Below are 66712 nucleotides of genomic sequence, written 5' to 3'. Positions count from 1 at the left end.
GCACATAAGAACTCTATGAGCCCTGCTTGTTCCTGCAATCACCTGCTCTGGGACAAAAGTCCCTTTGCGGGGAGAGAAAAAAACACACATGTAAAGGAAACAGCCAGATCAGGCAGACCCACAGGGCTTCTACTCTAGCAACTTGGGATCAGTCCCCATCCCCAATAAGGCAGTAATGGCCATTGAGCAGAGAGGAAGTTCTTCCTCACACACATTGTCAGCTCTAGCCCATCCATCTCCAAGTCCACTCCATACAAAGGTGATAGCTGCCAACACACCCTGAGGAAAAACGTGACATACGTCCACTTCAAATATTTCCACCAAAGGCATTGGACACATGCAGTCTATATAGGAAGCTTCCACATAAGAACACCCCTTCCAGACCACAATAGGTAAGTGTCCCACCTAAATTCATAGGGGTGGAGAAAGTAAAACAAAATGAAAAGGCAGAGGAACTACTTTCAATAGAAAGAGCAAGAGTAATTCCCTGAAAAAATAAATAATAAAACAGAAATAAACAATTTACCAGATAAATAATTCAAAACATTGGTAATAAAAGGGATGACTAAATTAGAGAAAATAATTGATGTAAACAGTGAACATTTTAAAAGGAAGTAGAAAATATGAAAAAGAACAAATTAGAATTAATCAATAGCTTAAATAAAAAACACACTAGAAAGAATGAATAGCAGACTAAGTGATACACAAGAATGCATAGGTGATCTGGAAGAAAGAATAATGGAAATCACTCAATCAGAACAGCAGAAACAAAAACATATTTAAGAAGATGAAAGCAATTTAAAACTTTAAGCAAAGTGAAGGATCAACTAAAAAACAATAGAAAATATCAATGAAAGCAAGCGCTGTTTTTTTAAATATATCAACAAAATTTATAATCAGGCTCAGCAAGAAGAAGAGAGAGATGACTCAAATAAACAAAATAATAAAGGAAAGAGCTGAAATAACAACCAATACCACAGAGGTACACAAAATCATAAGAGAGTACTACATACAGTTACTTGCCAACAAATTGGACAACCTAGAAGAAATGGACAAATTTCTGGAAACATACAGCTTGAAAAGACTTAGTTATGAAGACACAGACCAAACAGACCATTTGAAAAGATGAATAGCTAGAAGTGAAATTGAATTTGTACAAAAAAAATAAACAAAACACCAAAAAACCTCCCAGCAAACAAAGGTCCAGACCCAAAGACTTCACAGAGGAATTTTACCAAACAAATACAGAAGAGCTAATATCTCCCCTTCGCAAACTATTCCAAAAAACTGAAAGAGAAGGGGGCATGCCGAAATTCATTGTAGGAGGCCAACATTACCCTGATACTAAAACTATAAAAAGATACTGCAAAAAAAATCACAGGTCAATATCTTTGATGAGTATAGATGCAAAAATTTGTAACAAAATATTAGCAAACCAAATCCAACAACACATAAAAAGTATCATACACAGTGATCAAGTTGGATTTATTCTAAGGTCACAAGGATGGCTCAACATTCACAAATCAATAAATGTGATACACTACATTAACAAAATTAAAAATAAAAATTCCACAATCATCTCAATAGATGCAGAAAATCATTTGACAAAATTCATCATCCATTCATGATAAAAATTTTCATCAAATTGAGTATAGAGGAAACATCTCAACATAATAAAGTCATTTACAACAAATCTTAAGCCAACATCATACTCAGTGGTGAAAAGCTGAAAACCTTCCCACTAAATTCAGGAAGAAGACAAGGATACCCACTCTCACCAATTCTATTTAAGGTAGTGTTAGAAGTCTTAGCCACAACAATCACACAAGAAAAAGAAATTTAAAAGTTATACAGATTGGGGCTTCCCTGGTGGCGCAGTGGTTGAGAATCTGCATGCCAATGCAGGGGACACGGGTTCGAGCCTTGGTCTGGGAAGATCCCACGTGCTCCAGAACAGCTGGGCCCGTGAGCCACAATTACTGAGCCTGCGCGTCTGGAGCCTGTGCTCCGCAACAAGAGAGGCCGCGATAGTGAGAGGCCTGCACACCGCAATGAAGCGTGGCCCCCACTTGCCACAATTAGAGAAAGCCCTCGCACAGAAACGAAGACCCAACACAGCTATAAATAAATAAATAAACAAATATTTTTAAAAAAAGTTATACAGGTTGGAAGGGAAGAGGTAAACCTGACACTATTAGCAGATGACATGACACTTTATACAGAGAACCCTAAAGTCTCTACCCCAAAACTATTAAACTAATAAATGAATTTAACAAGGTTGCAGGAAAATTAATATACAGATATCAGTTTTGTTTCTATACACTATTAATAAAATATCCGAAAGATAAATTTTAACTATTACATTTAAAATCACATTGAAAAGAAGAAGATACCTAGGAATAAACTTAACCAAGAAGGTAAAAGACCTAGACTCTAAAAACATTGGTGATGGATATTGTGGATAATAAAAGAAATGAAAAGATGTTCAGTGTTCTTGATTGGAATAATTAATATTATTAAAATGGCCATGCTAATGAAAGAAATATACAGATTTAATGTAATTTCTATCAAAATACTCATGACATTTTTCAAAGAACTAGAACAAATAATCCTAAAATTTAGTTGGAAACACAGAATAACCTGGATTGCCAAACAATCCTGAGAAAAAAGAAAAAAATTGGGGGCATAACCATCCCAGATTTCAGACTATACTACAAAGCTATAGTAATCAAAACATCATAGTATTGGCACAAAAAAGAACACATACATTGATGAAACAGAATAGAGAGCCAAAAAATAAACCCACACATGCATGGTCAATAAATCTATGACAAGGCAAGAATATACAATGGAGAAATTATGGTCACTTCAATAAATGGTGCTGGTAAAACTGGAAACGTACATGGAAAAAAAACTAAATTAGAACGTTCTCTAACACCATATACAAAAATAAACACAAAATATATTAAGGAACTTAATGTAAGACTGGATTCTGTAAAACTCCTAGAGGAAAACATAGGCAGAACACTCTGACATAAATCATAGCAATATATTCTTAGATCAGTCTCCTAAGAGGAAGAAATAAAAGCAAAAATAAACAAATGGGACCTACTTAGATTTAAATGCTTTTGCACAGCAAATGAAAGCAACAACAAAATGAAAAGACAATCTATGGTATGTGAGAAGATATTTGCAAATGATGAGACTGACAACATGTTAATATCCAAAATATAGAGGTAATAAAATTCAATATCAACAAAACAGACAACACAATCAAAAAATGGGCGGAACACCTAAATAGACATTTTTCAAAAGAAGATATACAGATGGCAAAGCAGGCACAAGAAATGATGATCAACATTTTATTAGAGACACACACAGGTCACTAATTAGGTCACTAATTATTAGAGAAATGCAAATAAAAATGAGATATTACCTCACACTTGTCAGAATGGCTATAATAAAAAAATCTACAGATAACAAATGCTGGAGAGGATGTGGAGAAATAAAACCTATTGTACAGAGTTGGTGGATATGTAAATTGGTGCAGCCACTATGGAAAACACAGAGGTTTCTCAAAAAACTAAAAGTAGAAAGACTAGGATGTAGCCTGGTAAAAGCAAACATACATGAAATGTAGGAAATCATCCACATGCAAATATAATATCAAAACCAGTAATTGTGAGAGGAGGAGAGTACAAATGCAGGATATTTAAAATGCATTTGAAATTAAGAGATCAGCAACTTAAAACAATCATATATATATATATATATATATATATATATATATATATATATATATATATATAGACTGCTATACCAAAACCTCATGAGAACCACAAATCAAACATGTAGAATGGGAGGGACATTCTAGATGGTGGAGGAGTAAGATGTGGAGATCACCTTCCTCCCCACAATACATCAAAAATACATCTACATGTGGAACAACTCCTATAGAACACCTACTGAATGCTGGCAGAACTCAGAATTCCCAAAAGGCAAGAAAATCCCTACAAACTTGGCTGTATGGTTGACAGGGTCTCAGTGCACTGGCCTGGTGTCAGATCTGAGCCTCTGAGGGGGGAGAGCCGAGTTCAGGATATTAGACCAACAGAAACCTACTGGCGCCACGTAATATCAATTGGCAAGAGCTCTCCCAGAGATCTTCGTCTCAACGCTTAGACCCAGCTCCACCCAACGGCAAGCAAGCTCCAGTGCTGGACGCACCGTGCCAAACAACTAGCAAGACAGAAACACAACCCCACCCATTAGCAGATAGGCTGCCTAAAATAATACTAAGTTCACCGACATGACAAAACATACCACCAGACGCAACCCTGCTCACCAGGAATCCAAGATCCAGACCCACCCACCAGAACACAGGCACCAGTCCCCTGCACCAGGAAGCCTACACAAGCTACTGAACCAACATTAACCACTGGGGGCAGACAAGAAAAACAACAACTACAAACCTGCAGCCTGTGAAGAGGAGACCTCAAACACAGTAAGTTAAACAAAATGAGAAGACAGAGAAACACACAGCAGATGAAGGAGTAAGGTAAAACCACAGCAGATGAAACAGATAAAGTGGAAGTAGGCAGCCTAAATGAAAAAGAATTCAGAGTAAAGATAATCAAAAATCTTGGAAATAGAATGGAGAAAATACAAGAACGTTTAACAAGGACATAGAAGAACTAAAGAGCAAACAAACAATGATGAACAACACAATAAATGAAATTGAAAATTCTCTAGAAGGAATCAATAGCAGAATAACTGAGGCAGAAGAACGGATAAGTGACCTGGAAGATAAAGTAGTGCAAATAACTACCACAGAGCAGAATAAAGAAAAAAGAATGAAAAGATTTGAGGACAGTCTCAGAGACCTCTGGGACAACATTAAACACACCAACATTCGAATTATAGGGGTCCCAGAAGAAGAAGAGGAAAAGAAAGGGACTGAGAAAATATTTCAAGAGATTATAGTTGAAAACGTCACTAACATGGGAAAGGAAATAGCCAACAAGTCCACGAAGCACAGTGAGTCGCATACAGGGTAAATCCAAGGAGAAACACACCAAGGAACTAGTATGATAGTATTAATCAAACTATCAAAAATTAAATACAAAGAAAAAAATATTAAAAACAGCAAGGGAAAATCACCAAATAACATACAAGGGAATCCCCATAAGGTTAACAGTGGATCTTTCAGCGGAAACTCTGCAAGACACAAGGGAGTGGCAGGACATATTTAAAGTAATGAAAGGGAACAACATACAACCAAGATTACTCTACCCAGCAAGGATCTCATTCAGATTTGATGGAGGAATTTAAATCTATACAGAAAGCAAAAGTTAAGAGAAATCAGCACCGCCAAACCAGCTTTAAAACAAATGCTAAAGGAACTTCTGTAGGCAGGAAACACAAGAGAAGAAAAAGACCTACAATAACAAACCCAAAACACTTAAAAAAATGGTAATAGGAACATACATATCGATAATTACCTTAAATGTAAATGGATTAAATGCTCCAACCAAAAGACACAGACTGGCTGAATGGATTCAAAAACAAGACACGCATATATGCTGTCAACAAGAGACCCACTTCAGACCTAGGGACACACACAGACTGAAAGTGAGAGGATGGAAAAAGATATTCCATGCAAATGGAAGTCAAAAGAAAGCTGGAGAAGCAATTCTCATATCAGAAAAAATAAACTTTAAAGTAAAGACTATTACAAGAGACAAAGAAGGACACTACATAATGATCAAGGGATCAATCCAAGAAGAAGATATAAAAATTGTAAATATTTATGCAGCCAACAGAGGAGCACCTCAATACATAAGGCAAATACTAACAGCCATCAAAAGAGGTAATCGACAGTCACACAATCATAGTAGGGGATCACCCCACTTTCACCAATGGACAGATCATCCAAAATGAAAATAAGACAGGAAACACAAGCTTTAAATGACACATTACACAAAATGGACTTAATTGATATGTATAGGACATTCAAAAAAAAAAAAAAACAACAGGCTTCCCTGGTGGCGCAGTGGTTGAGAGTCCACCTGCCAATGCAGGGAACATGGGTTCGAGCCCTGGTCTGGGAGAATCCCACATGCCACGGAGCAATTAAGCCCGTGTGCCACAACTACTGAGCCTGTGCATCTGGAGCCTGTGCTCCGCACCAAGAGAGGCTGTGATAGTGAGAGGCCTGCACACCGCGATGAAGAGTGGCCCCCACTTGCTGCAACTAGAGAAAGCCCTCGCACAGAAACGAAGACCCAACACAGCCATTAATAAATAAATAATTAATTAATTTAAAAAAAAATTAAAAAAAAAACAGAATACAGTTTCTTCTTAAGTGCCCATGGAACATTCCCTAAGATAGATCATATCTTGGGTCACAAATCAAGCCTCAGTAAAATTAAGAAAATGGAAATCTTATCAAGTATCTTTCCTGACCAAAACACTATGAGACTATGATATCAATTACAGGAAAAACATTTGTAAAGAATACAAACAAATGGAGACTAAAAAATATGCTACTAAATAACCAAGAGATCACTGAAGAAATCAAAGAGGAAATAAAAAAATACCTAGAAACAAATGACAATAAAAACACGACAACCAAAACCTATGAGATGTAGCAAAAACAGTTCCAAGAGGGAAGTTTATAGCAAGACAATCCTACCTGAAAAAACAAGAAACATCTCAAATAAACAACCTAACCTTACACCTAACGCAATTAGAGAAAGAACAAAAAGAACCACAGTTAGCAGAAGGAAACAAATCATAAAGATCAGATCAGAAATAAATGAAAAGAAATGTAGGAAACAATAGCAGAGATCAATAAATCTAAAAGCTGGTTCTTAGAGAAGATAAATAAAATGGATAAAGCGTTACCCAGACTAATCAAGGAAAAAAGAGAGAAGGCTCAAATTAACAGAATTAAAAATGAAGAAGGAGAAGTAACAACTGACACTGCAGAAATACAAAGGATAATGAGAGGTTACTACAAGCAAGTATATGCCAATAAAATGGACAAACTAGAAGAAATGGACAAATTCGTAGGAAAGCACAACCTTCCGAGACTGAACTAGGAAGAAATAGAAAATATAAACAGACCAATCACAAGCACTGAAATTGAGACTGTGATTAAAAGTCTTCCAGCAAAGAAAAGCCCAGTAACTGATGGATTCTCAGGCGAATTCTTTCAAACATTTAGAGAAGAGCTAACACCTATCCTTCTCAAACTCTTCCAAAATATAGTAGAGGGAGAAACACTCCCAAACTCATTCTATGAAGTCACCATCACTCTGATACCAAAACCAGACAAAGTTGTCAGAAAGAAAGAAAACTACGGACCAATAACACTGATGAACATAGATGCAAAAATCCTCACAAAACACTAGCAAACAGAATCCAGCGGCACATTAACAGGATCATACACCATGATCAAGTGGGGTTTATCTGAGGAATGCAAGGATTCTTCAATATATGCAAATCAATCAGTGTGATACACCATATTAACAAACCGAAGTATAAAAACCATATGATAATCTCAATAGATGCAGAAAAAGCTTTTGACAAATTTCAATACCCATTTATGATAAAAACTCTCCAGAAATTAGGCATAGAGGGAACTTACCTCAACATAATAAAAGCCATATATGAAAAATCCACAGCCAACATCGTTCTCAATGGAGAAAAAGTGAAACCATTTCCTCTAAGATCAGGAACAAGACAAGGTTACCCACTTTCACCACTATTATTCAACATAGTTTTGGAAGTTTTATCCTCAGCAATCAGAGAAGAAAATGAAATAAAAGGAATCCAAATCAGAAAAGAAGAAGAAAAACTGTCACTGTTTGCAGATGACATGATACTATACATAGAGTATTGTAAAGATGCTACCAGAACACTACTTGAGCTAATCAGTGAATCTGGTAAAGTAGCAGGATACAAAATTAATGCACAGAAATCTTCGGCATTCCTATACCCTAATGATGAAAAATCTGAAAGAGAAATTAAGGAAACACTCCCATTTACCATTTCAGCAAAAAGAATAAAATACTTAGGAATAAACTTACCTAAGGAGACAAGAGACCTGGATGCAGAAAACAATAAGACACTGATGAAAGAAATTAAAGATGATACAAACAGATGGAGAGATATACCATGTTCTCGGATTGGAAGAATCAACATTGTGAAAATGACTCTACTACCCAAAGCAATCTACAGATTCAATGAAATCCCTATCAAACTACCACTGGCATTTTCCACAGAACTAGAACAAAAAATTTCAGAATTTGTATGGAAACACAAAAGACCCTGGAGAGTCAAAGCAATCTTGAGAAAGTAAAATGGAGTTGGGGGAATCAGGCTCCTGGTCTTCAGTCTATACTACAAAGCTACAGTAATCAAGACAGTATGCTGCTGGTGCAAAAACAGAATTATAGGTCAATGGAACAGGATAGAAACCTCACAGATAATTCCATGTACGTATGGTCATCTTATCTTTTATAAAGGGGGCAAGAATATACAATGGAGGAAGGACAACCTCTTTAATAAGTGGTTCGGGGAAACTGGACAGTAACATGTAAAAGAATGAAATTAGAACACTTCCTAGCACCATACACAAAAATAAACTCAAAATGGATTAAAGAATAAGTATAAGGCCAGACACTATCAAACTCTTAGAGGAAAACATAGGCAGAACACTCTATGACATAAATCACAGCAAGATCCTTTTTGACCCACCTCCTAGAGAAATGGAAATAAAAACAAAAATAAACAAATGGGACCTAATGAAACTTAAAAGCTTTTGCACAGCAAAGGAAACCATAAACAAGACCAAAAGACAACCCTCAGCATGGGAGAAAATATTTGCAAATGAAGCAACTGACAAAGGATTAATCTCCAAAATTTACATGCAGCTCATGCAGCTCAATATCAAAAAAACAAACAACCCAATCCAAAAATGGGCAGAAGACCTAAATAGACATTTCTCCAAAGAAGTTATACAGATTGCCAATAAACACATGAAAGAATGCTCAACATCATTAATCATTAGAGAAATGCAAATCAAAACTACAATGAGATATCATCTCACACCAGTCAGAATGGCCATCATCAAAAAAATCTAGAAACAATTAATGCTGGAGAGGGTGTGGAGCAAAGGGAACCCTCTTGCACTGTTGGTGGGAATGTAAATTGATACAGCCACTATGGAGAACAGTATGGAGGTTCCTTAAAAAACTACAAATAGAACTACCATATGACCGAGCAATCCCATTACTGGGCATATACCCTGAGAAAACCATAATTCAAAAAGAGTCATGTACCAAAATGTTGATTGCAGCCCTATTTACAGTAGCCAGGACATGGAAGCAACCTAAGTGTCCATCAACAGATGTATGGATAAAGAAGATGTGGCACACATATACAATGGAATATTACTCAGCCATAAAAAGAAACAAAACTGAGTTATTTGTAGTGAGGTGGATGGGCCTAGAGTCTGTCATACAGAGTTAAGTAAGTCAGAAAGAGAAAAACAAATACCATATGCTAACACATATATATGGAATCTAAGAAAAGAAAAAAAAAAGGTCATGAAGAACCTAGGGGCAAGACGGGAATAAAGACAAAGACCTACTAGAGAATGGTCTTGAGGATATGGGGAGGGGGAAGGGTAAGCTGTGACAAAGTGAGAGAGTGGCATGGACATATATACACTACCAAACATAAAATAGCTAGCCAGTGGGAAGCAGCCGCCTAGCACAGGGAGATCAGCTTAGTGCTTTGTGTCCACCTAGAGGGGTGGGATAGGGAGGGTGGGAGGGAGGGAGACACAAGAGGGAAGAGATATGGGAACATATGTATATGTATAATTGATTCACTTTGTTATAAAGCAAAAACTAACACACCATTGTAAAGCAATTATACTCTAATAAAGATGTTAAAAAACAAACAAACAAAAAACAATAGTGTAGCCTTGGGACAGGATCCTGGTTCCACCTCAAAAGATACACATAACAATATCTTTGAGCTCTTTTGCAGAACTAAAAACCCCAACAAATGGAAGATTCTAACTACTTGATGAATCATTCTTCATTCCAGAGAGAGGGTCACAGTTTGATAACCTCAAGAATGGCAGAAGCTCACCAGTAGACCCCCTGAGGCCAGATTATAGGAATGCAGGCCCTGCACACACCCAGATCCTTATCAGCAACCCCACCCTTGAACCATTGCTATAAACTCCTCACCAAATTCTCCCAGGTTGGGACACACAGTTTTGAAGGGCATGAACCCGCTGTATCCCCCTTTGCCTGGCAAAGCAAAAAAGCTAATCTTTTCTACTTCACTACACCCCAGAAAAAAAAGAATGCTCAACATCATTAATCATTAGAGCCATGCAAATCAAAACTACAATGAGATATAGTCTCACACTGGTCAGAATGGCCATCATCAAAAATCTACAAACAATAAATGCTGGAGAGGGTGTGGAGAAAAGGGAACCTTCTTACACTGTTGGTGGGAATGTAAATTGATACAGCCACTATGGAGAACAGTATGCAGGTTCCTTAAAAAACTACAAATAGAACTACCATATGACCCAGGAATCTCCCTGCTGTGCATATACCCTGAGAAAACCATAATTCAAAAATCGTCATGTACCACAATGTTCATTGCAGTACTATTTACAATAGCCAGGACATGCAAGCAACCTAAGTGTCCTTCAACAGTTGAATGGATAAAGATGATGTGGCACATATAAACAATGGAATATTACTCAGCCAAAAAGGAAACAAAATTGAGTCATTTGTAGTTAGGTGGATGGAACTAGAATCTGTCATACAGTTTGAAGTAAGTCAGAAAGAGAAAAACAAATATCGTATGCTGACACATATATATATGGAATCTAAAAAAAAAAAACAAAAACAAAAAACAATGGTTCTGAAGTACCTAGGGGTAGGACAGGAATAAAGATGCAGACGTAGATAATGGACTTGAGGACATGGGGAGGGGGAAGAGTAACCTGGGACGTAGTGAGAGAGAGACATGGACATATATACACTACCAAATGTAAAGTAGGTAGCTAGTGGGAAGCAGCTGCATAGCACTGGGAGATCAGATAGCTGCTTTGAGACCATCTAGAGTGGTGGGATAAGGAATGTAGGATGGAGACACAAGAGAGAGGTTATAAGTGGATATATGTATCCATATAGCTGATTCATTTTGTTATACAGCAGAAACTAACACAATATTGTAGAGCAATTATACTCCATTAAAGATGTTTAAAAAATCAAAAAAATCTATAATAGATATGTACATAATAAAGAAAAGGAATACAAACATAACACTAAACATAGTCATCAAATCACAAGAGAACAAAAGAGGAAAGGGAAAAAAGACCTACAAAAACAAATCTAGAAAAATTAATAAAATGGCAATAAGAATATACATATTAATTACCTTATATATAAATGGATTAAATGCTGCAACTGAAAGACCTAGACTGGATGAATGGGTACAAATACACAATGCATATATACTGTGTCTCCAAAAGACCCACTTCTAATGTAGATACACATACAGACTGAAAGTTAAGGGATGGAAAAATGTATTCCATGCAAATGAAAATCAAAAGAAAGCTGGAGTAGCAATATTCATATCACACAAAATAGACTTTAAAATACAGACTGTTGCAAGAGACAAAGATGGATACTACATAATGATCAAGGGATCAACTCAAGAAGAAGATATAACAATTGTTAATATATATGCACCCAACATAGGAATACCTCAATACAAAGGCAAATATTAATAGACATAAAAGAAGAAATTGACAGTAACACAATAATAGTAGGAGACTTTGGCACCCTACTTACATCAATGGACAGATCATCTAGACAGAAATCAATAAGGAAACACAAGACAGAAATCAATAAGGAAACACAGGACTTAAATGACATATTAGACCCGAAGGATTTGATTGATGTTTATAGAGCATTCCATCCAAAAGCAGCATACACACATTCTTTTCAAGGGTACATGGATCATTCTTCAGGATAGATCACAGTCTGGGAGACAAAGCAAGCTTCAGTAAATTTAAGAAAATGTGAAATCATGTCAGGCATCTTTTCCATCCACAACACTACGAGATTAAAAATCAAATAGAAGAAAAAAACTGCAAAAAACACAAACACGTGGAGACCAAACAATATGCTACTAAATAACCAATGGATCACTGAAGTAATCACAGAGGAAATACAAAATATCTACAGACAAATGAAAACAAAAAACACAATGATCCTAAACCTATGGGACACACAAAAGTAGTTCTATGAGGGAAGTTTATCGTGATACAAGCTTACATCAGGAAACAAGAAAAATCTCAAGTAAACAACCTAAGTTTACATCTAAAGCAACTAGAGAAAGAACAAACAAAACCAAACATTACTAGAAGGAAAGAAAGCATAAAGATCAGAGCAGTAATAAATGAAATAGATACTAAGAAAACAATAGAAAAGATAAATGAAACTAAAATCTGGTTCTTTGAAAAGATAAACAAAATTGATAAACCTTTAGCCATACTCATCAAGAAAACAATGGAAGGGGCCCAAATCTATAAAATTAGAAATCAAAAATGAGTTACAATGAACACCACAGAGATAAAAAGGATCATAAGAGACTACTACAAGAAACTATATGCCACTAAAATGGACAACCTAGAAGAAATGGGCAAATTCTTAGAAAAGTGCAATCTTCCATGACAGAAGCAGGAAAAAAAGAAAATATAAACAGATCAATTAGAAGTACTGAAATTAAATCTGTAATTTAAAAAATGCCAACAAACAAAAGTCCAGGACTCGAAGGCTTCACAGACAAATTCTACCAAACATTTAGAAAAGAGTTAACACCTATACTTTTTTGTTTTTTACTCAATAAATGATTTTATTATTGTGCTGTATGTAAACCATAAGCTTGTGTCTTATTCACTCAGAACAGCGTTAGTACCTGGTTTGTGCAGAAAATGTAATATATGCTCAAAAAAAACCACTTGCTGAATGAACGGATGGTTAGAAGAAATGTGTTATTCCCACACCACATGAACGGATGGTTAGAAGAAATGTGTTATTCCCACACCACCTTTTCCCTCGTTTTTAAAGGGGTTTAATTCTATTTCAAAACAGAATTGAGTCTTTCTTTGAACTAAGTGGTCTATCAAAAGCTTCACATATATGAACTCATTTAATTTTCGTAACCACTGTAAGAGGTGGTTGTCATTCTTATTTTATAGGTAAGAAAATGATGTCATAGCCATAGCAATAATAAAGAGCAGAACTCTGACTCAAATTCAGGACTGGCTTACTCCAAAGGTGTTCAATATTTGTCACTAGAAAAATAAACCTTTCCTCAGGTTGTATCCTGAAGAGAAGGATGGACGCATATGTGGGTGGCAAATCATGCCTGTATGGGTGGCATTTCAAAGCTTCTCCTGGGTGTCTGTGTAGCTGAGGTAGTTATGAAGAGGTCTGTGGCTCATTATTGGACCCATTTCCTCATGGGTTTAGACTGTGAGTCTTTGAGATGATGTTTATTCACGGCATAGGTGTGGGTGTACATGTATGTGTATATACCTGCTGGATACCTGGATTGTAAGCAAGCACATCTGTAGCTCACGTTGATGGAGCAGCTGCACACAGAACCTTTAGAGAAGGACTGGAAAAGTCTAAATGCACTTCTCAGTAGGAGCTTGTTTGCAGGACCATCTATCTAATCATAGAGCCCAGGAGCTCCAGGTCATGATGAAAAGCAGTGACCCTGTGGCCATGGCAGGCTGGGTGCGGTGCCAGGGCTGAGATTCAGAGAATAACTGGGTGTTGGTCAACCTAGGAGCAAATAAGACACGCTTTGCTCTAAACATAATGGGGATGTATCTTAGGAGCATGCCAGAGGGTAAGGGGCTGATCAATATTTTATTGACACTAAAAGTAATTTCAAACCTGTCTTTAGCATTCATACAGCTAGGACTGGAAAGACAAATTGTTACTGTTTGGGAATGACTGGGAGGCTCATCCCCCAGATTCCTTCGATTAATGAACCAAGACAATCATATACCAGCTGCCCTGCCTTCTTCCATCTGCCTGTGAGATCAACCCAGTCTATCCAGTGTTGTTTGGCTGGTGGATGGCTTTGGCTGTGAGTAAGGACACTTTTATGAAAATCAGGTTAGAAAATGTTTTCAGTGATTGCAATGAGCTAACTGGAGATAGAGCAAAAAGGGGGTTCAGAGAGAGAGGTGTGAAAATACACCCAGACTGGGGGAAGACGGTAGGCAGGGTCCCTACTGTGAATACTGAGACCTACAGTGATTGGTGAGGAGAGCAGCTGAGTTAGGTCAGGGATAAATGAGTCTGGTAGTGGGATAATCCACAGCCTGGAACTTGAATGTAGGGATTGCTGAGGGTATGCTGGTATCAAATCCTCAACTCTAGCAACAATTACTGATTTCTTTATAAACTTCCTGCCCCCCCAAACACACCCTGGTGCTGGGTGACAGCCAGGAGGGGACAAAGCCTATGGATGGAAGATGGATGCTCTAAATGTAGCCAATATTGGCAACATGGTAAGGCAAAAAAAATAACAAAAATAAACAACACCTCTCTCAAAGAAGCCGGCCAGGGTTAAATAATAGCATACCTAATAGCTAACTGAATAAGGAAAGGTGTACTTCATCTTCCCAGTCCATATTTCAAAATGTTCTTTTGCAATTAGTATCTGTGAGAGATAAGTTATCTCAACCTTCTAAATAAACTATCAATTATTAACTGAAACATGGATCCCAGTACTTTATGAGTTACTGTAGTAGTGGTGTCTCTGCAGGTTGCCTTTTCCTTCTGCTGACACAAATAACTCCCACATCTTTCTATTGTCCAGGAAAAATCTTCTTCAAATTCTGCCCTAGATAACTGGTGTACACATCATGTACCATACTTACCTGTTTTTATCAGATTTCAGTATAAGACGTCAATGATTAGTGAGCCCTGTGGAAAAATGGGGTTGTTCCAAGCGTGGAGCCCACAGCGCGCAAACACTGTTCTTCACCTTGTAAAATGGTTGGCTATCCTGGTTTCAGGTTTTGCTTCAATGATAATTTACATTGCTAGACTTTTCCAACTTTGGAGGGGGGAAATAGGATGCATATGCAGAACCAGCATATCTACAGTCTTCACATAGACAAGGAACCAAAAGTGAGGGCCTTCGTGTGTAGGACAGGGTAACCTAAACAGAAAGTTGGAACCAGGATAGCCAAAAGTTTTGCAATGTGAAGAACAGTCCCATTTTTCCTCGGGATTCACCAATCACTGAAATGTGATAGAAACAGGTAAGTGTAGTTATAGGAAAACTTTAATTGGCAATTATACTGTTTCAAGACAGCAACATAAACTGAAACTGAAATTATTGGTAGTTTACTGGATTTGTAAAATCAGTCATTTCCTTAAAAGTTGAAATGAAAAAGAGACTTCCTTTGCCTTGTCAATAACTGTGCTACACTGAGAGTAGTAAAAAGCACAGAGAATGAAGCATAAACATGTTTATGCCAAAACTGAAGTCTGACATTCTCTTCATTAGAATTCATCTTTTCTTTGTTCTTCAGGATCAATTAGGTAGGTTCATGGTTTGATTGTTAAGGTGAAGGGGGATTGAAAGAAATGTACTTTCTCAATCTTCACTTGAAAGTCAACTTTAGTGTAATGATACTTGATAGATTTTGTTTTTGGTTGAGGGATTTTTGTTTCTCAAAACCAATCAATGGAAAAAAAAATGAAGAACAACTTTCTTTATGCAAGAACTTCTGATTGCACCATTCACTTTCAAAATTCCAGAGACTCAGGATCAAGAAGGAACAAGGTATCTGACAGGTCAATTTTGCACTCTGAGAATTTGCTGCCCTCTTCCTCAGTGGAAATGTGACTTGAAAAGACTGTACAGTGCCCCACTTTCAAATTCTTTATCTTTTTTTTTTTTTAAAGACACAAAGAGCTTTTTAATTATTATTTATTTATTTATTTACTTTTGGCTGTGTTGGGTCTTCGTTTCTGTGCGAGGGCTTTCTCCATTGCGGCAAGCGGGGGCCACTCCTCATCGCGGTGCACGGGCCTCTCACTATCGCGGCCTCTCTCGTTGTGGAGCGCAGGCTCAGTAGTTGTGGCTCACGGGCCTATTTGCTCCACGGCATGTGGGACCTTCCCAGACCAGGGCTCAAACCCGTGTCCCCTGCATCGGCAGGCAGACTCTCAACCACTGCGCCACCAGGGAAGCCCCTCCTTATCTTTTTTGAGCCACTTCTTTCTGTTTATATAACTTCAGGATTGGAATGCCTTTGGCTAATTAAGGAAAGAGGAAAAGTGACTGATGGAAATATAGAGACTACCAGTATGGCTGGATTTAAAATTTTACTCTGTACTAATCCTTGACTCACCATTGTACTGCATCAGAGAGTTGACTGGAGTAATCCTTGGGTAGTTATTAGATGGCTGGAAAAGACCGACACCCTCTGGGCATGTTTAGTACTACAACTGCTTCTCCTCCAAGGTGCCCCAGTTTGTACACTTCCTAGGGACTACCCTGGATACAGGGTAAGGTGTGTATGCTATGTGTGGATTTTATTTTATTTTTTGGAATATTTAAATTGCAGTATAGTTGATGTACAAATTTTCAGGTGTACATCAAGTGATTCAGCCATATATATATATATATATATATATGATCTTTCTCCAATTCTTTTCCATTAAATGTTACAACAAGATATTGAATATAGTTCCCTGTGCTATACAGTAGGTCCTTGTTATTTCTTTTATATATAGTAGTCTGTATCTGCTAATCCCAAATTCCTAGTTTATCCCTCCATTTCTCCTTTGGTAAACATTGACTGTTTTCTATATATGTGAGTTTGTGTTTTGTAAATAAGTTCATTTGTATCATCTTTTTAGATTCCACATATAAGTGATATCATATGATACTTGTCTTTCTCTGTTGACTTACTTAGTATGATGATCTATGGCCATCCATGTTGCTGCAGATGGCATTATTTAATTCTTTTTTTTTAAACATCTTTATTAGAGTATAATTGCTTTACAATGGTGTGTTAGTTTCTGCTTTATAACAAAGTGAATCAGCTATACATATACATATATCCCCATATATCCTCCCTCTTGTGTCTCCCTCCCACCTTCCCTATCCCACCCTTCTAGGTGGACACAAAGCACTAAGCTGATCTCCCTGTGCTATATGTCTGCTTCCCACTAGCTACCTCTTTTACATTTGGTAGTGTATATATGTCCATGCCACTCTCTCACTTCACCCCAGCTTACCCTTCCCCCTCCCCATATCCTCAAGTCTATTCTCTAAGTCTGAGTCTTTATTCCTGTCCTGCCCCTAAGTTCTTCAGAGCCATTTTTTTTAAGGTTCCATATATATGTGTTAGCATACGGTATTGTTTTTCTCTTTCTGACTTACTTCATTCTGTATGACAGACTCTAGGTACATCCACCTCACTACAAATAACTCAATTTCATTTCTTTTTATGGCTGAGTAATATTCCATTGTATATATACCATGTCTTCTTTATCCATTCATCTGCTGATGGACATTTAGGTCTGGATTTTTAAAATTAATTTTTATTGGAGTATACTTGCATTACAGTGCAAGTTGTGTTAGTTTCTGCTGTACAGCAAAGTGAATCAGCTATACGTATACATAATCCCCCCTTTTTGGATTCCCTTCCAATTTAGGTCACTACAGAGCATTGAGTAGAGTTCCCTGTGCTATACAATAGGTTCTCGTTAGACATCTATTTTATACATAGTAGTGTATATATGTAGATCCCAGTTTCCCAGTTCATCCCCCCCCCAACCCTAGTGTCCATAGTCTGTTCTTTATGTCTGTGTGTCCATTTCTGCTTTACAAATAAGTTCATCTGTATCATCTTTCTAGAATCCACAATAAGGGATATTACACAATATTTGTTTTTCTCTTTCTGACTTACATCACTCTGTATGACAGTCTCTAGGTCCAAACAGGTGTCTGCAAATTGCACAATTTCATTCTTTTTTATGGCTGAGTAATATTCCATTGCATGTATGAACCACATCATCATTTTTTTAAAAATATTTGACCAAAGAGTTTTTATTTCCAGGTATACAATCTGCAGTGCTTATGTTAGGAGGCCGAATGGAATTATCATTGAAAAATACCAGCCATGTCTCTAATCCTACTATGGACACTAACAATCCACTATGGTGTATAGGACGAGAACGTCATTTTTGAATAAAATGCTTTCTTTTCTCCTGTCTTTGGGACTATAGTCAATGTTTAAGCTGAATAACTATTTCATCAAAATCCCTTCTCACAAGTGGCAATGGTTCACAGGAGCCCGTAGAAAGCATTCTCACAGTGATTTCGGTCAGTAGCCAGCAGGCTGACATACTACTTTTCAGAAAGTCTAGGTTGCATTGCCCACCTCTTCTAAGATACTCCAGGGCATATTTTATTTTATTTTATTTATTTATTTATTTTTTAACATCTTTATTGGAATATAATTGCTTTACAATGGTGTGTTAGTTTCTGCTTTATAACAAAGTGAATCAGTTATACATATACATATGTTCCCATATCTCTTCCCTCTTGCATCTCCCTCCCTCCCATCCTCCCTATCCCACCCCTCTAGGTGGTCACAAAGCACAGAGCTGATCTCCCTGTGCTATGTGGTTGCTTCCCACTAGCTATCTATTTTACATTTGGTAGTGTATATATGTCCATGCCACTCTCTCACTTTGTCACAGCTTATCCTTACCCCTCCCCATATCCTCAAGTCCATTTTCTAGTAGGTCTGTGTCTTTATTCCCATCTTACAACTAGGTTCTTCATGACCCTTTTTTTCCCCTTAGATTCCATATATATGTGTTAGCATACTGTATTCATTTTTCTCTTTCTGACTTACTTCACTCTGTATGACAGACTCTAACTCCATCCACCTCACTACAAATAACTCCATTTCGTTTCTTTTTATGGCTGAGTAATATTCCATTGTATATATGTACCTCATCTTCTTTATCCATTCACTTGTCGATGGACACATGTTGCTTCCAAGTCCTGGCTATTGTAAATAGAGCTGCAATGAACACTGTGGTACATGACTATTTTTGAATTATGGTTTTCTCAGGGTATATGCCCAGTAGTGGGATTGCTGTATCGTATGGTAGTTCTATTTGTAGTTTTTTAAGGAACCTCCATACTGTTCTCCATAGTGGCTGTATCAATTTACATTCCCACCAACCGTGCAAGAGGGTTCCCTTTTCTCCACAGCCTCTCCAGCATTTATTGTTTCTAGATATTTTGATGATGGCCATTTTGACCGGTGTGAGATGATATCTCATTGTAGTTTTGATTTGCATTTCTCTAATGAGTAATGATGTTGAGCATTCTTACATGTGTTTGTTGGCAATCTGTATATCTTCTTTGGAGAAATGTCTATTTAGGTCTTCTGCCCATTTTTGGATTGGGTTTTTTGTTTTTTTGATATTGAGCTGCATGAGCTGATTGTATATTCTGGAGATTAATCCTTTGTCAGTTGCTTCATGTGCAAATATTTTCTCCCATTCTGAGGTTTGTCTTTTCGTCTTGTTTATGTTTTCCTTTGCTGTGCAAAAGCTTTTAAGTTTCATTAGGTCCCATTTATTTATTTTTGTTTTTATTTCCATTTCTCTAGGTGGTGGGTCAAAAAGGATCTTGCTGTGATTTATGTCATAGAGTATTCTGCCTATGTTTTCCTCTAAGAGTTTGATAGTGTCTGGCCTTACATTTTGGTCTTTAATCCATTTTGATTTTATTTTTGTGTATGATGTTATGGAGTGTTCTAATTTAATTCTTTTACATGTAGCTGTCCAGTTTGCCCAGCACCACTTATTGAAGAGGCTGTCTTTTCTCATTTGTATATCCTTGCCTCCTTTATCAAAAATAAGGTGACCATATGTGCGTGGGTTTACCTCTGGGCTTTCTATCCTGTTCCATTGATGTATATTTCTGTTTTTGTGCCAGTACCATACTGTCTTGATTATGTAGCTTTGTAGTATAGTGTGACGTCCAGGAGCCTGATTCCTCCAGCTCCATTTTTCTCTCTCAAGATTGCTTTGGCTATTTGGGGTCTTTTGTGTTTCCATACTCTCCCGACATTTTAGATTATCTCCTTCTAAGCTCTCCCATCTCTCATGGGGAAACTGAGCTCACCCTACTCCTGACAGTATCCCTACTTCTCTGTAACCACCTACTTCTCCAGAGTCACCTACTTTTCCTGGTCCCTCTGCCCAATCCCAAACTCCAACTCATGTCCCTCCATACCTTCCATTACCCCAAGAAAGAGAGACTAGTCTCTCTGGGGTAACTCCTAGTGGAGCTTCCTATCACCCATGATCAGGGAAATTATGCCCTCCTAGGGAAGTGGCAAATGGTGAAGGGACGATCAGTGTACATGTGCCTGTCTCTTTAACCAACTTAGCCCAATGTAAACAGAGACTGGGCCAATTTTCTGAGGACCCTAGTAAGTTTGTTGAAGGGTTTCAGGCACTAACTGTGGTGTATGATTTAACTTGGAAGGATGTCCAAGTAGTTGCATCCACTTGCTGTACTCCTGAGGAAAAATAGAGAATTTAAACAGCAGCCCACAGGCATGCTGACCAGTTTGCCAGGGACCAACCTGAACATTATGCTATGGGTAGAGACACAGTCCCAAATCAGGAACCCCCTTGGATTTTTAATTCCTGGGAGGGAAGAGAAGCCAGGAGACACATGATCCAACGTGTATTAGATGGGATCAGAAAGTGTATCCAAAAGTCAGTTAACTATGAAAAGGTTAAAGTAGTGACCCAAGGAGAAAAGGAAAATCCAGCTCTCTTTCATGGGCAGCTTGTGAAGGTTTTTATAAAGTACACTAATATTGATCATTCCACTTCTGAAGGTCAGTCCCTGCTGGGACAACACTTTATCAGCCAGTCTGCCTCTGCTATTAGGCAGAAACTCCAAAAGTTACAATTAGGCCCACAAACCTCCATGCCCATACTCTTAGGTGTGGCTTTTGGGGTATTTAATAATCAAGATCAAGCTGAGGAAGAAGAGAGAACCCAACATGAGAAAGACAGGCCAGGGCTCATACAAAACTGATAGCCGTTGCTGTCAGCCAACCCAAGGGGGCCGAGAAAGTTCAACTATCCTTCTGGAGGTAAGACCAACAAGGGGGAATGCTTCAAATGCAAGTCAACTGGCTACTGAGCCCAAGATTGCCAGAAAGAGCACACTGAGACATGCCCAGCCTGCAAACAAACAGGTCATCGGAAGAGGGACTGCCCTCAGTCCTGAAGGGGAAGGGGGTCTCCTGCTCCCGAGATGGCCATGCTGGAAGACTGAGGTGGCCCAGGGAGTCCTGCGGCTTGCCGCAACATGATGTCTATCTCCATCGAGGAGCCTTGGGTGGTCCTTGATATGACAGGTAAGAAGATTGATTTTTTAATTGATATGGGAGCCAATTACTCTGTCCTAATTTCTCACACTGGACCTCTTTCCTCCCAAAGCTGTACTGTGACTGGTGTCGACAGAAAGCCTCACACCCATTACTTTACTGGGCTCTCACTTGCCAATTTTGAGCAGTGGTTGATTTTGCATGCCTTTTTAGTTATTCCTGAGTGTCCTAGCCCACTACTGGGGAGATATCTTCTGAGCTCCCTCAGGGCCATACTACAATTAGGAGGTCCCAAGCAGCCCTTTATGTTGACTCTGACTAAGACAGACCAGACAGAAGAACACGGTTCTATTCCCAGCCATATTCTACAAGCAGTGAACCCATCACTATGCAACAAAGGAATCCCCGGAAGGGCCACAAACGCCCAACATGTAAGAATTAGCCTTAGGCCAGAAGCCACCTACCCTAACAAGAGACAATACCCTATAAAGTTGGAAGCAAAGAATGGTTTACAACCCCTCATAGATAAATACTTAAAACATGGCCTCTTGGTATCCTGCCGGTCTCCATGCAATACTCCTATTTTGCCAGTTGTTTAGCCAAATGGGGAATACACGATGGTACAAGACCTGAGAGCAGTAAAAAATTCAGTGATCTCTACACATACTCTCATGGCCAATCCTTATAACATATTAGCCCAAATCCCTGAGGATGCTAAATGGTTTACTGTGTTCGACCTCAAGCATGCCTTTTTTTTTTTTTTAATCCCAGTTCATCTCTCATCAAAATATCTGTTTCCCTTCGAGTGGACTAACCATAACTCAGGGCAAATTCAACAATATACCTGGACAGTATTGTCTCAGGGGTTTTGGGACAGCCCACACTTGTTTGCCCAGGCCCTAGGAAAAGAACTAAGGGAAATACACCTAAAAGAAGGGGCTATTCTATAGTATGTAGATGATATATTAATATGTAGTCCCTCCATGGAAGCCTCAGATGAAAATACCATTGAAATCCTTAATTTCCTTGGGGCCCAGGGTTACAGAATCTCTCAGACAAAGGGAGAAATCTCAAAGCAACGAGTTAAATACCTGGGATATATTATAAACCCTGGAAGTAGATAGTTATCCCCAGATAGAAAAAAAGTTATATTAGGCCTAAGTACTCCAAAGAGAAAGAAATATCTCTGTACCTTTTTTGGGCATAGCAGGACTCTGTAGAATTTGGATTCCAGGATTCAGGCTAATGGCTAAGCCCCTATATGGAGCTACTAAAGGCCCAGATACAGAACCATTACTTTGGAATGGGGAATAGGAAAGGGCTTTTAAGGATATCAAGCAGGCCCTCACCAGAATCCCTGCTCTGGGTCTCCCCAATTTGAAAAAGCCATTCATCTTGTACATGGCTGAAAAGCAGGGGACAGCTCTGGGGGTCCTTATACAGAAGCTAGGGGAAGTTCATTAGCCTGTAAGTTATTTTTCCAAGCAACTAGATTCCGTGGCCCGAGGTTGACCTGGCTGCCTCTGGGCAGTAGCTGCCACCACTTTATTAGTGGAAGAAGCTAACAAGCTCACCTTTGGAGAGCCACTGGAAGTCCAGACCCCTCATCAAGTGCAAGGGATTCTAGAGATAAAAGGCCACCATTGGCTAACTGGAGGCTGGCTTATTAAGTACCAGGCTTTGCTCCTCGACTCCCTCTCCAGAGCTAACCCTCAAAACGTGCCACACTCTTAACTGCACTACATTTATGCCTGCTGAAAGCCCAGAGCTAACACATTCTTGCCTCAAAACCCTTGACCAGGTCCATGCCTGTAGGTCTGATCTAACAGACCAGGCCATAGAAAACCCTGAGGAATAATGGTTTACTGATGGCAGTAGTTCCATGAAAGATGGAGTCAAGAGGGCAGGGTATGCCATTGTGAGTGCTCACAGCATCATAGAAGCAAAACTTTTGCCACCTAACATCTCAGCCCAAAAGGTTGAACTGATAGCTCTAACTCAAGCCTGAACCCTAGGGGAAGGAAAGATTGTAAATGTATACATAGACTCAAAATATGCCCTCCTTGTTTTACATGTCCATACCACTATCTGGAAAGAGAGAGGACTTCTAAATGCAAGAAGTTCCCCTATAAAGTATGGGGCTGAGATTTTACATCTCATAGAAGCGGTTCAAAAACCAAAACAGGTAGTAGTCATTCACTGCAGTAGGCATCAAAAGGGAACTTCTCAAATTTCCCAAGGAAACAACAGGGCAGACAGGGAAGTGAAGAAAGCAGCCCTGATGCCCATAACAGAAATGGCATTAATCCCATCCCTTACCCCTTCTAGCATTATACCTAGATACTCAACTTCCAAAGAGAACTGGGCATGAGACAGAGGAGGAACGAAGGGAACAGATGGCTGGTGGCACACAGATCAGAAATTGCTCATACCTCTCTCTGACCAATGGAAAATTATTAAAGGGGTACATGATTCTCTCCATCTGGGGAGAGATGCAATGTCTACAATTGTTTTCTGTCTTTTTACAGGGAAAGTGATCCCAGAGACATTCAGAAGAGTTACTCGAGCCTACACCCTTTGCACCACCCATAATCAAGGAGGCAACCTCAAGCCTCCCCCTCTTGTTAGCCCAGTCCAGCTATGTGGGACTTACCCAGGAGAGGACTGGGAAATAGATTTCACCCAGATGCCCTCTTTTCAGGGCTTCAAATACTTACTAGTGTTTATAGATACTTTTACTGGAAGGGTAGATGTCTTCCCCACTAGAACAGAGAAGGCCAATGAAGTGGTTACTGTGCTCCTAAAGGAAACTATTTCTAGGTTCGTGTTGCCCCTTCACCGTCAGAGTGACAATGGACCTTCGTTTGTAGCAAAGGTCACTCAACAGCTTTCACAGGCTTTAGGAATTAAATACCACCTCAATTCGTCCTGGAGACCTCAGTCCTCAGGAAAAGTAGAACAGGATAATCATATTCTAAAGAAAACCTTGGGCAAATTCTTTCAAGAAATGTTATAGTTGTGGTATCGCCTATTGCCAATAGCCCTCATAAGGGTCAGGGCAGCCCCTAAAACAACCACTAAGTTGAGCCCTTTCAAAATGTCATATGGAAGGCCATTCCTTACTCTGGACATGCTAACTGACCCAGAAACCCAGGCTCATCTTAAATACATTATAAACATAGGCCAGGTCCAGAAGGCTATACAAGAATATGGCAGCCCTCGACTGCCAGGGTCCCTTGATTCAGGGACAACGTCCCATGGAGAAGACATAGCGTGCCTCAAGCTATTACAATGTCATGCCGGCCTCTGCCACTGCAGGCTTGCCCCGTATTCCATTCCCCTTCCCCACCCCCCCGGCCTGACTGAGCAGCCCCTTAATCAGCTGCTACTTTAACCCCATCCTGTCTGGGTGGGGAACAGATGCCCTCAGGCGACCTACATGCAGAGGGGGGCAAAATCCAAAGCTGAATACCAGGAGCTGTGCAAACAAAGAAGAGAAAAGGAAATTTCTCCCAGTAGCCTCAGGAGCAGAAGATTAAATCTCCACAATCAAATTGATGTACCTTGCATCTGCGGAATACTTGAATAGACAACGAATCATACCAAAACTGAGGCTGTGGACTTTGGGAGCAACTGTAGACTTGGGGTTTATTTTCTGGATCTAATTTTTTCTGGTTTTATGTTTATCTTAGTTTAGTATTTAGAGCTTATTATCATTGGTAGATTTGTTTATTGATTTGGTTGCTCTCTTCCTTTTTTTTTCTTTTTACAAATATATATACATATTTTTTCCCTTTTTCCCTTTTTGTGAGTGTGGATGCGAATATTTCTTTGTGTGATTTTGTCTGTAGCTTTGCTTTAACAATTTGTCCTAGGGTTCTGTGGTTCTGTCTATCTTTTTTTTTTTTTATTATAGTTTTTAGTGCTTCTTAACATTGGTGGATTCGTTTTTGGGCTTGGTGGCTCTCTTCTTTCTTTCTTTCTTTTTTTTAATTACTGGTTTTTTTATTCTTAATATTTATTTTAATAAATTTTTAATTTTCTTTTCTTTCTTTCTTTCTTCCTTCCTCCATCCCTCCCTCCCTCCCTCCCTCTCTCCCTCCCTCCCTCCCTCTCTCTCTCTCTTTCTTTCTTTCTTCCTTTCTTTCTTCCCTTTCCTCTGAGCTGTGTGGCCGATGGGGTATTAGTGTTCCAGCCAGTTGTCAGGATTGAGCCTGTGAGGTGGGAGAGTTGAGTTGAGGATATTGGTCCACAAGAGACCTTCTGGCTCCACGTAATATCAAACAACAAGAGCTCTCCCAGAGATCTCCATCTCAATGCTAAGACCCAGCTCCACTCAATGAGCAGCAAGCTACAGTGCTGGACACTCTATGCCAAACAACTAGCAAGACACAAACACAGACACACCCATTAGCAGAGAGGCTGCCTAAAATCATAATAAGTTCAGAGACACTCCAAAACACAACACTGGACATGGTCCTGCCCACCAGAAAGAGAAGATCCAGCCTCATCCACCAGAACACTGGCACCAGTACACTCCACCAGGAAGCCTACACAACCCAATGAACCAACCTTACCCACTGGGGGCAGACACGAAAAACAACAAGAATTATGAACCTGCAGCCTGCAAAAGGGAGATCCCAAACACAGTAAGTTAAGCAAAATGAGAAGACAGAGAAATACACAACAGATGAAGGAGCAATGTAAAAACCCATCAGAGAAACAAATGAAGAGCAAATAGGCAGTCTACCTGAAAAAGAATTTAGAGTAATGATAGTAAAGATGATCCAAATTCTTGGAAATGGAATGGAGAAAATACAAGAAATGTTTAACAAGGACGTAGAAGAACTAAAGAGCAAAACAAACAATGATTAAAAACATAATAAATGAAATTAAAAATTCTCTAGAAGGAATCAATTGCAGAAAAAATGAGGAAGAGGACTGAAAAGTGACCTGGAAGATAAAACAGTAGAAATAACTACCACAGAGCAGAATTTTAAAAAAAGGAATGAAAAGAATTGAGGACAGGCCCAGAGACCTCTGGGACAACATTAAAGGCAACAACATTTGAATTATATGGGTCCCAGAAGAAGAAGAAGAAGAAAAAAGAGAGACTGAGAAAGTATTTGGAAAGATTATAGTTGAAAACTTCCCAATCATGGGAAAGAAAATAGTCAATCAACTCCAGGAAGTCAGTCAACTAAAGGAAGCTCAGAGAGTGCCATACAGGATAAATCCAAGGAGAAACACGTTAAGACATATATTAATCAAACTATCAAAAAATAAATACAAAGAAAAAATATTAAAAGCAGCAAGGGAAAGCAACAGAAAACATACAAGGGAATCCCCAAAAGGTTAAAAGCTAATCTTCTTTTTCTTTTTTTATAAAATCTTTATTGTAGTATAATTGCTTTACAATGGTGTGTTAGTTTCTGCTTTATAACAAAGTGAATCAGTTATACATACACATATATCCCAATATCTCTTCCCTCTTGCATCTCGCTCCCTCCCACCCTCTCTATCCCACCTCTCAAGGTGGTCACAAAGCACCGAGCTGATCTCCCTGTGCTATGCGGCTGCTTCCAACTAGCTATCTATTTTACATTTGGTAGTGTATATATGTCCATGGCACTCTCTCACTTTGTCCCAGCTTACCCTTCCCCCTCCACGTATCCTCAAGTCCATTCTCTAGTAGGTCTGTGTCTTTATTCCCGTCTTGCCCCTAGGTTCTTCATGACCATTTTTTTTTTGGTTTTTTAGATTCCATATATATATGTGTTAGCATACAGTATTTGTCTTTCTCTTTCAGACTTACTTCACTCTAACAGCTGATCTTTCAGCAGAAACTCTGAAAGCCAGAAGAGAGTGGCAGGACATATTTAAAGTGATGAAAGGGAAAAACTTACAACCAAGATTACTCTACCCAACAAGGATCTCATTCAGATTTGAGAGGGAAATTAAAAGCTTTACAGACAAGCAAAACTTAAGAGAATTCAGCACCTCCAACCCAGCTTTACAACAAATGCTAAAGGAACATCTCTAGGCAGGAAACACAAGAGAAGGAAAAAACCTACAATAAAAAACACAGAACAATTAAGAAAAGAGTAATAGGAACATACATATCAATAATTACCTTAAATGTAAATGGATTAAATGTTCCAACCAAAAGACACAGAATGGCTAAATGGATACAAAAACAAGACACATATATATGCTGTCTACAAGAGACCCACTTCAGATGTAGGGATACACACAGACTGAAAGTGAGGGGAGGTAAAAAGATATTCCATGCAAATGGAAATCAAAAGAAAGCTGGAGTAGCATTTCTCATATCAGTCAAAATAGATTTTAAAATAAAGACTATTGTAAGAAACAAAGAAGAACACTAAATAATGATCAAGGGAACAATCCAAGTAGAAGATATAAAAATTGTAAATATTTATGCACCCAACAACGGAGCTCCTCAATACCTAAGGCAAATACTAACAGCCTTAAAGGGGAAATTGACAGTAACATAATAATAGTATGGGAATATTAACACCCTACTTTCACAAATGCACAGATCATCCAAAATGAAAATAAACAAGGAAACACAAGCTTTAAATGACACATTACACAAGATGGAATTAATTGATATTTATAGGACATTCCATCCAAAAAAACCAGAATACACTTTATTCTCAAGGGCTCATGGAACATTCTCCAGGATAGAGCATATCATGGGTCACAAATCAAGCCTTGGTAAATTTAAGAAATTTGAAATCACATCAAGTATCTTTTCTGAACACAGTGCTATGAGACTAGATATCAATTAGAGGAAAAAATATGTAAAACATACAAACACAGGGAGGCTAAACAATATGATACTAAATAACCAAGAGATCACTGACGAAATCAAAGAGGAAATTTAAAAATACCTAGAAACAAATGACAATGAAAACACGACAACCCAAACCTATGGAAAGCAGAAAAAACTGTTCTAAGACGGAAGTTTATAGCAACACAAAACTACCTCAAGTAACAAGAAGCACCTCAAATAAACAACTAAACCTTACACTTAAAGCAATTAGAAAAAGAAGGAAAAAAAAAAAAACAAACCCAAGGTCAACCATAAAGATCAGATCAGAAATAAATGAAAAACAAATGAAGTAAACAATAACAAAGATCAATAAAACTAAAAGCCAGTTCTTTGTGAAGATAAATAAAATTGAAAAATATTTAGCCAGACTAATCAAGGAAAAAAGAGAGAAGGCTCAAATCAACATAATTAAAAATGAAGAAACTAGTAAAAACGGACACTACAGAAATACAAGGATCAGGAGAGATTACTACAAGCAACCATATGCCAATGAAATGGACAACCTGGAAGAAATGGAAAAATTCTTACAAAAGCACAACCTTCAGAGACTGAACCAGGAAGAAATAGAAGATATAAACAGACCAATCACAAGCATTGAAATTGAGACTGTGATTAAAAATATTCCAAAAAACAAGAGCCCAGGACCAGATGGCTTCACAGGTGAATTCTATCAAACATTTAGAGAAGAGCTAACACTTATACTTCTCAAATTCTTCCAAAATATAGCAGAGAGAGGAACACTCCCAAACTCATTCTAGGAAGCCACCATCACCCTGCTACCAAAACCAGACAAAGATGTCACAAAGAAAGAAAACTACAGGCCAATATCAATGATGAACATAGATGCAAAAATCCACAAGATACTAGCAAACAGAATCCAACAGCACATTAAAATGATCATAAACTTTGATCAAGTGGGGTTTATCCCAGGAATGGAAGGCGTCTTCATTATACACAAATCAAACAACGTGATACACCATGTTAACAAACTGAAGGAGAAAAACCATATGATCATCTCAATAGATGCAGAGAAAGCTTTCGACAAAATTCAACAACCATTTATGATACAAGCCCTGCAGAAAGTAGGCACAGAGGGAACTTTCCTCAACATAATAAAGGCCATATATGACAAACCCACAGCCAACATCGTCCTCAATGGTGAACAAATGAAACCATTCACTAAGATCAGGAACAAGACAAGGTTGCCCACTCTCACCGCTATTATTCAACATAGTGTTGGAAGTGTTAGCTACAGCAATCAGAGAAGAAAAAGAAATAAAAGGAATCCAAATTGGAAAAGAAGAAGTAAATCTGTCACTGTTTGCAGATGACATGATACTATACATAGAGAATCCTAAAGATGCTACCAGAAAACTCCTAGAGCTAATCAATGAATTTGGTAAAGTAGCAGGATACAAAGTTAATGCAGAGAAATCTCTTGCATACCTATTCACTAATGATGAAAAATCTGAGAGTGAAATTAAGAAAACACTCCCATTTACCATTGTAAATAAAAGAATAAAATATCTAGGAATAAACCTACCTAAGGAGACAAAAGATCTGTATCCAGAAAATTATAAGACACTGATGAAAGAAATTAAAGAGGATACAAATAGATGTAGAGATATACCATGATATTGGATTGGAAGAATCAACATTGTGAAAAATGACTCTACTACACAAAGCAATCTACAGATTCAATGCAATCCCTATCACACTATGACTGGCATTTTTCACAGAACTAGAACAAAAATTTTCACAATTTGTATGTAAACACAAAAGTCCCTGAATAGCCAAAGCAATCTTGAGAAAGAAAAATGGAGCTGGAGGAATCAGGCTCTCTGTCTTCAGACTATACTACAAAGCTACAGAAATCAAGACAGTAGGGTACTAGCACAGAAACAGAAATATAGATCAATGGGACAGGATAGAAAGCCCAGAGATAAACCCATGCACATATGGTCAGCTTATCTTTGATAAAGGAGGGAAGAATATACAATGAAGAAAAGACAGCCTCTTCAAAAAGTGGTGCTGTAAAAACCGGACAGCTACATGTAAAAGAATGCAATTAGAACACTCCCTAACACCATACACAAAAATAAACTCAAAATGGATTAAAGACCTAAATGTAAGGCCAGATGCCATCAAAGTCTTAGAGGAAAACATAGGCAGAATACTCTATGACATAAATCACAGCAAGATCCTTTTTGACTCACCTCCTAGAGAAATGGAAATAAAAACAAAAATAAACAAATGGGACCTAATGAAACTTAAAAGATTTTGCACAGCAAAGGGAACTATAAACAAGATGAAAAGACAATGCTCAGAATGGGAGAGAATATTTGCAAATGAAGCAACTGACAAAGGATTAATCTCCAAAATTTACAAGCAGCTCATTCAGCTCAATATTAAAGAAACAAACAACCCAATCCAAAAATGGGTGGAAGACCTAAATAGACATTTCCCAAAGAAAATATTCAGATTGCCAACAGACACATGAAAGAATGCTCAACATCATAAATCATTAGAGAAATGCAAATCAAAACTACAATGAGATATCATCTCACACCAGTCAGAATGGCCATCATCAATAAATGTACAAACAATAAATGCTGGAGAGGCTGTGGAGAAAATGGAACCCTCGAAGGAGCTTCAAGATGGTGGAAGAGTAAGATGCGGAGATCAACTTCTTCTCCACAAATACATCAGAAATACATCTACATGTATAACCGCTCCTACAGGACACATACTGAACGCTGGCAGAAGACCTCAGACCTCCCAAAAGGCAAGAAACTCCCCACGTACCTGGGTGGGGCAAAAGAAAAAAGAAAAAACAGAGACAAAAAATAGGGACGGGACCTTCATCAGTGAGAGGGAGCTGTGAAGGAGGAAAGGTTTCCACACACTAGGAAGCCCCTTCGTGGGAGGAGACTACAGGTGTGGAGGCGGGAAGTTTCGGAGCCACGGAGGAGAGTGCAACAACAGGGGTGTGGAGGGCAAAGTGGAGAGATTCCTGCACAGAGGATCGGTGCCAACCAGCATTCACCAGCCCGACAGGCTTGTCTGCTCACCCACTGGGATTGGTGGGGGCTGGCAGCTGAGGCTCGGGCTTCGTTTGAATCCCAGGGAGAGGACTGGGGTTGGCTGCGTGAACACAACCTGAAGGGGCTAGTGCACCAAGGCTACCCGGGAAGGAGTCCAGAAAAGAGTGTGGAGCTGGCAAAGAGGCAAGAGACTTTTTCTTTCCTCTTTGTTTCCTGGTGAGTGAGGAGAGGGGATTAAGAGCCCCGCTTAAAGGAGCTCCAGAGATGGGCGTGAGCCGCAGCTAACATCGTGGACCCCAGAGACGGGCATGGGATGCTAAGGCTGCTGCTGCAGCCATCAAGCAGCCTGTGTGCAAGCACAGGTCACTGTCCACACCTCCCCACCTAGGAGCTTTTGCAGCCCACTACTGCCAGGGTCCCGGGATGCAGGGACAACTTCCCTGGGAGAACACACGACGAACCTCAGGCTGGCAACGTCACGCTGGCCTCTGCCACCGCAGGCTCGCCCTGCATCCGTACCGCTCCCTTCCCCCTGCCTCAGTGAGCCAGAGCCACCAGATCAGCTGCTCCTTTAACCCTGTCCTGTCTGAACAAAGAACAGATTCCCTCAGGCGACCTACACAGAGAGGAGTGTCCAAATCCAAAGCTGAATCCCGGGAGTTGTGCAAACAAAGAAGAGAAAGGGAAATTTCTCCCAGCAGCCTCAGGAGCAGATGATTAAATCTGCACAGTCACATCATGTAACCTGAATCTGTGGAATACCTGAATAGACAACGAATCATCCCAAATTGAGGAGTCCAATTGGACTTTGGTAGCAAAGATATATATATATATATATATATATATATATATATATTTCTCTTTTTCTCTTTTTGTGAGTGTGTAATCAACACAAAACATTTAAGAAAATGGTAATAGGAATATACATATTGATAATTTCCTTAAATATAAATGGATTAAATGCTCCAACCAAAAGACATAGACTGGCTGAATGGATACAAAAACAAGAACCATATATATGCTGTCTACAAGAGACCCCCTTCAGACCTAAGGACACATATAGACTGAAAGTGAGGGGATGGAAAAAGATATTCCATGCAAATGGAAACCAAAAGAAAGCTGGAGTAGCAATTCACATATCAGACAAAATAGAGTTTAAAACAATGACTATTAAAAGAGACAAAGGACAGTACATGATGATCAAGGTATTGATCCAAGAAGAAGATATAACAATTGTAAATAATTATGCACCCAACATAGGAGCACCTCATTACATAAGGCAAATACTAACAGCCATAAAAGGGGAAATCGACTGTAACACAATCATAGTAGGGGTCTTTAACACCCCACTTTCACCAAAGGGCAGATCATACAAAATGAAAATAAATAAAGAAACACAAGCTTTAAAGGATACATTAAACAAGATGGACTTAATGGATATTTATAGGACATTCCATCCAAAAACAGCAGAATACACATTCTTCTCAAGTGCTCATGAAATATTCTCCAGTATAGATCATATCTTGGGTCACAAATCAAGCCTTGGTAAATTTAAGAAAATTGAAATCGTATCAAGTATCTTTTCCAACCAAACACTATGAGACTAGATACCAATTACAGGAAAAAAAACTGGAAAAAATACAAACACATGGAGGATAAACAATACGCTACCAAATAAGAAAGAGATCACTGAAGAAATCAAAGAGGAAATGAAAAGATACCTAGAAACAAATGACAATGAAAATACGAAGACCCAAAACCGTTGGGATGCAGCAAAAGCAGTTCTATGAGGGAAGTATATAGCAAAAAAATCCTACCTTAAGAAACAAGAAACATCTCAAATAAACAACCTAACCTTACACCTAAAGCAATTGGAGAAAGAAGAACAAAAAAACCCCAAAGATAGCAGAAGGAAAGAAATCATAAAGATCAGATGAGAAATAAATGAAAAAGAAATGAAGGAAACGGTAGCAAAAATCAATAAAACTAAAAGCTGGTTCTTTGAGAAGATAAACAAAATTGATAAACCATTAGCCAGACTCATCAAGAAAAAAAGGGAGAAAACTCAAATCAATAGAATTAGAAATGAAAAAGGCAAAGTGACAACTGACACTGCAGAAATAAAAAGGATCATGAGAGATTACTAAAAGCAACTCTATGCCAATAAAATGGATAACCTGGAAAAAATGGATAAAGTCATAGAAGTGCACAACTTTCCGAGACTAAACCAGGAAGAAATACAAAATATGAACAGTCCAATCACAAGCACTGAAATTGAAACTGTGATTAAAACCTTCCAAGAAAAAAAAAAAGCCCAGGAACAGATGGATTCACAGGAGAATTCTATCAAACATTTAGAGAAGAGCTAACACCTATCCTTCTCAAAGTCTTCCAAAATATAGCACAGGAAAGAACACTCCCAAACTCATTCCACGAGCCCACCATCACCCTGATACCAAAACCAGACAATGATGTCACAAAGAAAGAAAACTACAGGCCAACATTGCTGATGAATACACATGCAAAAATCCTCAACAAAATACTAGCAAACAGAAACCAAAAACACATTAAAAGGATCATACACCATGATCAAGCGGGGTTTATGCCAGGAATGCAAGGAATCTTCAGTATACGCAAATCAATCAATGTGATACAGCATATTAACAAACTGAAGGAGAAAAACCATATGATCATCTCAATAGATGCAGAAAAAGCTTTTGACAAAATTAAACACCCATTTATGATAAAAACCCTCCAAAAGCAGGCATAAAGGGAACTTTCCTCAACATAATAAAGGCCATATATGACAAACCCACAGCCAACATCATCCTCAATGGGGAACAAATGAAACCATCCACTAAGATCAGGAAGAAGACATGGTTGCCCACTCTCACCAGTATTATTCAACATAGTTTTGGAAGTTTTAGCCACAGCAAGCAGAGAAGAAAAAGAAATAAAAGGAATCCAAATCGGAAAAGAAGAAGTAAATCTGTCACTGTTTGCAGATGACATGATTCTATACATAGAGAATCCTAAAGATGCTACCAGAAAACTACTAGAGCTAATCAGTGAATCTGGTAAAGTAGCAGGATACAAAATTAATGCAGAGAAATCTCTTGCATTCCTAGACACTAATGATAAAAAATCTTAATGTGAAATTGAGAAGACATTCCCATTTACTATGGCAATAAAAAGAATAAAATATCTAGGAAAAAACATAACTAAGGAGACAAAAGACCTGTATGGAGAAAATTATAAGACACTGATGAAAGAAATTAAAGATGATATAAATAGATGTAGAGATATACCATGTGCCTGGATTGGAAGAATCAACATTGTGAGAATGACTATCATACCCAAAGCAATCGACAGATTCAATGCAATCCCTATGAAACTACCTCTGGCATTTTTTACAGAACTAGAATAAAAAATTTCACAATTTGCATGGAAACACAAAAGACCCCGAATAGCCAAAGCAATCTTGAAAACTTAAAATGGAGCTTGAGGAATCAGGTTCCCTGACTTCAGACTATACTACAAAGCTACAGTAATCAAGACAGTATGGTACTAGCACAAAAACAGAAATATAGATCAATGGAACAGGATAGATAGCCCAGAGATAAACCCACGCACATATGGTCACCTTATCTTTGATAAAGGAGGCAGGAATATACAGTGGAGAAAAGGCAGCCTCTTCAATAAGTGGTGCTGGGAAAACTAGACAGGTACATGTAATAGAATGATATTTGAACACTCCTTAACACCATACACAAAAATAATTTCAAAATGGATTAAAGACCTAAATGTAAAGCCAGACACTATTAAACTCTTAGAGGAAAACATAGGCAGAACACTCTATGACATAAGTCACAGCAAGATCCTTTTTGACCCAGCTCCTAGAGAAATGGAAATAAAAACAAAAATACACAAATGGGACCTATTGAAACTTAAAAGATTTTGCACAGCAAAGGAAACCATAAACAAGACCAAAAGACAACCCTCAGCATGGGAAAAATATTTGCAAATGAAGCAACTGACAAAGGATTAATCTCCAAGATTTACAAGCAGCTCATGCAGCTCAATAACAAGAAAACAAACAACCCAATCCAAAAATGGGCAGAAGACCTAAATAGACATTTCTCCAAAGATGATATAGAGATTGCCAACAAACACATGAAAGAATGCCCAACATCATTACTCATTAGAGAAATGCAAATCAAAACTACAATGAGATATCATCTCACACCGGTCAGATTGGCCATCATCAAAAAATCTAGAAACAATAAATGCTGGAGAGGCTGTGGAGAAAAGGGAACCCTCTTGCACTGTTGGTGGGAATGTAAATTGATACAGCCACTATGGAGAACAGTATGGAGGTTCCTTAAAAAACTACAGATAGAACTACCATACGACCCAGCAATCCCACTACTTAGCATATACCTTGAGAAAACCATAATTCAAAAAGATTCATGTACCAATATGTTCATTGCAGCTCTATTTACAATAGCCAGGACTTGGAAGCAACCTAAGTGTCCATCATCGGATAAATGGATAAAGAAGATGTGGCACATATATACAATGGAATATTACTCAGCCATAAAAATAATCGAAATGGAGTTATTTGTAGTGAGGTGGATGGAGTTAGAGTCTGTCATACAGAGTGAAGTAAGTCAGAAAGAGAAAAACAAATACAGTATGCTAACACATATATATGGAATCTAAGGGAAAAAAAAAAGGTCATGAAGAACTTAGTGGCAAGACGGGAATAAAGACACAGACCTACTAGAGAATGAACTTGAGGATATGGGGAGGGGGAAGGGTACGCAGATACAAAATGAGACAGTGGCATGGATGTATATACACTACCAAATGTAAAATAGATAGCTAGTGGGAAGCAGCCGCATAGCACAGGGAGATAAGCTCTGTGCTTTGTGACCACCTAGAGGGGTGGGATAGGGAGGGTGGGAAGGAGGGAGATGCAAGAGGGAAGAGATATGGGAACATATGTATATGTATAACTGATTCACTTTGTTATAAAGCAGAAACTAACACACCATTGTAAAGCAACTATACTGTAGTAAAGATGTTAGAAAAAATAATACAAACGAATGTATATATCAAAACAGAAACAGACTCACAGGTATAAAAAACAAACGGATGGTTACCAAAGGGAGAGGGAAGCGGGGAGGGACAAATTAGGGGCATGGGATTAAGAGATACAACGTACAATGTAAAAAATAGATTAGCAATTAGGATATATTGTATAGCACAGGGAATTATAGCTATTATCTTGTAATAAGCTATAATGGAGTATAATCTGTAAAAATACTGAATTACTGTGGTGTACACCTGAAACTAATAGAATATTTTAAATCAACTATACTTCAATAAAAAGTACCTAAATTATCCATAAAAAAAGAAGAAGAAAGAAATACCTCAATTAAACAACTTAAGTTTACCACTCAAGGTACTACACAAAAGAAGAAATAACACCAAACTTAGCAGAAAGAAGGAAATAACAAATATCTGAACAGAAATAAATTAACACCCAAAAAGCCATATAAAAATCAACAAAGTTAAGAACTGTATTTAAAAAAATAAACAAAATTATAACACTTTAGCTAAACTACAAAGGAAAGAAATGATGCATATAAATAAATTCCAAAATGGAAGAGGTGATATTACTTGTGTTACTACAGAAATATAAAGTTTATAGAAGACAGTTAACAAAACTTATACAACAAAACAGTGGAAAAACTAAAGGAAATTGTTAAGTTCCAACAATCATACAACTTACCAAGATTGTAGAAATAGAAAATTTGAACAGACAAATTAGTAAGTAGATTAAATCAGTAATCAAAATGTTACCAACAATGAAAAGCCCCCAAAAATGGTTTTCCTGCTGAATTCTACCAAACAATGAAAAAAGAATGAATACTAATCTTTCTCAAACTCTTCCAAAAAGTTGGAGAAGAGAAAACCCTCTGAAACTCATTTTATGAGGCCAGCATAATCCTGATACCAAAGCAAAATAAAAAGACTACAAGAAAAGTAAACCACAGAACAATATCTTTGATGAATACAGATGAAAAAATTCTCAACAAAATATTGGAAAATTGAATTCAAAAGCACATACAAAGGATCATACATCATGATCATGTGGGATTCATCCCTCGAATCCAAGGATGGTTTAGCATAGGCAAAACAATTAGTATGATACATCACATTAAAAAAATGAAAAATTATGTCAATAGATGCAAAAGTAGCACCTGAAAAAAATGTATCCTATCATGATAAAAATGCTCAATAAAATGTGTATAGAAGTAATTTATCTGAACATAATAAAGACCATATATGACAAACCCATTCCTAACATACTTAATGCTGAAAGGGTAAAATTTAGTCCTCTAAGTTGAGAAACAAGACAAGAGTGTGCACTGTCACCAGTCATATTCAACATAGTACTGGAAGTCTTAGCCAGAGCAATTAGGTAAGAAAAAGAAATAAAAGGCATCCAAATCAAAAAGGAGAAAATAAAATTGTATTTGCAAATTGTATGCTCTTATATGAAAAAAGAAGCATAAAGATTCCACTAAAAAAATAAAACCTGTTAGAACTAATAAATGAATTCAGTAAAGTTGTAGAATATAAAATAAACATAGAGAAATCAGTTGTGTTTCTATATAACAGCAAAGCAGCTGAAAAATAAGTTATTAAAACAATCCCAGAGATCAGCCAAGATGGTAGAGGAGAAAGACGCTGAGATCACCTCCTCTCATGAGCACACCAAAAGCACAATTATCTGCAGAATGCCCATCAATGAAAAAGACCAGAAGCTACCAGAAAATGATCTTCTAAAATTAAAGACATAAAAAATGAAATGATGGTATTTTTCACAGAACTAGAACAAGTAATTTTAAAAATTTTAAGGAAACACAAAAGACCCTGAATAGACAAAACAAAATTGAGAAAGAAGAAGAGAGCTGGAGGAATAATTCTCCATGATTTTAGACTACACTACAAAGCTACAGCAATCAAAACAGTATGGTACTGGCACAAATAAAGAAACATGGATGAATGGAACAGAATAGAGAGTCCAAAATAAACCCATGCACTTTTGGTCAATTCATCTATGACAAATGAGGCAAGAATATACAATGGCAAAAAAGACAGTCTCTTCAATAAGTGTTGCTGGAAAAACTGGACAGCTAAATGTAAAAGAATAAAATTACAACACTCCCTAACACCGTACACAAAAATAAACTCAAAATGTATGAAAGACTTAAATATAAGACTGGATACTATAAAACTCTTAGAGGAAAACATAGGAAAAACACTCTTTGACATAAACCACAGCAAGATCTGTTTTGACCCACCTCCTAGGGTAATGAAAATAAAAACAAAAATAAACAAATGGGACCTAATGAAACTTAAAAGCTTTTGCACAGCAAAGGAAACCATAAACAAGATGAAAAGACAACCTCCAGAATGGGAGAATATATTTGCAAATGAAGCAATGGACAAAGAATTAACCTCCAAAATATACAAACAGCTAATGAAGCTCAATATCAAAAAAATAAAAAATAAAAAAAATGGGTGGAAGACCTGAATAGACATCTCTCCAAGGAGGACATACAGATGGCCAATGGGCACATGAAAGGATGCTCAACATCACTAATTATTAGAGAAATGCAAATCAAAAGTACAATGAGGTATCACCTCACACCAGTCAGAATGGCTATCATCAAAATATCTACAAACGATAAATGCTGGAGAGGGTGTGGAGAAAAGGGAACCCTATTGCACTGTTGGTAGGACTGTAAATTGATACAACCACTATGGAGAACAGTATGGAGGTTCCCTAAAAAACTAAAAATAGAGCTACCATATCACCCAGCAATCCCCCTACTGGGCATATACCCAGAGAAAACCATAATTCAAAAGGACACATGTACCCCAATGTTCATTGCAGCACTATTTACAATAGCCAGGAAATGAAAACAACCTAAACGTCCAACGACAGATGAATGGATAAAGATGTGGTACATATATACAATGGAATATTACTCAGCCATAAAAAGGAACAAAATTGGGTTATTTGTAGAGATGTGGATGGACCTAGAGTTTGTCATGCAGAGTGAAGTAAGCCAGAAAGAGTAAAACAAATATCGTATATTAATGCATATATGTGGAATCTAGAAAAATGTTACAGATTAACCTATTTCCAGGGCGGGAATAGAGATGCAGATGTAGAGAACAGACATGTGGACACGGGGGGGGGAGGGGAAGATGGAACGAATTGGGAGATTGGGATTGACATATATACACTACCATGCAAAAAATGGATAGCTAGTGGGAACCTGCTATAAAGCACAGGAAGCTCAGCTCAGTGCTCTGTGATAACCTAGATGGGTGGGATGCGGGGGTGGGAGGGAGGTCCAAGAGGGAGGGGATATATGTATACATAGAGCTGATTCACTTCATTATACAGCAGAAATTATCACAACATTGTAAAGCAATTATACTCCAATAAAAAAATTCATTTACTCAATTAAATTTATTCTAAACTTAGCCAGTCATGACCATGCACAAAACTCTTTTCTCAGGGTCGACTTTAGCCACTTTCTGTATCCATCACTTATAATTTTCCATCCAGAAACAACCAGCTCTAAGGCAGACTTTCTTTCTTTTCCTTAATAAAATGCAATGCTATTCTTTATACCTTTTTTACTGAAAACATACATCCTATTTTCCTACTGTATACTGAAATGTTTCCTTAATTATTTCTATTAGCTTTAAGTATAAAGCTAATTTATATTTAGTTTAAATTAGAATCCTCAGCTCTTAAAACCTTAATTTCTTATGAATGCTAAGCAGTAAGCAATTATGAGCTGTCCTTTACATTAGCATTCTGTAGATTAGTGAACATTAATACCAGTGATAATTTCTAAAAACATTTGATTTCTTATAGAGAACATGTCAGGGTGGCACCAAACATATTCATTAATAGTCCTAAATACCTTTAGTTTCTCCATAAAAGGAAGCCAAGATTCAGTAATTAATGTTTCAGTATCTTATTTTATTTGGAAATAACCTAGCTATTCAATAAACTTCCATCACTTAATTTAGCACAACTGTAGAATTTCAAGTTATCAAAATCTGGAGAGACTATTTTAGATAGACATTCCTAAAACATAATTATTCTTAATAGAGTTTACCTAAAAGCCCTTATCTCATTGACATTTTCTTTCCTTAAAAGTTTCTTCACATCAAATTACTTTCCTTGCTGACAAATTTTTAACATATGTAACAAGATTTTATTTAACTTATATTAAACCTAGGTGCAATGAAAGTATTATATTTAATGTTGATGACTCTAAAGACATGCCTATATTAATTAGATCAACAAACTTAAACATTAATACCAGCTATTAATTTAATATTGAATATTTCCCAGTTCATGTAAACCTGAAATTAATTCTGGCCAGTTACCTTCTGTATTTTTTTTAAATTTAATTTTATTTTTGTCTGTGTTGTGTCTTCATTGCTGCGTGTGGGGTTTCTCTAGTTGTGGCAAGTGGGGGCTACTGTTTGTTGTGGTGTGCAGGCTTCTCATTGCAGTGGCTTCTCTTGTTGCGGAGAACGTGCTCTAGGCATGTGGGCTTCAGTAGTTGCAGCATGCAAGCTCTAGGGTGTGTGGGCTTCAGTAGTTGTGGTGTGCAGGCTCAGTAGTTGTGGCGCATGGGCTTAGTTGCTCTGTGGCATGTGAGATCTTCCCAGACCAGGGATCGAACCCATGTCCCCTGCATTGGCAGGTGGATTCTTTTTTTTTTTTTTAATTAGTTAATTAATTTATTTATTTTTGGCTGTGTTGGGTCTTCGTTTCTGTGAGAGGGCTTTCTCTAGTTGTGGCAAGTGGGGGCCACTCTTCATCATGGTGCATGGGCCTCTCACTATCGTGGCCTCTTTTGTTGCAGAGCACAGGCTCCAGATGCGCAGGCTCAGTAGTTGTGGCTCACGGGCCTAGTTGCTCCATGGCATGTGGGCTCTTCCCAGACCAGGGCTCGAACCCGTGTCCCCTGCATTGGCAGGCAGATTCTCAACCACTGCGCCACCAGGGAAGCCCCCACAGGTGGATTCTTAACCACTGTACCACCAGGAAAGTCCCAACCTTCTGTATTTTTGAGAATTTATATAAGGGCTTAATTTCCTTTAATCCAATTAAGTAGAGCTCACTTACAAATTAATTTTGATAATATCATCCAAACGTAAAGACAAAGACAGTGTACACATAAACATGGACAGACACAATGAGAGATCTCATAGTTTCATTTTCTAAACTTAGTTATGAATCAGATATCACAATATAAAACTCACTAGTTATAAATAACAGTTGAATAAGTTAAATTTAAAAAGACTTTTTTCACGTCCTTCTCTCTCTTTGTTCCCTGTCCCCCCTCAGGAATTAGAGATGATCTAGACAGGATAAGGGATCCTGAGAGGTCTGATCTCAAGGCCCAGGGAGAGAAAATCAAGTTCTCCTAGTAGGACTTGTTCCCTCAGGGCAAGAATTCTGAAGAGTTTTTTTTTTTTTCCCCCTTCAAACTAGCTTTCTCTACTGGTTGGGAATTAAAAGGGGGTTTGTTAACCTTTGACTGGCATTGAGTACATAATTGGTGCAATTGAAGGTTCATAATTTTATAGATATCCCCCTTTCTTTCTTTTTTATGGTCTTGAAAAATTGGTCAGCCAGTGTAACAAGGGTGTTTGCATGTAATGCGGACCAACCTAGATTGTGTCTTTTGACTAGAGTACCCAGATCCTCATTTAAGCCTTCTAAAAAGGCAGAGTTAAGCAAAGCATCATTTTGGTGGTTAGAGAATGATTCAGACGTCAAGCCAGAATTTTTTGTAAAAGATTTTTTCAAACCTTTCATAATAGTCCAGAATTGATTCATCTGATCTTTACTTACACTGTTGAATCTCTGTCCATTCTGCCATTCTTGGAAAAAGCTCTGGGATAAGTTCGAGTAATTTCTGAGCTAATTCCTTGCATTCAGTGTGAGCCTGTGATTCAAAATCCATTAAGGGGTTTTTCCATTCTGCTTTCTTTATCCATTCCCTTGCTTTGCTTTCAGAAACTAACAGCTGTATTAATTGATATAGATCTGAAAAAACCCAGCTCATAGGTCCAGATGGTTGACTCAAATTCCTTAGCAAATCCCAATGGATCCTGACTTGGGTTGGGAAATTCCTTAGCCAAGGCTCTAAGTTCTGCTTGGGTGTAGGGTGTATACGTAAGCACCGGGGACAGTCCACATCTCCCTGTAATAGGTTTCTCCTTAAAGGGAACTATAATCACTTCTGATTATTTCCCTTTTTAAGGGAAGAGAGAGTAGCAGGAGGCAGAAGAGTTGGAAGAGAAGAGATAGCATCTGGGTCAGGCAATTCAGATAGAAAAGGATACATGGGAGAAGCAGAGGGAGAGACAGAGTCTGTGCTAGTGGCCTTTTTTTTAGTTCTGATATAGTTTCAAGCAATTTCTTGTTGGTTTCCTGCAAAGAAGTTACTCTATCATTTCCTATTTTAGAAGCTTCTAGACACAAATCAAAGTAAGCATTCCATTCAGTCTGTTTGATCTTACAGTTGGCTTTTTCTAACTGTGCATGCAAAAATAGCAACTTTCAAATATCAAAAGAACCAATATTTGGCCATTTTAGGTTGAGATTTCCTTTAGTATAATTTCCCAAATTAAGTAGGTATTTGTAAGTATGAGTTTTGTATGTACATAAACCTGGCCGGGGTGTTAGTCAGAGGCTGGTTTTCTGACGCCCCTTTTTTTCTGTGTTTGAGAGGCTCTATTTCCTATTTTAAAGTTGAACTTGGTGATAAAATTTACTAATGGAGTTGTGTAGTGGGCCAGTGTGCTGCTTGTGAGCTTAACTCCTAGGTGTCACCCTAGAGTGGTTTCAGCCTTCTTACGTGTCTCAGTTTTTCCCTTCGGTGGTCTAAGACCACCACAGGTGCTTGGATCACTGAATGGCTAATTCTTATAGTGATCCCTGTATTAGCAAATCTTTTAATTAATGAGTGGGTTTCCCTATGGGACCACTGTACGGTATGAGGACTCTGCTTCCACCACTCCCGTAAATGTCTCAGTCGCCTGAGAAAGTCATAACCAAACGGGAGGAGTCTTGTCCCTTTTCTTCAGAGCAAGGCTCTCATGTAATATCTTCATTTTATCCCAACAAATTCTATTAAGGCAACCAAACTGAGGAAAAGTGTCAGATCAGCCTCTTACCTAACCACTCAGCCCAGACCACTCAGTCTCCTACATCTGAGCAAACCCCGGTATCTTTCAACCACCCCCGCATCAGTATCTTTCAACTGGGTCAGTATTCCTTGGTATCTTTCAACCAAGCACCACCCCCCCCCCCCCCAGTATGTTTCAACTGGGTGGGTATTCCCTGGCATCTTTCAACTGCCCCCCCAGTACCTTTCCACTGGGGGAGCGGGACAGGTACCTGTTATACACGAACAAATAAAACTCAGGATAATCAACTAATATGGGAGATCCAAGAACCAGGAGAGACTCACCCAAATTCGTCTGGACTCTCTGAGGAGGCAGACGGGCACAAGCTCTGGTTCCTCGTACAGTTCAGGTAAAGGAGAGAAGTCCACTCTGGGTCCCATATCTGTGGTCGCCATAACTGTTGACTGAAAAAAATGTACAACATCAGAGTTGTGAGTTAAGTTTTATTTGGGGCAAAAAGAGGACTATAACCTGGGAGACAGCGTTTCAGATAGCTCTGAGAAACTACTCCAAATAGGTAGGGGTGAAGGTCAGTATATATGTGATTTTGGTGAAGGGGAAGAACATGTAATCAAGCACATATTTTTTACAGAAGGTTACTGCTAGTCACGAGGAACAGACGTCACCATGAAGGATTTTAGTGCTTTTCTAGATATGAGGAGATGCAAGAATTGGGCTCATAAAATCATCTCCTGAAAATATCTAACTGAAGACCTGTTCTGCTAGTTTTTCCCAGAGCACAGAGTGCCTCATTCCTGATCTCCACCCTGAACTCCTTTCAGGGGGTGTTGAAGGTCAGCATTTGCAGCGGTTAATTTGATCCTTGTAGAGGTAGACGGCAAGTGCAACTTTGTAGCTGATAGACGATTATGATGTATCAATGTAGGTTCATCAATTGTAACAAATGCACCACTCCGGTGAGAGATGTTAATAATGGGGGAAGGTATGCATGTGGGACAGGGGATATATGGGAAATATCTGTACCTTCTTAATTTTACTGTGAGGTTAAAACTGCTCTAGAAAAATAAAATCTTTAATTAAAACAATAATGGATAATGGGCTTGGTAGACTATTTGTTTATTATATTTGTAACATGACTTGGGAAGATGGAAGTATTCCTATTGCCTGTGGTTTAATGTGTAGGAATAATATATCTTACCTTCTAAACTCCACATGTTGATTATACATTAGATATCAATTGGAAAAAAAAACTGAAGAATAACTCTGAAATTTAAAGCACTTAGAAAAACAAGCTGCTAAACCAAATCAACTTATTATATAAAGTTGTTATATGATGATGGATAACTTCTGTGTTGCTAATCAAGAACCCACTCTAACTATACATTACTGGTATGATACCTTCAAAGGCTACTCACCTAAAGCTAATTTTCTTTTAAGTTCATCCTGTAATAATATTAAATTTTATTTATTTATTTATTTTTGGTTGTGTTGGGTCTTCGTTTCTGTGCGAGGGCTTTCTCTAGTTGCTGCGAGCGGGGGCCACTCTTCATCGCCGTGCGCGGGTCTCTTACTATCGCGGCCTCTCTTGTTGCGGAGCACAGGCTCCAGACGCGCAGGCTCAGTAGCTGTGGCTCACGGGCCTAGTTGCTCCGCGGCACGTGGGATCTTCCCAGACCAGGGTTCGAACCCGTGTCTCCTGCATTGGCAGGCAGATTCTCAACCACTGCGCCACCAGGGAAGCCCTTAAGTTCATCCTGTAATAATATTAATCATTACTTTGTTAGATATGTTGCTTTGGCCTTGCTGGATACACAGAAAATTAAGAACATCCCAAAGAGAAATCAGCCCTGTAATGCAAATTATATCAAACTCTGATATCAGATTTTATCAAAAGGGGGAATAATTGTGAGAAAAGTAAACTTACCTAACCTTACTGAGGAATGCTAACGGATGGGACTAATAATATGTGCTAGATACACTGTTAGGGGCAACTGTAGGAGGTACTGATAAAGGAATTATGAAGAACAAATATTGGAGTAAGCCCGATAAAGAATTATAGAAAACAGGATGTCAAAGTTAGCTCAATAAAACTTCTGACATAAATTGAGTACCTGTTGACTGTTCACTAAAAGAAGGAATGTTATATAACAATTGTAAAATAAAATAAAATGTTTTAAAAAATGAACTGAAAATCTACTAAAAATTTGTAGTCACTTGCTGGCTATCTGCATGCATCTAGGTATTTGTTTTCCTCAATAATAAAATTAGTTAATTGTATATTTATGAATTGACATGTTCCTTTAAGTCTCAGTTGCTTTCCTTCTTATTCCCAACAAAGATGAGGTCTGTAGAACAGTTGGGATCCATTTCCTGAGGGATTTATTTGCAAAGTTGAGAATAAGGAGATTAGAGGAACAAAGTAATTAAACAGTTACACAGCATTAATAACAGTATTACATTCTTTCCCTTCAGCAAAATTAATAAGTTGGAAATTTAACAGTGAAAATGGTTTGTGTAATAACATTATCTTTCTCCTGACACATTAAGTAATTTGATTTAAAATTACTTATCAGCTTTGCTGAGTGATAAGTAGGCTACTGAGATCACTGGTTATTTCTATGTTGTTTGCACTTTTAACCTCTTAAAGTTTCCATAGCTTTGTCTGTAATTATTCCTACCAACCACCCGAGACTTCTAAGGAGACCCTACAAGGTACCTCCTGCCAGGTGCAGCTGCCAGGGTTAATAGCACATGAAGCTGAGGAAGAGTTCAGAAGAAACATTTGCAGGTCTCTGCAGGAAGTCAATGCAGTGTAAAATCAAAACACTTGCCTGTCACAATGGAATGAAATGTTCTTCAGAATGGCCTCCCTGCTGCTGTTCCTGGCAGACAAGCAGGAAGATTATCAAGCAGGGGCCACCACTGAAGGGCAAACTAGAATTGATTACCATTTGGGTTCACTTAATTAGGCCTTATTTCATCTGGGTCAGGAGTCCTAATCTCTCCGCCATCACAGACTTGTTTTCTACCTTGGATATGCAGAGAGACATTCTTTTGTGGCATGGGAAAGATATGGAATAATAGAAACCTTTATGAAGCACTTCTTATATGCTCATTACACATTTCATTTTATTTTAAATTTAATCCTTTAATGTATTTCACTCTGTAAGATAGGTCTTTTTTTTTTCTTAATTGGAGTATAGTTGATTTACAAGTCTTATTAACCACATTTTACAGATACAGAAACTGAAGGTCAGGCACATATATACAATGGAATATTACTCAGCCATAAAAAGAAACGAAATTGAGTTATTTGTAGTGAGGTGGATGGACCTAGAGTCTGTCATACAGAGTGAAGTAAGCCAGAAAGAGGAAAACAAATACCTATGCTAACACATATATATGGAATCTAAAAAAAAAAAAGAAAAAAAAAAGTTCTGAAGAACTTAGGGGCAGGACAGGAATAAAGGTGCAGATGTAGAGAATGGACTTGGGGACACGGGGAGGGGGAAGGGTAAGCTGCGATGAAGCGAGAGAGTGACATTGACATATATACATTACCAAATGTAAAATAGCTAGTGGGAAGCAGCCGCATAGCACAGGGAGATCAGCTCGGTGCTTTGTGATCACCTAGAAGAGAGGGATAGGGAGGGTGGGAGGGAGACACAAGAGGAAGGGGACATGGGGATATATGTATACGTACAGCTTTGTTATACACTTTGTTATACAGCGGAAAGTAACACACCATTGTAAATCAATTATACTCCAATAAAGATGTTAAAAAGAAAAAAGAAACTGAAGGACAGAGAGGCATAAGAATTTGGCTAATGTCACACAACTAGTGAGTAAAGGATCTAGAATACAAACTCAGATACCTCTGTCTCTACGTAAATGGTTCTCAACATGATTACATATTAGAATCAGCTAAGGGAGGGCTTTTCTTTTTTTTTTTTGGACATACACAGTGCCATGCAGAATCTTAGTTCCCTGACCAGGGATCCAACCCTTGCCCCCTGCAGTGGAAGCGTGAAACCCTAACCACTGAACTACCAGGGAATTCCCAAGGGAGCTTTTAAAAATATTCAGATGCACAGACCAGTGCTCACACCAATCAAATCAGAATAGGTGTAGAAGGCTTGGGTTGTGGATTACAGGCACCAATATTTCTTTTAAAGGTTCCTATATAGGCGTTAGCTTCAAGATGGTGAAAGAGTAAGACGTGGAGATCACCTTCCTCCTCATAAATACATCAGAAATACATCTACATGTGGAACAGCTCCTACAGAACACCTACTGAATGCTGGCAGAAGACCTCAGACCTGCCAAAAGGCAAGTGACTCCCCACGTACCTGGGTAGGGCAAAAGAAAAAAGAAAAAAACAGAGACAAAAGAATAGGGACGGGACCTGCACCAGTGGGAGGGAGCTGTGAAGGAGGAAAGGTTTCCACACACTAGGAAGCCCCTTCCCAGGAGAAGAATGTGGGTGGCGGAGGTGGGGAGCTTCGGAGCCATGGAGCAACAGGGGTGCAGAGGGCAAAGCGGAGAGATTCCCGCACAGAGGATCGGTGCGGACCAGCACTCACCAGCCCGAAAGGTTTGTCTGCTCACTGCTGGGATGGGTGGGGCCCGGGACCTGAGGCTCGGGCCTCAGTCGGATGCCAGGGAGAGGTCTGGGGTTGCCTGTGGAACACAGCTTGAAGGGGGTAGTGCGCCACAGCTAGCCGGAAGGGAATCTGGGACAAAGTCTGGAGCTGCCGAAGAGTCAAGAGACTTTTTCTTGCCTCTTTGTTTCCTGGTGCGCGAGGAGAGGGGATTAAGAGCACCACTTAAAGGAGCTCCAGAGACAGGCGTGAGCCACGGCTATAAGCGAGGACTGCAGAAACGGGCATGAGACGCTAAGGCTGCTGCTGCAGCCACCAAGAAGCTTGTGAGCAAGCACAGGTCACTATCCACACCTCCCCTCCCAGGGGCCTATGCAGCCTGCCACTGCCAGGGTCCCGGGATCCAGGGACAAATTCCGCAGTAGAACACACAGTGTGCCTCAGGTTGGTGCAATGTCATGCCTGCCTTTGCTGCCACAGGCTCGCCCTGCATTCCAAACTCCTCCCTCCCCTCGGCCTCAGTGAACCAGAGCCCCGAATCAGCTGCTCCTTTAACACTGTCCTGTCTGAGCAAAGAACAGATGCCCTCAGGCGACCTACATGCAGAGGCGGGTCCAAACCCAAAGCTGAACCCAGGACCTGTGCGAACAAAGAAGAGAAAGGGAAATTTCTCCCAGCAGCCTCAGGAGCAGTGGATTAAATCTCCACAGTCAACTTGATGTACCCTGCATCTGTGGAATACCTGAACAGACAACGAATCATCCCAAATTGAGGAAGTGGACTTTGGGAGAAACTATATATATATATTTCTTTTTCTCTTTTTGTTAGTCTGTTTGTGTATGCTTCTGTGTGATTTTGTCTGTATAGCTTTGCTTTTAACATTTGTCCTAGGGATCTGTCTGTCCATTTTTTGTTTTTTGTTTTTGTTTTAGTATAGTATTTAACACTTGTTATCACTGGTGGATTTGTTTTTTGGTTTGGTTGCTCTCTTCTTTCTTTCTTTTTTTTTTATTACTTAAAAGAATTTTTTTTAAAATTATTTTTTATTTTAATTATTTTATTTTACTTTATTTTATTTTATTTTATTTCATCTCCTTCTCTCTTTCTTTCTTTTTTTCCTCCGTTTTATTCTGAGCAGTGTGGATGACAGGCACTTGGTGTTCCAGCCACACGTCAGGACTGTGCCTCTGAGGTGGGAGAGCCAAGTTCAGGACACTGGTCCACAAGAGACCTTCCAGCTCCACATAATATCAAATGGCGAAAATCTCCCAGAGATCTCCAGCTTAAAGCCAAGACCCAGCTCTACTCAACGACCAGCAAGCTACAGTGCTGGACACCTTATGTCAAACAACTAGCAAGACAGGAACACAACCCCATCTATTAGCAGAGAGGCTGCCTAAAATCATAATAAGGTCACAGACACCACAAAACACACCACCAGACGTGGACCTGCCCAACAGAAATACAAGATTCAGCTGCATCCACCAGAACACAGGAACTAGTCCCTTCCAAAAGGAAGCCTCCACAACCCACTGAACCAACCTCAGCCACTGGGGGCAGACATAAAAAAAAAATGGGAACTACGAACCTGCAGCCAGAGAAAAGGAGATCCCAAACACAGTAAGTTAAGCAAAATGGGAAGACAGAGAAAAACACAACAGATGAAGGAGCAAGGCAAAAACACACCAGACTTAACAAATGAAGAGGAAATAGGCAGTATAACTGAAAAAGAACTAAGAATAATGATAGTAAACATGATCCAAAATCTTGAAAGTAGAATGGAGTAAATACAAGAAACGTTTAACAAGGATCTAGAAGAACGAAAGAGCAAAGAAACAGTGATGAACAACACAATAAATGAAATTTAAAATTCTCTAGAAGAGATAAATAGCAGAATAATTAAGGCAGAAGAACGGCTAAGTGAACTGGAAGATAAACTAGTGGAAATAACGACTGCAGAGCAGAATAAAGAAAAAACAATGAAAAGAATTGAGGACAGTCTCAGAGACCTCTGGGACAACATTAAATGCACCAACATTCGAATTATAGGCTTCCCAGAAGAAGAAGAGAAAAAGAGAGGGACTGAGATAATATTTGAAGAGATTATAGTTGAAAACTTCCCTAATATGGGAAAGGAAATAGTTAATCAAGTCCAGGAATAATAGAGAGTCCATTAAAGGATAAATCCAAGGAGAAACACACCAAGACACATATTAATCAAACTATCAAAAATTAAATACAAAGAAAATATATTAACAGCAGCAAGGGAAAAACAACAAATAACACACAAGGGAATCCCCATAAGGTTAACAGCTGATATTTCAGCAGAAACCCTGCAAGCCAGAAGGGAGTGGCAGGACATATTTAAAGTGCTGAAGGAGAAAAACCTAAAACCAAGATTACAGTAAACAGCAAGGATCACATTCAGATTTGATGGAGAAATTAAAACCTTTACAGACAAACAAAAGCTAAGAGAATTCAGCACCACCAGAGCAGCTTTACAACAAATGCTAAAGGAACTTCTCTAGGTAGGAAACACAAAAGAAGGAAAAGACCTACAATAACAAACCCAAGACAATTAAGAAAATGGTAATAGGAACATATATATCAATAATTACCTTAAAGGTAAATGGATTAAATGCTCCAATGAAGAGACATAGACTGGCTGAATGGATCCCAAAAGAACACCCGTATATATGCTGTGTACAAGAGACTAACCTCAGACCTAGGGAAACATACAGAGTGAAAGTGAGGGGAAGGAAAAAGATATTCCATGCAAATGGAAATCAAAAGATGGCTGGAGTAGCAATTCTCATATCAGAAAAAAATAGACTTTAAAACAAAGACTATTACAAGAGACAAAGAAGGACATTACACAATGATCAAGGGATCAATCCAAGAAGAAGATGTAATATTTGTAAATATTTATGCACCCAACATAGGAGCACCTCAATACATAAGGCAAATACTAACAGCCATAAAAGGGGAAATCACCAGTAACCCAATCATAGTAGGGAACTTTAACACCCCACTTTCACCAATGGACAAATCATCCAAAATGAAAATAAATAAGGAAACACAAGCTTTAAATGATACATTAAACAAGATGGACTTAATTGATATTTATAGGACATTCCATCCAAAAACAACAGAATACACATTCTTCTCAAGTGCTCATGGAACATTCTCCAGGATAGATCATATCCTGGGTCACAAATCAAGCCTTGGTAAATTTAAGAAAATTGAAATTGTATCAAGTATCTTTTCCAACCACAACGCTATGAGTCTAGATATCAATTACAGGAGAAAGTCTGTAAAAATTACAAACACATGGAGACTAAATAATACACTACTTAATAAACAAGAGATCACTGAAGAAATCAAAGAGGAATTCAAAAAATACCTAGAAACAAATGACAATGAAAACACAATGGCCCAAGACCTACGGGGTGAAGCAAAAGCAGTTTTTTTTTTTAAAAAATTAATTTATTTATTTACTTATTTATGGCTCTGCTGGGTCTTCGTTTCTGTGCGAGGGCTTTCTCTAGTTGCGGCGAGTGGGGGCCACTCTTCATTGTGGTGCGCGGGCCTCTCACTATCGCGGCCTCTCTTGCTGCGGCGCACAGGCTCCAGACACGCAGGCTCCAGACGCGCAGGCTCAGTAACTGGCTCACGGGCCTAGTTGCTCTGCGGCATGTGGGATCCTCCCAGACCAGGGCTTGAACCCGTCTCCTCTGCATTGGCAGGCAGATTCTCAACCACTGCGCCACCAGGGAAGCCCCTCAAAAGCAGTTTTAAGAGGGAAGTTTATAGCAATACAATCCTACCTTAAGGAACAAGAAATATCTCAAATAAACAACCTAATCGTACACCTAAAGCAATTAGAGAAAGAAGAACAAAAAAACCTCCAAAGTTAACATAAGGAAATAAATCATAAGGATCAGATCAGAAAGAAATGAAAAAGAAATGAAGGAAATGATGGCAAAAATCAATAAAACTAAAAGCTGGCTCTTTGAGAAGGTAAACAAGATTGATAAACCATTAGCCAGACTCATCAAGAAAAAAAATGAGAATACTCAAATCAGTAGAATTAGAAATGAAAAGGAGAAGTAACAAGTGACACTGCAGAAATACCAAGGATCATGAGAGATTATTGCAAGCAACTCTGTGCTAATAAAATGGACAAGCTGGAAGAAATGGACCAATTCTTAGAAATGCACAACCTTCTGAGTCTGAACCATGAAGAAATAGAAAATATGAACAGACCAATCACAAGCACTGAAATTGTAACTGTGATTAAAAATCTTCCAACAAATAAAAGCCCAGGACCAGATGGATTCACAGGCAGATTTTATCAAACATTTAGAGAAGAGCTAACACTTATCCTTCTCAAACTCTACCAAAATAACAGAGAGAGGAACACTCCTAAACTCATTTTATGAGGCCACCGTCACCCTGATACCAAAACCATACAAACATGTCACAAAGAAAGGAAAGTACAGACCAATATCACTGATGAACACAGATGAAAAAATCCTCAAGAAAATACTTGCAAACAATCCAACAGCACATTAAAAGGATCATACACCATGATCAAGTGGGGTTTATTCCGGGAATGCAAGTATTCTTCAATATACGCAAATCAATCAATGTGATAAACCATATTAACAAATTGACGGAGAAAAACCATCTGATCATCTCAATAGATGCAGAGAAAGCTTTCGAAAAAATTCAACACCCATTTATGATAAAAGCACTCCAGAAAGTTGGCACAGAGGGAACTTTCCTCAACATAATAAAGGCCATATATGACAAACCCACAGCCAATATCATCCTCAATGGTGAACAAATGAAATGATCCACTAAGATCAGGAATAAGACAAGGTTGCCCACTCTCACCACTATTATTCAACATAGTTTTGGAAGTTTTAGCCACAGCAATCAGAGAAGAAGAAGAAGTGAAAAGAATCCAAATGAGAAAAGAAGTAAAGCTGTCACTGTTTGCACATGACATGATACTATACATAGAGATTGCTAAAGATGGTACCAGAAAACTGCCAGAGCTAAACAATGAATTTGGTAAAGTAGCAGGATACAAAGTTAATACAGAGAAATCTTTTGTATTCCTATACACTAATGATGAAAAATCTGAAAGTGAAATTAAGAAAACACCCCCATTTACCATTGCAACAAAAAGAATAAAATATCTAGGAATAAATCTACCTAAGGAGACAAAAGACCTGTATGCAGAAAATTATAAGACACTGATGAAAGAAATTAAAGATGATACAAATAGATGGAGAGATGTACCATGTTATTTGATTGGAATAATCAACAATGTGAGAATGACTATACTACCCAAAGCAATCTACATTCAATGCAATCCCTATCAAACTACCACTGGCATTTTTCACAGAAGTAGGACAAAAAATTTCACAATTTTTATGGAAACACCAAAGACCTGAATAGCCAAAGCAATAGTGAGAAGGAAAAACAGAGCTGGATGAATCAGGCTCCTTGACTTCAGCGTATACTACAAAGCTACAGTAATCAAGACAGTATGGTACTGGCACAAAAACAGAAATATAGATCAATGGAACAGGATAGAAAGCCCAGAGATTAACCCACACACATATGGTCACCTTACCTTTGATAAAGGAGGCAAGAATATACAGTGGAGAAAAGACAGCCTCTTCAATAAGTGGTGCTGGGAAAACCGGACAGCTACATGTAAAAGAATGAAATTAGAACACTCCCTAACACCATACACAGTAATAAACTCAAAAAGGATTAAAGAGCTAAATGTAATGGCAGACACTAACAGACTCTTAGAGGAAAACATAGGCAGAACATTCTATGACATTAATCACAGCAAGATCCTTTTTGACCCACCTCCTAGAGAAATGGAAATAAAAACAAAAATAAACAAATGAGACCTAATGAAACTTAAAAGAATTTGCACAACCAAGGAAACTATAAACAAGATGAAAAGGCAACCCTCAGAATGGCAGAAAATATTTGCAAATGAAGTAACTGACAAAGGATTAATCTCCAAAATTTACAAGCAGGTCATGCAGCTCAATATCAGAAAAACAAACAACTCAATCCAAAAATGGGCAGAAGACCTAAATAGACATTTCTCCAAAGAAGATATACAGATTGCCAACAAACACATGAAAGAATGCTCAACATCATTAATCATTAGAGAAATGCAAATCAAAACTACAATGAAGTATCATCTCACACCGGACAGAATGGCCATCATCCAAAAATCTAGAAACAATAAATGCTGGAGAGGGTGTGGAGAAAAGGGAACCCTCTTGTACTGTTGGTGGGAATGTAAATTGATACAGCCACTATGGAGAACAGTATGGAGGTTCCTGAAAAAACTACAAATAGAACTACCATACGACCCAGCAATCCCAGTACTGGACATATACCCTGAGAAAACCGTAATTCAAAAAGAGTCATGTACCAAAATGTTCATTGCAGCTCTATTTACAATAGCCAGGACATGGAAGCAACCTAGATTTCCATCAACAGTTGAATGGATAAAGAAGATGTGGCACATATATACAATGGAATATTACTCAGCCATAGAAAGAAACGAAATGGAGTTATTTGTAGTGAGGTGGATGGACCTAGAGTCTGTCGTACAGAGTGAAGTAATGAAGTAAGTCAGAAAGAGAAAAACAAATATCGTATGCTAACACATATATATGGAATCTAAAAAAAAAAAAATAGGTCATGAAGAACCTAGGGGCATGACAGGAGTAAAGACACAGACCTACTAGAGAATGGACTTGAGGAAACTGGGAGGGGGAAGGATAAGCTGGGATAAAGCGAGAGAGTGGCATGGACATATATACACTACCAAACGTAAAATAGAAAGCTAGTGGGAAGCAGCCTCATAGCACAGGGAGATCAGCTAGGTGCTTTGTGATCACGTAGAGGGGTGGGATAGGGAGGGTGGGAGGGAGGGAGACGCAAGAGGGAAGAGATATGGGGACATATGTATATGTATAACTGAATCACTTTGTTATAAAGCAGAAAGTAACACACCATTGTAAAGCAATTTTACTCCCATAAAGATGTTTAAAAAAATATTATTTCTGAGTGGTATTCCGTGGTATGAATATACCACAATTAACCATTCACCCACTGAGGGACATCTGGATTGTTTCTAGCTTTGGGCTATTGTGAATAAAGCTGCTTTAAACATTAGAAAGTAAATAAATAAATAAAAAAGGTCCCTATATAATTCCAATGATCAGCTGAGGTTGAAAACAACTTTTCTAAAACATATGCTCTTTTCAGTATACTTATTTTCCTTAAACTTTCCCCATCATAAAAATCTGTTAAAATCGTTGTTAGAAATACAGATTCCTCTTATCTTTACCCAGATATTCTGATTTAGTAGGTTTAGTTGGGACCTATAAGTCCTATTTTTAAAGAGTTTAAGGAAAGAAAATTTTACCTGCCATTCCAGTTCTACAAAAATCAAGCCATTAGCCACTGCATTCACCCACAAACAGTGTATCCTGAGGAGAATTCAAGATGGAGAAAAACTGGAAGCATTCTGTGCTTTGGATATACTGACCCCTAGATTGTTAATATACATATCTAAGGGGAAATTTCAGTGACCTCAGATTCTTGCATTTTCCCATATATATCAACACACTAAAAATCATTAACTTGAGATGTCTGTTCTTTGTGATTAGCAGTAAGTTTTTGTGCTTGACCACGTGCTTTTCCCAGCAAAAAAGTTCATATATTTCCTGGCTCCTCCATTAGCTTTCCAGAGTAGTTCCTCAGAGCTGTCTGAGAAGCTGTCTCCTGGTCTAAAGTCGTCAGTAACTCACAACATTTACGTTGTGTATTTTTATTTCAGTTGACAGTTTTGGAAACCACGATAGGGCCCAGAGTACCTTCTGTTTTGCCTGAACTCTATAAGGGTCCAGAGCCTTGGTACCAGCAAGGGCCACTTGTGCCCATTTGCCTCCTTGGTGTGTCCAGAATATTGGGTGAAACTCTCCTGGGTCTTAGATCTCCCGTTATTGGCTGATGATCCTAAGTTTTATTTGATGGTGGACAAACTACTTGCTGTAAGGAGGTTTTCCTTGAACTTTGTTTTAAGAAGAGGTACCTGCCCCCACAGTTGAAAGATACTGTGTTAAAAAGACACCAGAGAAAGTTGACCCAGTTGAAAGATACTGGGATTTGCTCTGTTGAAAACACTGAGTAGTCTGGACTGGGTGATTAGACAGGAAACTGGCCTCATGTTTTTTCCTAAATAAGGGTCATCAGAAAGCCAGCCTTCAACTAACACCCCAGCCAGATTCATGTACAATACATATGAAACCTATACTTGCAAGGACTTACTTAATTGGGAACTAAGAATATCTAATGCTAAAATGGCCAAGATGGGGCTCTTTTTCACATTCCCAAACTGGATTTTCTGTACACAGTTAGAGAAAGCTGGCTTGAAAGGAACATCTTTTCAGAATTCTGACCTTAAAGGAAAAAAATCCCTTCTAGGAGGAGCTTGCATTTCTCTTCCTGTGCCTTTGAAATGTAAATGTTCTACTAGATCTGCTTAGATGTTTTGTTCTGTGTTTTGAGGGAATGGTATTTGCCATCCAGAAGGTACACATATGGTGTACATTTGGTAGCCAGTTGAATAAACTGGGATTCTGAGCAGTCTCTTAGGCTATGCCAGCTCTCAGGGAAATTTGTCATAGGGATTCCAGCCCATAAGGGACCTTTTCCATCTCAATCTTCGTTGTGTCCCCCTGTACAATGAAAGCCTTTACTTTCTTAGACTATTTTGGGGAGTAAACTTTCTAGATATTGTGAAGACTGTACCTTTTGCACTCTCTTGTAAGGACACCTCTTGCATCTTATTGGTTTGAGTTGCTATTAAGATACTACTCATCAATGGCCAGACTATGGATCCTTTAAATTGGAAAAACTTCTAAATTGATAAATCTATAGAGAGCTCTCATTATAAACAGCTGTTTTATTGGTACCTATTGAAAGACCAAATTAAAATCTGGATACAAAAATATAACAGCTTAAGAACTCCCTTAGATTAAAACAAACAAACAAACAAACAAACAATGGTTTGGGCAACCTTACTTGTGGTCTTGGATTCCCCTCAATGGGTCTTATGGATGTTAATAAAAATACTAGGTTAATTAATGTTAATTAGGTTGATTAACAAGGGAATTGGAAGAAGCTGAGGGGAAGGTCAAACGACTTTTCCAAACCTTCCAAATTTCCAAAGGTGGAAATTTTAAAGGGACTTGTTCCAACAGGATGGAAATCTTACATGGTTATTATGAAATAAGATAAATAAAATGGACACTGATGGGATCAAAACAAACACAACCTAAGTTTGGATGACAAAAGTGCCCCCTAACTGGTCCCTCCAACATTAAAGGGCCCCAAACAAGTCTGCTTTATTTACCCCAGTTTTTTAAAAATTAAAAAGCTTAAAGAAAATTACACTGAGGTACCTGACAAGCAATTGCTTGGAACAAAGTTAGGTCGGTTAATTAAGTTAATGACTGACAAAAGGGATTGGGTGCCTTGGCTTGACCCCTCACTGGGAGTGTTGACTTAAAATAATTGCACAACATGAGAATTGTGAGTCACGTTTTATTTGGGGCAAAATTGCTAGGAGAAACACTGACTGAAACCACCCACCCTGGCCAGGCAAAGACAGTAACAATTTGCATGAGTTATTTTATGACAGGAGATCCTGGTAAGGAGCATAGAACGAACAAGCCAACACCAAGCAGAAGAAAGTTCAAAAGGAGAAAGGAGACGCCAGTCCACATGTCCTACCAACCTCCCAGAATCCTCCTCGCTGGAATCCATCTTGGCTGAGTGGTTGCGTGTGCCACCAGAAAGGACCCTGAGTCAGGATGATTGGCCAGAGACAACCCGGAAACTAACCCCATTATCATAAAACCCGAGACTATGAGCCATGTGGCAGAGTAGTTCTGGGTTCCCTTACCCTGCTGCTCTCCACCCGGGTGCCCCTTCCCAAAAAAGTCTCTTGTTTTGTCAGCACGTGTGTCTCCTCGGACGATTCATTTCTGAGTGTTAGATAAGACCCCACTCTTGGGCTCTGGAAGGGGTCCCCCTTCCTGCAACAAAATGGAGACTATAGACTGGAAGACAGCATTTCAGATAGTTCTGAGAAACTGCTCCAAAGAGGTAGGGGGGAAGATCGGTATATATGTGATTTTGGTGACAGGGGAGTACATACAATCAGGCACATTTTTTTTTAGCAGAAGGTTACGAGGAGCAAACTTTTATGGGGCATAGAGCCATGATCCACCAATATCACTACCACTCCCTTTAAAACATGTTCTGTGGACATTCTGCTGAATGCCCAAAGACTGCAACTACTCATCTCCACCACAGTCTCTCACCTGTGTATTTCTACTTAACCTTCCCCTAGTAGCAGTTAGAAGTTTGTGTAACCTACAGTTGATTATAGAGCAACCTACTCAAAATGATAAGTGAAGTGGACATAGACAATCTATCCAAGAAAAAGTTTAGGATAGTGATCATTAAGATGAACAAAAAATTCAGGAGAAGAATGGATGCACAGAAAGAGAAGTTAGAAGATTTTAACAAAGATTTAGAAAATATATAAAACAACCAAAGATGAAGAATACAACAACTGCAAAGAAAAATACACTAGAAGGAAACAATAGTACATTAAATGATACAGAGGAACAGATCAGTGAGCTGGAATAGAGTAGCAGAAAACACTGATGCTGAATAGAGAAAAGAAAAAAAATGAGAAGAAATGAGGACAGTTTAAGAGACCTGTGGGAAAACATCAAGGGCACTAATATTTACATTATAGGGTTCCCAGAAGGAGAAGAGAGAGAAAGGGGCTGAGAACATAATTGAAGACTTAATAGCTGAAAACTTCCCTAATGTGGAAAAAAAAAAGGACATAAAGTCCAGGAAGGACTGAGAGTCCCAAGTAGGATTAACACAAAGAGGAAATCAACAAGATACACTGTAATTAAAATGGCAAAAACAAAAGATAGAGAATATTAAAAGCAGCAAGGGAAAAGCAACACATCACATACAAGGGAACTTCCATAGAGCTATGAGATGACTTTTCAACAGAAACTCTGCAGGCCAAAAGGGAGTGGCAAAATATAGTTAAAGTGATGAAAGGGAAAAATCTACAACTGAGAATACTCTACTTGGCAAGGCTCTCATTTGGATTTGATGGAGAGATCAAAAGCTTTACAGACAAACAAAAGCTGAAAGAGTTCAACACTATCAAGCCAGCATTCAAAGAAATGTTAAAGGAACTACTCTAAGTGAAAAAGAAAAGGCCAAAACTAGAAACATAAAAATTAAGAACAGATAAATGTCATTGGTAAAGGCAAACATATAGAAAAGGTAGGAAATCATCCATGAAAAAAGCTACTAGGAAGGTTAAAAGATGAAAGTAGTAAAATCATCTATATCCACATCAAGCAGTTAAGATATACACAATACAATTAGATAAGATATAAAATATGATATCAAAAACAGTAATTGTGAGGGCAGGGGATTACAAATTCAGGCCTGTTAAAATGCATTTGGAATTAAGAGATCAGCAACTTAAAACAATCACATATATATGTAGATTGCTATATTTAAACCTCATGGTAACCACAAACCAAAAATTTATAATATATACACACAGAAAAAACAAAAAGAAATCCAAAAATAACACTAAAGATAGTCATCAAATCATAAGGGAAGAGAAGAAAATAAGAAAGGAACAAAAAAGACTTACAAAAACAAAGTACAATAAACAAAATGGCTATAAGAACATATATATTGATACTACTTTAAATGTAAATAAGCTAGATGCTCAAATCAAAAGACATAGAGTGGCTGAATGGATACAAAAACTAGACCCATATATACATTGCCTACTAGACACACTTCAGATATAAAGATACACATAGACTAAAAGTAAGGGGATCAGAAAAGGAATTCCATGGAAATGGAAATCAAAAGAAAGCTAAGGTAGTAATACTTATATCAGACAAAATAGACTTTAAAATAAACACTATTACAAGAGACAAAGAAGGGCACTATACATAATGATCAAGGGATCAATCCAAGAAGAAGATAAAACAATTGTAAATATATGTGCAGCCAACACAGGAGCACCTAAATACATGAAGGAAATTTTAACAGACATACAGGGAGAAATCAACAGTGACACAATAATAGTAAGGGAATTTAACACCCAACTTACATCAATGCATGGATCATCCAGACATAAAACCAAAAGGGAAACACTGGCCTTAAATGACACATTAGAGCAGATGGACTTATATAGAACATTCCATCTGAAAGTAGTATAATACACATCCTTTTATAGTGCACATATAACATTTTCCAGGATAGATCATATGCTAGGCCACAAAACAAGCCTCAGTAAATTTAAGAAAACTGAAATCAAATCAAATGTCTATTCCAACTACAACACTATGATACTAGAAATCAACTACAAGGACAAAAACTGCAAAAAAATCATGGAGGCTAAACAATATGCAATTAAATAAACAAAAGAGGGTTACTGATGAAATAAAAGATGAAATAAAAAAAAATACCTGGAGACAAATGAAAACAAAAGACAATGATACAAAATCTATGGGATGCAGCAAAAGCAGTTCTAAGAGGAAAGTTTATATAAATACAAGCTTACCTCACAAAATAAAAAAATCTCAAATAAACAACCTACTTTCAGCTAAAGGAGCTATAAAAAGAAGAACAAATAAAACTCCAAGTTAGTAGAAGGAAAGAAATCATAACAATCAGAGTAGAAATAAATGAAAGAGACTAAAAAAAACCTAACAAAACAAAACAGAGCCTTCCCTGGTGGTCCAGTGGGTAAGACTCCACGATCCCAATGCAGGGGGCTCGAGTTCAATCCCTAGTCGGGGAACCAGATCCCACATGCATGCCACAACGAATAAGTCTGCATGCCACAACTAAAAGTCCACATGCTGCAACTAAGAAGCCTGCATGTAGCAACTAAGAAGTCCACCTGCTGCAGCTAAAGATCCTATGTGCTGCAACTAAGATGTGGCACAGCCTAAATAAATAAATAAATAAATATTTTAAAAAACCAATAGAATAGATCAGTAGTTCTAACAACAATGAAACTAAGAGATGGTTCTTTGAAAAGATAAAAAAAATGATAAACCTTTAGCCAGACTCATTGAAAGAGAAAGAGAGAGACAGACAGAAAAGGTCCAAATCAATTAACTCAAAAATGAAAAGGAGAAATTACAACCAACATGACAGAAGTACAAAGGATCATAAGAAACTACTATTAACAACTATTTGCCCATTAAATGAAAAACCTAGAAGAAATAGACGTACTCCTACAAATGTACAATCTCTAAAGAATGGACCAGGAAGAAATGGAAAATGTGAACAGAATAATTACTAGTAATGAAAAAAATGCCCAACAAACAGAAGTCCAGGACCAGATGGCTTCACAGGTGAATTCTACCAACATTAGAGCAAAGATAATACCTATTTTTCTCAAATGATTCCAAAATACTGCAGAGGAAGGAGTGTCTCCAAACTCTTACTATGAGGCCAGCATCACCCTGATATCAAAACCAAAGACATCACCCCAGAAAAAAAAAATCACAGGCAAATATCACTGATTAACATAGATGCAAAAATCTTCAAAAAATATTAGCAATCTGAATCCAACAATACATCAAAAGGCTTGTTCACCAAGATCAACTGGCATTTACCCCAGGGATGCAAAAATTTTTCAATATTGACAAGTCAATGTGATATACCACATTAACAGACTGAAGAATAAAATCCATGTGATTATCTTAATAGATGCAGAAAAACTTTTTACAAAATTCAACATCCACTTATGATAAAAATTCCAGAAACTGAGCATAGAGAGAACATACTTGAACATAATAATGGCCATATACAACAATCCCACAGCTAACATCATACTCAATGGTGAACAGTCAGCCTTCCCACAAAATTCAGGAACATGACAGGGATGCCCATTCTCACCACTTCTATACAACATAGTATTGGAAGTCCTAGCCACAGCAATCAGATGAGAAAAGGAAATAAAAGGTATATAAATTGGAAGGGAAGAGGTAAAACTGCCACTATTTGCAGTTGACACGATACTCTATATAAATAACCCTAAAACCTTCACACAAAAACTATTGGAACTAATATGTAAATTCAGCAAGTTAGAAGGATACAAGATTAATATACAGAAATCTGTTGCATTTCTTTACACTAATAATGAAATATCAGAAAGAGAAAGAAATAAAATCACATTTGAAATGGCATCAAAAATAATAAAATACCTAGAAATAAACTTAACCAAGGAGGTGAAAGACCTGTTTGCTGAAAACTATAAAACACTGATAAAGGAAACTGAAGGTGATTCAAAGAAGTGGAAAGTTATCCCATGATCTTGGATCAGAATTAATATTGTTAAAATGGACATACTACCCAAAGCAACCTACAGATATAATGCTATCCCCTATCAAAGCACCCATGACATTTTTCACAAAACTAAAACAAATAATTCTAAAATTTATTTGGAACCAGAAAAGACCCAGAATTCCTAAAGCAATCCTGAGGAAAAGGACTAAACCTGGAGACATAACCCTTCCTGACTTCAGACTATACTACAAAGCTACAGTAATTAAAACAACATGGTACTGGAACAAAAACAGACATGTAGATACCTGGAACAGAATAGAGAGCCCAGAAATAAACCCACTCACTAATGATCAGTTAATCTACAACAAAGGAGACAAGAATATACAACAGAGAAAAGCAAGTCTGTTCAACAAGTGGTATGGGAAAGCTGAAAAGCTACATATAAATCAATGAAAGGATAACACTTCCTCATGCCATATACAAAAATAAAATCAAAATGGTTTAAAAACCAAAATATAGGGCATGACATCATAAAATTCCTAGAAGAGAATATAGACAAAACACTCTCTGACATAAATGGTAGCAATATTTTCTTAGATTGATCTCCAAAGGCAAAAGAAATTAAAGTAAAAAATAAAAAATGGGACCTAATCAAACTTATAAACTTTTGCACAGCAAACGAAACCATCAACAAAACAAAAAGATAACATACAGACTAGGAGAAAATATTTGCAAATGATGCAATACACAAGCAGTTAATATCCAAAATATACAAAGAGCTCTTATGACTCAGTACTGAAAAAACATACAACCCAATTTAAAAAATGGGCAGAAGACCTAAATAGACATTTTTCCAAAGAAGACGTACAGATGGTCAACAGGCACATGAAAAGATGCTCAACATCACTACTTATTAGAGAAATGCAAATCAAAACCACAATGAGATATCACCTCAAAATAGTCAGAATGTTTATCATCAAAATGTCTACAAATACATGCGGGAGAGGGTGTGGAGAAAAGGGAACCCTCCTACATTGTTGGTGGGAATGTAAATTGGTGCAGCCACTATGGAAAACACTATCGGGGTTCTTTAAAAAACTAAAAATAGAGCTACCATATGATCCAGCAATCCAACCACTGAGCATATATCCGGAAAACACAAAAGCTCTAATTCAAAAAGATACATGAACCCCAATGTTCCTAGCAGCACTATTTACAGTAGCCAAGAAATGTAAACAATTCAGGTTCCCATCATCAGACAGTTGCTTAAGATGTGGAATATATACACAATGGAATATTACTCAGCCATATAAAATAATGTAGTATTGCCATTTGTAGCAACATGAATGAACCTAGAGAATATTATACTTAGTGAGGTATGTCATACAGAAAGACAAACACTATATGATATCACTTATATGTGGAATCTAAAAATAATACAAATGAATCTATATACAAAACAGAAACAGACCCATGGACATAGAAAAAAACACTTATGGTTACCGAAGGGGTGAGGGAGGGAAAAATTAGGAGTAAGAGATTAACACAAACCACTATACATTAAATATATAAGCAACAGGAATTTACTGAATAGCTTGCAATAACATATAGTGGTATATAATTGGAAAAGAAAGTTACTGAATCACTTTGATGTGTACCTAAAATGAACACAATACTGTAAGTCAACTATACATCAATAAATGAAAAGCAAAAAGAAACAAATGGGACCTAATTAACATAAAAGCTTTTGCACAGCAAAGAAAACCATTGACAAAATGAAAGGACAACCTACTGAATGGAAGAAAATTTTGCAAATGACATGACCAATAAATATTTTGGCTATTATCCAAAATATATAAGTGGTTCATACAACTCAACATCAAAAAAAAAAAAACAAAAAACTAAACAAAACCCAAAAACCTGATTAAACAATGTGCAGAAGTCCTGAATAGACATCTTTCTAAACAAGACATCAAGATGGCTAACAGGCACATGAAAAGATGCTCAACATCATTAATTATCAGAACAATGCAAATTAAAACCACAATGACATATCACCTCACAACTGTCAGAATGGTTATCATCAAAAAGAATACAAATGAGAAATATTGTTGAGGATGTGGACAAAAGGGAACTCAAATACACTGTTGGTGGGAATGTGAATTAGTGCAGCCACTACAGTAAACAGTATGGAAGTTCCTCAAAAAACTAAAAATAGAACTACCATATGGTCAGCAATTCCAATCCTGGGAATATATCTGAAAAAAACAAAAACACTAATTTAAAAAGATACATGCATTCCAATGTATCTTATTTACAATTGCCAAGACATGGATACAACCCAAGTTTCCATCAACAGATGAATGGATAAAGAAAATATTATATATATATAATATATATATATATACACACACACACACACACACAATGCAATACTACTCTGCCATATAAAAGGATGAATTTTGCTATTTGTACAACATGGATGCACACTGAGGGTATAATGTTAAGTGGAATAAGTTAGACAGTGAAAGACAAATACTGTATGATATCACTTATATGTGGAATCTAAAAAATACAACAAACTAGTGAATATAACAAAAAAGAAATAGACTCACAGATATAGAGAACAAACTAGTGGTTACCAGTGGGGAGAGGGAATGGAAGAGGGGCAAGATAGGGGTAGGGAATTAAGAGGTGCAAACTACTATGTATAAAATAAATAAGCTACAAGGATCAATTGTACAACACAGGGAATATAGCCAATATTTTACAATAACTATAAATGGAATATAACCTTTTAAAATTGTGAATCACTATGTTGTACACCTGAAACTTATATAATATTGTACATCAACTATACCTCAATATAAAAAAAAAAGAACAAGGTGAAAGCAAAAAAAAAGAAAAAAGAAAAAAACAATGCTTTGTAGATAGTAATATTATTATCCTAATTTACATGAATAAATTGAGATATAAAGGATTTATAACTTGCCCAAGGTCACATAGCCAGTAAATGGTTGAGCTAAGAATCCAACCCAGTCGATCTGGCTTCATGGCCTAAACTCTAACTATGACACATAATTCAAAATATAATAAAACTTACAAATATGTGGAAATTAAACAGCACACTCTTAAACAAGCTATGGGTCAGGGAAGTAATCAGAAGTGAAATAAGAAAATAATTTGAGACACATGAAAAAGAAAACACAGTGCACCAAAACTTATGAGAGGCAGGCAAAACACTGCTCAAAGGATATGTATAGCAGTAAGTGTCGACATTAAAAAATGATTTATACCTTAAGCAACTAGAAAAAAACCAGTAAACTAAATTCAAAGCTATCAGAAGAAAGGAAATAATAAAGATTATAATGGAGATAAACAAAATAAAGAATACAAAAGTCAATAAAATAAAACAAAAACAAAAGTCTGTTCTTTGAAAAGATTAACACAATTGATAAACCTCAGCTAGATTAAGGAAAAAGAGAAAAGGCTGAAATTGTTAAATCAGAAATGAAACTGGAAACATTACTAACAGCTTTTGAGAAATAAAAAGAATTATAAAAGACTGTTACAAACAATTGTATGCCAAGAAATTAGATTAACCTAAAGAAAATGAACAATTTCCTAGAAACATGTGGACTATCAAAACTGACTTAAGGAGAAATAAAAATGTAGGGACTTCCCTGGTGGCACAGTGGTTAAGAATACGCCTGCCAATGCAGGGGACATGGGTTCGAGCCCTGGTCCGGGAAGATCCCACATTGCCGCAGAGCAACTAAATCCGAGCACCACAACTACTGAGCCTGCGCTCTAGAGCCCACGAGCCAGAACTACTGACTACGCACCTAGAGCCTGTGTTCCGCAACAAGAGAAGCCACTGCAATGAGAAACCCGCACACCGCAACAAAGAGTAGCTCCCGCTTGCTGC

General features: G+C 37.9%; 1 long non-coding RNA gene across 1 annotated transcript; it reads right to left on the bottom strand.

Annotated features, from left to right (window-relative positions):
• Positions 1-16334: 16334 nt before the first annotated feature.
• LOC132357939 (uncharacterized) lies at positions 16335-45441 on the bottom strand. The gene is made up of 3 exons (XR_009500363.1): positions 45115-45441; positions 44023-44142; positions 16335-16397 (listed from the first exon to the last, which is right to left on the bottom strand). It is a non-coding gene; the product is annotated as an uncharacterized LOC132357939 (long non-coding RNA).
• Positions 45442-66712: the final 21271 nt, after the last annotated feature.

The sequence above is a fragment of the Balaenoptera ricei genome, chromosome X, assembly GCF_028023285.1.
Source record: "Balaenoptera ricei isolate mBalRic1 chromosome X, mBalRic1.hap2, whole genome shotgun sequence".
In the NCBI taxonomy this organism is placed as follows: Eukaryota; Metazoa; Chordata; class Mammalia; order Artiodactyla; family Balaenopteridae; genus Balaenoptera; species Balaenoptera ricei.
The sequence above is the reverse complement of the archived record's forward strand: the minus strand, read 5'-3'. Positions and strand labels throughout refer to the sequence as shown.